This window comes from Euphorbia lathyris, chromosome 7 (genome assembly GCF_963576675.1).
Source record: "Euphorbia lathyris chromosome 7, ddEupLath1.1, whole genome shotgun sequence".
Lineage (NCBI taxonomy): Eukaryota > Viridiplantae > Streptophyta > Magnoliopsida > Malpighiales > Euphorbiaceae > Euphorbia > Euphorbia lathyris.
The window spans coordinates 5,182,818-5,254,906 of NC_088916.1; the positions used below are offsets into that span (position 1 = coordinate 5,182,818).

Consider the following 72,089-nt stretch of genomic DNA (forward strand, 5'->3'; position numbering starts at 1 on the left):
TCTTACTTTATGCCAACTGTCTTGATTGCCATATACTCGATCCGCCACAACACGAAACCCGCAGTTACCATCGTCTTTGACATCGAGATATGATTCAATATACGGTTTAATTATTTCAACAATTTTGTCTGAATTTATGTATTCTGAAATATGACCTGCAGTCCCATCGGTACCTGCAATAATATAATTTTAGAGTTAATAAACATTTAATTTTATAAAAATAATAGTAAAAATAATAGTAAATATTACCAGTTGAGCGGATATTCTGGACGGATGATGAAAAGCTACGCCCACGACTCCGAGACAAATTGGAAGACCGAGCATGTCCACGTCCACGACGACTTTCACGGTACTTCCACGCACTCGGCAGACGTTTGGTTGATAAATTCCCCTTCGGTTGTCCTCGAACATTAGTTTTGACTTTAGGTTCAAAGTATTTAGCTTCGTCTGGATGAAGTTGATCGTGAATAAATTGAGAAATAGGTGGATCCGTGACCCGCTGTCTCCAATGGACAGACGGGTCCTGAAGTCTAACATAGTTATAGTTATGCAGTGAAAAAAATCAATAGATAAATAAAAGCCAAAATAATTAATAATAAACATAGTAAAGGGTTTGAACCCGTGACCTTTTACAACAAAACATGCCTCTTAACCAATCCAACAATCTTAAAATATTATGAATGCACTACAAAACAGGTTTTACGTCAGCGGCCGGGGGACCCGGAACCCTGGACTAGCTTTGCCACTGGTAACAATATAGAAGGTTCGAATCGTGTTTGGAAGTAACAATTGTAATTTTTATTTCGTGTCATTTTCGAATAAGCATGTCAATCCTAAACCTCCGTATCAATTTTGTGTCTAACCCAAAAATGATACATTATTTAATAAGCTAAACCCATACACTAATATTACATATCAATTTCATGTCATGTAATCAAATTGTGTATATTTTTACCGCCTCTAGATTAAGCCACATCAATTTCATTTCATGTCAATTTTGGATGAACTATTTACATTACAGATATCTTCCATGGCGGAAGTTCAAAAAACACATTTATATAATAATTAAATTATTTTTTATTAAACATAAACAATGTTTGAGACAATATTATCATAGAACCAATCTCCTCCTTTTATAATACCTCAATTTTCCACTAAGCTCGGAAGAGTCTTCACTGATTTCTATATTATCATTACCAGTGTTATTCTCTGTCGATTCTTTCTTTCCACTGGATTTGTCAATTGAGGAATCTATTTTAAGTTTGTCCGCATAATGTTTTAATTCGCCTTTCAACTGTTGATAATAAACACTAATCAGATAATGAATTAAGAAGTATACAAGAACTAGAGAGTAAATATAAACGAAAGATACCATAATTACGAGCTCAATAGGTTCAAGGTGAAGTCTACTGTTTACTGCAGTAACACTGGTAGATTAAAAAAGGTTAGTACTAGGAAAAAATTTATAATTAAAACAAGATAAGAACATAAATATAAGAACTCTTTTGTCTGAGGTTCAGGTTAGTTCAGTTCAGTTCAGTGGGATTTCGTCACAGTTGTGCTTAAGCAAGCTCAATGTTATCACGCGGAATATATAGATGCACATAACATAATTATGACATCTTACCCTAGCCACAAGCAACAAACTAGAGCATAGACTAGATAACTGTCGAACTACTAGAATCGCAAAAGATGCAGCGACCTTTGAACACAGCGAAAGTTTAAAGAGAAAATTGAAATTATTTCTCAAATTGACCCGACTTGACAACATTAGGGGGGAAAATTGCTCTTGACTGCCGATGTTAGAGGTAAAATTGAATCATTTTAGATTTTTATGGGTAAAACTGCTTCTGGCTATAAACGTTAAGGGTATTTGTGCACATTAACTAGCAAGGATTGCACTGCAGTTGAAATCCCAATTTTTGTAAGCTCTAATGTAATTAATTCAAGTACACTAGGATAAATAATTTTCGTCATATATGGAAAGACTATATTACAGCTAATAACATTACTTAAAAATGAATCTTACTAATTCTATGCAAACTAACTAATTTACTTGAAAATTTTAAATTAAGATCTTTCCTATTTGGGAATTTAAGAGAGAGACAACACATACATTGCTTGACCTTGCTCCGAAGTTCCAGCCTGAATTTGCTCCGAAGTTCCGATCTGAATTTGCTCCGAAGTTCCAGAACTAATACTATCATCACTTGCAACTGCAGAATTGTCGAGTTTCGGTGGTATTTCTACAAAACAGAAACATGTCCGATAGATGTTCAATAGAACAGTTGATTTATTAACCACTTTACAATGTAATTTTACTAAAAATAGACCTTTTGATGGGCATGGTTCAGCAGAAAGGATTTTCATCAGTTGCTTGCGACACATGACAGTTTCCTGAAAATTCAAGAACGTGTGGTCTAGTAATTGTAATTTCTCGGGATCCATCAGTTTGGAAAAACCAAATGAACCAATCCATGTATTCAACATGGAATAAACAGCAGGCAAAACGAGTCTCTCAATTCCTAATTCCCTGAGCTTCTGAAGAAAACAAAATATAAAAGAAATCAGTTCAATGATGCTAATCTGTTTGGGGAATTTATATTTGGGTAAATAATTTATTAGTCCCTTTCTTTTTATTTAACATACCACTTAGTCCTCCTATTTTGAAAAATACATTATAAGGTCCCTATCTTTTTGTCAATATTAATCATTTGGTTCTTCTACTTAGTTTTTTTAGATTTTTAACCAAATATAACGGTTAAAAACCTAGAAAAAAAATAGACAAGAAGACCAAAGAGTTAATATTGATAAAAGATAGGGATCTTAAAATGTGTTTTTCAAAATACGGGGACTAAACAGTATGTTAGGTAAAAAGGAGGGGACTAATAAATTATTTACTCTTTATATTTTAAATCTCTATTAGAGGCCATTTCAACTCAACCCAACTCAAACAAAAAGGTACCTCTTCCAGTACATTCATTAGCATGCGACACATCCCACGTCGACGGTACTGAGATCTAGTACCCACGAGTGGTAATTCTGCCACCTTCGCCCCGTAGACCCTTAAACAAGAAAAGAACATTTGGTTATTATCATATCATTCAGCAAATGCAAAAGCAAAGAAGGTCAATAGATCCTTGATTTTGCTCCGGTTTAATTTTTCTCTACCTAATAGCAGCCACGGAAATAAATTCATCATCTTTCTGCAGAGTTATCGTATAAAATCCTTCAAAATGCAGACGTTTGAGCTCTGCCCTGCAAAAGTTGAAGTAACAAGAATTAAACTTGGCCCCATTCTCTAGTACTTGAAAAGCAAGTCATATTCCAAAGATTTAAAAGCAAACAAATAAATTATAACAGGAAATAAAGAAATGGTATGACAAAAGTTTCAACAGCTAAATTTGTTTCTAATTATACAGATCCAGAAAACCATGATATCCACTAACATACCATACTGAAAGAAAGCTTTAACATTATCATTCAATAAAAATTGGATTAATTATATAGAAATTTTATGTGGTTTCGCTGTTTTATAGATGGGTACCTGTGATATTTTTTTTGCAAAGTCAATAACGTGGTTTGCAAAATTTTGCATTTGGGTTCACTTTATCATCATAACAACCTCGAAATGAAAATTTTCAAGAGTTAAATGATATTTTAAGCAACTTTATTGTTGTTTTTTTGATGAGAGAGAAAGTTAACAAAGTAAAAAAAAATGCAAAATTTTGCAAACAACAGAGTTGCTTTTATAAAGAAAGTTACCACAGGTACTCATATGTAGATTCGTGTAACCACAGGGCATCAACTTGTAATTAACCCATAAAAATTCACTTGTATGAGATTACTTTTTTTAATCTGAAAGAGCTATGATGATTCAAGTTCAACTGAACGAATCTTAGCAGGACTATATACATCCAAACTTAATAAAGAATATACTTTCACCCGTGTCGGTACTTCATAGGTAATTAGTGACTACGTTAACATAACGAATAAAGTTCACAATGTTACAACAAAACTATTTATATTCTTACCTTCTATTGAAAACAACATCCTTAAGAAGATCTCTCTTGGTGTAAGGGTCTTCAACACGCTCAAAGCATTCATGCATCATGTCCACTGCCATATTGAGTCTGCTGTAGTTCTCAATCCAGGCCTCATCATTAAAAGCATCAAACTTACGACTGTCCCGGTGATTCGGTTTCGACAATGTCCAAGTAAGGTTGCTTGAACCCACTGCAATTGGTTTTCCTAGAAGCTCGTTCAGACCCAAAAAGATCTGCAATATTTTATCCCGACAGAAAATTATCAATGCGCGGGTGATGTAATATTTTAAAATACCGTAACATTTTAATTGGATGCATAATTGTGGAGAAAATCCTCTTAATGTATACGGAAAACGAATACTATATCAGAACAATGGTAGTTACCTCTTTGCACTTTTTGGTACAAAACCAATATTCACTTGGAATCGTTTTTAAGCAGGGGTCTCCCTTATTCCGGATGCACCAAGTATGATCTGTACCAAATAGACATAAGGCGTGTAAAAGACAATTCAAACAATTAGTGAAGTAAATTAGATTGTTGCAACTTGCAAGATAGACCAAAAGCATATTAAGTTCACCAACATTTTTGCTCGCACTGAGTACAGTTGAGAACATCATCATTTTTGATAGAAAATTCAGTGTCTCTTTCCAGTTTATTATGGCCACAAATTTTACAACAGCATGACGGGCAGAACCACTGTTTTTCTTTCGGAGTATCCTATAGAAGCACAAAAAGATAATTAATGTAGAAGGAACGGAAGTTGTCAAACATTATATATCAAACATACAACTCGTAAAATTGAATACGAAATATATGACTTACCACCAAACCGATGCAACTTTTATGGAATGATGAAGGACACCCATCACATAATAAAAGATCCCCGCCATATTGACAAACTGAACATATATCATCGTTTAATTTTATATCTAAACGCGGTTCTACAACAAAATTTTCCATCTCTTTGTGTATAAGTTTCTTCTGGCAATCTAACAAAGAGCGTCCATCTTCCAAACATATGTTGGCAGCCGGACAGTCGTAGTTGCCACTGATATGAAACTTAAAGCCTTTAAGAGTATAAACCTCAGAACAGCAATTGCACTTGATTCCCTCTCGAGTTATACGACCTCCAGCAGTTGAATTGGTCTTGCTTCCGATATTGAAATGTACTTTTGCTCTTGGTAAGACAATATTATTGTCTATCAACCATGACAGGACTGTTAGAGGCTTCTGAAATGACGGATTAGGAACTGCAGCCTGCTTCACTCTTTTTCTTGTTCCACGAACACTTTCTTTACGAGTGCCTATTCTATTATTTCGTAAAGATGATGATTGTGATCTTTCCTTTCTTTTCCGGCTGATTTTTCCAATTCCGTCTTTTGATTTTTGAGCTGCTGAAGAATTGTTGGACTGCAATATTCTCAAAGGACTTTCCTGACAGGCTGCATCTGCCTGAACCTTGCTCACTGCCTCCCGCGTTCCAGTAGAAGCTCTGCAGGCCAACCGAAGTGAATTATAAACTTTCCCTTCCGGTGAAATATAGCGGAAAACACGATTGCCAGAATCGAGAATTCGCTTGAACTGCCATCCCACAGCTGAAAGGTGCTTCCTTGCTCTCAATGTCATTTCCTTATAACCTCTCCCTCTATTACCGATGCTTTGTGACCTTGTGTACCACTGTACAGCTGCTTCTGGGCAGTGTTCGGGTTCGACAGAAACTATATCAGTATCAGAATCAGAAGAAACGGCAAAAACCTGATCCTCTGGTGGCTCCTCAGAAAGAGGGGATGGTGAATCATCGGGGCTACTTAATGGACTTCCATTCTCATCTTGAGTGATCGGAGCAATTGTTTCTGCATCTTCATTCAAAATCAAACAGACTTGACGAATAGAATAGTACACTTTCCCATCAGGAGAAGTGTATCGTAATCTAGCCTTTTCTTGTTTGAAGTAGTCGATTTTCCAACCTAGATGTAAAAGATGTTTTCTAACATCAACTATAAAAGTTTTATGGTTCTTACCTCTCTGTAAATATTTAACAATAGCAGCTGGGCAAAATTCAGGTCCAGGAACTATATCCGAGCCAGCAGGTAGCCACTTGTTTTTCTTGTTTTTCGAAGTCATGAACTCTCCATTTATATTATTGCCACCTGAACTAGAAAAAACTCCCACCTTCTCTGATGAATGAGTATCATGTTTCTCATTCTGCTTACGAGGTACAACTGATAAATCCTGAGGCAAAACACTTACTGCTTCTTGACAGACAGATACACCTGGTTGACGTTTCTGCACATTAATAAAATTAGCAGACTCTACCAACCCTTGTAACTCTGGAAGGTGTGTTAGATCTGAAATACGACCCATAACATGTTTAAGTTTATCACCTACTGTCTCAAACACCAAATCGTTCCAGAATTGTTTATCATCGGAAGTCCAGTCACCAAGTTTCTTAAATTTTTCTTTCTGTCTTAAATCCAACCAGAATTCCTTTGACTTAAAATGAAAACAATTCCCATTGAAGTGCTCAAGCGATTCAAGGAAAAACCATGTTCCACGTTTCTTCCAAGACCCATTGACATCGTTCCAATCTTGACTAATCCTCATATTAGCAACCGGAGTCTTCATTTCATCCGTCAACTCAGGAAAAAACACATTTCTTTCAGAACCATTTTCGTGGTCAAAAATCACACCTTCCCACCAACCGTCGTTATGATGAACTTCCACACACCTTCCATAACAGATATCCCCATTTACGATGTTAACGGGAGGCGGAATTGGCCTAATACGCCCACGGAGATTACAAACTTCAGTCTCAGTAACCCTCAAAGTTTCTTCAATATAATCAGATTGGTCCTCAACAAGCATGTGATCATATTTAATCACGTATTCCATTTCGGAGTCGAGTAATTGAGTTTCGATAACAACTCCACTGTGCCAGGAGCCCAGTAACCCTTCTTTTTCACTCCTTACCTGCATTAGTTTGAAAATTTAGCAATTTATCATTTTTTACTCCTGTAACTGAATTTGGAGCACTTGGCTCACATACTTTCTTTGTATAACCAATGAAAAGTTCAAATAACCAATAAAACGCAACTTTGTAACCAATAAAACGCAAAAAGCATTAAAACCAAAAACATCAATCTATGTTGAACGGGGACACTGATACTGACACTGACACAGACACGGAAAGAGGTATGGACACGGGAAGGGACACGGAAAAGGTTATTTCTAAAATAGCCTAGACACAAAAATGGACACGGACACGGAAACAAACACGGAAACAAACAGAGGGAAAAGTTATTTCTAAAACATAACCTTCATAAAATAGCCTAGAAATGAAATGGACACAGAAACGAATATGGGAAACATTATTTCTAAAACATAACCTTCATAAAATAGCCTAGAAACGAAAATGGACACGAATACGGACACGAAGCACATGTAGCCAATTCTGTATAACCAATAAAACGCAAAAAACGTTAAAACCAAAAATATCAATCTATGTTGCACTGACACGGAAACAGGTATGTACACGGAAACGGACACGGAGAATGTTATTTCTAAAAACATAACCTTCATAAAATAGTCTAGAAATGAAAATGGACACAGACATGGAAATGAACACGAGAAACGTTATTTCTAAAACATAACCTTCATAAAATAGCCTAGAAATGAAGATGGACACCGACATAGAAACGAACACGGTACATATAACCTTCATAAAATAGCCTAGAAACGAAAATAGACACGGACACCGACACGAAACGCAGGTAGCCAACTTTGTATAACCAATAAAAACGCAAAAACCATTAAAACCAAAAACATCAATCTATGTTGCACGGACACGGACACGGAAACGAACACGGAAACAGGTATGTCCACGGAAACCGACACGTGAAACGTTATTTCTAAAATACAACCTTCCTAAAATAGCCTAGAAATGAAAATAGACACGGACACAAAATCGACACGGACACATGAAACGATACCGACTCGAAGTGTGCAACATAGACATCAATGAAACTGGAATTCAAAATAACCATTAAATCGAAAAACATCAATGAATCCGGAATTCAATATAACCATTAAAACTAAAAACATCAATGAAACCGTTATTCAAAATAACCATTAAAACCAAAAACATCAATGAATCCGGAATTCGATATAACCATTAAAACGAAAAACATCAATGAATCCGGAATTCAAAATAACAATTAAAACCAAAAACATGAATGAAACCGGAATTCAAATTAAAACGGAAAAAATCACTGAATCTGGAATTCAAATTAACAAATTAAAACTTATCAAATATCAGTTTTATCCCCAACCATCAAAATCCTAACCGTAATCATCAAAGTAGCAGCTACTGAACAGAAGTTACAGAGTATATGAAAACTAGAATGGAATGCAATTACGGAAATCAAAACGAAAAACATCAATGAAACCGGAATTCAAAATGAAAATCAAAGAAAAAAAATACCTCAACTCTGTCATAAATACTAAATCGCTTTCGTTGAGGAAGAGAGCAGCAACTTTCCGGCAATGTCATGACTGAGAAATTCAAACTCCGGCGTTCTGGTTCGGACAGTTGTGGTTCGGACTGAGAAATTCGAAGTTCAGCGTTCTGAATTGAAGGAGTGTTTGGCTGACTGAAGAGAAAATTGGAAGAATGTTTCGTTACGCTCTTGAAAACACATGCATATGATAGACCTCAAGCAAAATATGTGAAATGACCAAAACAGCCCTAGCAAGTAAGGAAAGCAACAGCTATTTCTTTAAAAAGGCAAAGGAAAAAAGGAAATAAACAGAAATGATGCCTTTTCAGATTTATTTAGTTTAGTTTTTAATTTACAAAAAAACAAGAGAAGGTTCTCTGCATGTTTGAAATGTGGTGGTTAGATTTAAAAAAAAAAAAATCTTTTTTTAATAAAACAAATTTAAACACTCTTAATAAAACAAATAAACCAAAAATAAATAATAATAATAATACTCTTTTTATAATATTATTATTATTATAAAGAAGAGTGGAGATGGATGTGTGGTCATACGAGAAAGGATCGGGTGAGTAATGAAATAATTAGGACAAAAGTAGGGGTTACATCTATTGAGAATAAAATGGGGGAAAACCGATTAAGGTAGTTTGGCCATGTAAGACAAAGAGCGCTTGATGCGCCGGTTAGGAGGACTGAAGAGTGGCAAAGGGATGTCGTGGTGAGGGGTAGGGGAAGACCTAAGCAAACTTGGAGGAGAGTGATCGAGAGTGATATGAGTTTATTGGGGATTGAGGAAAATATGTTAGTGGATAGGACATAGTGGAGGGAGAGAATTTGTGTTGCTGACACGACTTGATTTCACGATTTTATATGATGGTTCATGTTAGCCGATCCCGAATCATTTCGGGACTAATACTTTGTTGTTGTTGTTGTTGTTGAGACGTTTTAACGATAAGACGTAAAAAATATTTTTAATATTGATAGCGAAAAATTTCGTAATTAGGGATGGTAAATGGCAGGGTATCTGTAAGTAGTGTTAATTCTAAATTTTTATCCGTTTATTTTTTAATTACTTGTATCCGTCTTATTATCCTAATAGGTATACTTCGTGACTTTCATATTCGTCCTATTTAAATCGCGAGTTCCTTATAGGTTAAGAATCAATACGTAAAATAAAAAAATTACAAATTTAACAAAATATAAATTTAATAAACCATCTATAAATAATTCATTTGTAAACAAGTATTTTTTTTTGAATAAAAAAAATAGATTGGTTAAAATTCTAAATCAACCTTAATTAATAAAAATAGATTGGCTTAGTGGTTAAAGAGAACGGATGAAAGTGAAAATATAGCGGGTGCCGATTAATTGGTGCACGGAGGGTTATTCTCATACATGTCACGAGTATTGTTTTTGAGCCTATACCCGTCTCATATCCTTTTATACAAGGTACGGATAATCCCATTAGAATCGGATAGTGTCAGATACCTATTGCCGTCCCTACTCGTAAGGTTTAAAATAGTAAAATTTTAATTGTAATATTGGTCGTCAAAAGTAATTCTATCTCTAACTAGGAGGCAGCTCCAGCATTTTAAAGGTCATAGATTATTAATTTTTATAACTCTATTACTTTTTATAAATTAAAATATAATTAATTTTTTATTTGAATAAAAAATTCAAATAAGGATCAAACTTATTAATTTTTACTGAATAAAAAATTTGAATAAGGATCAAACTTTTGGATCCAGTATTGATCACATGCACCTTAATGAGCAGGTAGAATTTGCTCATTCACCGTTAGATCTAGGCTTATTAGAATCCTAAGGTGGAGATTTAAAGTATCATGAGGCTTGGATTTAAGGGTTAATTACAAATAACTATCCTGTGGTTTGGCCGATTTGCGATGTGGTACCTGTGGTATTTTTTTTGCAAACACAAGCCTATGGTTGCAAAATTTTACATGTTTTTTTTACTTTACCAAATTTAACCGATAATGACTTCGAAATGAAAATTTTCAAGAGCTAAATGATATTTTAAGCAACTTTAATTCTTCAACTTTTTAGGTTTGAGGTCATTTAGGTGTTGTTTTTTATGAGAGAGAAAGATAATGTTTGGAGAGAGAAAACTCCAAAAATGATGATTTTGAAAAATTAAGAATATGGTTTCATAGTAAATATGATACCAAACAAGTTTAATTCTTGAAAATTTTCATTTCGAAGTCGTTATCGGCCAAATTTGGCAAAGTAAAAAAAACATGTAAAATTTTGCAACCATAAGGTTGTGTTTGCAAAAAACAAAATACCACATGTACCACATCGCAAATCAGCCAAACCACAAGGTAGTTATTTATAATTAACCATAGATTTAATAAGCCTATATCTAACGGTGAATGAGCAAATTCACTTGCTCATTAAAGTGCATGTGAAAATTCATGCTTTTGGATCAATCTGGTGGACAAACCGTTAACAACCATATTATTGTTAGAGTATAATATAAAAAGAGATGGTATGATTTGACCTTTTCGGAAAGTTGTGTGGTTTAAAAACTTGTAAGCAAGGATATGTAGTTTGTTCGCTATGCAAACTCAAGCATTCCGTCAAAAATTGTTATCGTGAATATTTATCCCAAAATAGAGTGATTGGAAGAAATTAAAAAGTCTAACTTTATAAACTACTTCATATATAGGATCTCACAAATCCTTTAAATACAAGTTGCAATTGTGCTACCAAGTTTTCACACCGCAGAACTGTGTTTGTTAATTGGGTAAATCACGATTTTTTTTTACTTTACCTTTATTGTTAAAAAATAAATTGTGGAATAAGTTTCGGAGGTCCATTTTGTGTTATTATTGTCGATTTTTTAGATTCCATTTCGTTGTCTACATTCTTATTTTCTATATATGATTACTATGTATAGGAGTTAATAATTATTTATAAACATAATAATTGAAATCTTAAAAATTATTGTAATTGAAATATATTTTGGATTGAAGGCCGTGGGCGATCGCCTATGCCAACTTTCTTACAGCTGGCTCTTTTTTTTATTTTATTAAAAGTTGGGGACAGAATATTGAATCCGAATATATTCAAAGAACGAAGAAAAAATAAAGGAATAACGAATAATGAAAATTAAGTGAAACGAAATAAAGTACGTTCTATTGCATTATCACGAATAAGCAATGAACAGAAACTAGGAGCTGAATCCCAGGAGTGACGGCAGGTGCTGACACGACCAAAATCAGCCGGCTCTTCTAACGTTGGTAAGTTTAGTGAATTTTAAACATCATTAAAAATACACATATCCTTTTTCCGTATTCCGCATCAATTGAAAATAAGTTGGTTCTAAAAAAAGATTTTACATTTTTTATAATTTCATAATATAATTAGATATATATTAATATTTTTAAATTCGATAAATGTTTGGATTTTTTATTTTTTTCTCCAACTTGTACACATGTATAAATTTTTTATTTTCTTCACGCATATACATATATTTGTGTTCAGTTACTAATGAATGATAACATGGCGTACATGTGCAATAGCGATAAAAAAAATCATTACCGAGAAGACATTTTGGCGAATTATTTTTTAAATTGACTTAATTTGTCAATGTTAGGGATAAAATGACACCATATAATTACTCTTGGCTATTCTTGATAAGATGAAGAAAAAAAACGAGAGAAAGAAACTCAAATTGAACTTTGCTTCGATGAATACATAATTAGTGAAGTTCGTATAACTAACTAATACGTATATATACTATCCACATAACTAATAAATCTATTAACCAACAACTAATCATTATAACTGCTAACTAATATATTAAAACATATGCTTAAATATAGTTAAACACTAATATATATTTAACAACTATCAAAGTTACGAGTATTTTTTTTGCACCTTAATCCTTTAATAAGCCATTGATTTCACATACTAACAGCATATCAGTTAAATATCAAGAGCAAAGAGAAATTGAGACTTTGAGGAACCATTAATGAAATTAACTACACATCAATATACAATTTCATATTTTCCCTTTTTATCTAATTTTTTTATTTATGTATTTTCTCTCGTCCTTCCCATATTAAATTACTAAATTTTTTTTCTTTTTTCGTCTTCTATATTTGACACTTCAATTTCCTTTTTACTCACCATATACAAATTGTCGTATGGAATCATTTTCATGCTTTCGAATCGTAGAATTTAAACCAGACTTACTCACCGATGTCATCCAATCTACAGTGTGAGCTTTGGTAGACAACTTCCATTACACATGAGATGAGATTCATCAAACTGTCAGAGAGAGATCGGAATCTGGCGTCCCTTCATCGATGCTTAATTCACTGACGATACTGATAGAAAGTATAATGACTAAAGCATAGTGAACTATAATTGGTTATGTACCTTATGCTCTTTAAGATGACTATCTATAGAGATAAGTGAAGGGAACCTTATGACTAAATATGTTTCTATATGGCAATGCTTGATTGGCCACGTGTATATGCACTTTTGCACACTCGTAGCCGGCCGGCTACACCCGTTGCCGACCGGCGATGTCTGTAGCCATCGGCTACTGACGTGGCACAAAAGATAGTTTCAAGAAGAAGTGAATGGGGAGATTTTCTTCAAAGTTACATCCATAAACCGGAAGAAAACCCAACGAACGACATGGTAATAATGGATAACCTACCCCTAGGGTATTCTTGGGAGAAGATAGAAAGGTAATAATGGCATTTACGAAAACGAAAGATGATAGAGAGTTCCCAAGGAAGGGAAAATAACCCTTTTTGGCTGAAGGTGCGCTCCCCATGTGGCAAAAATTGGGCTTCGTAAACTTCTAGGGCTGTTATCGAGCATATAAGAGATCCAAAAGAGTGAGGACAAAGCCTTAAAGAACTTCATATAAAGAGTACTAAAGAGGGGAGACATCTGATATCATCTCATAAAAGAACCTGAAAGAAAAATAACATGTGAACCAATGAAGGAGCTTTATGCAAAAGGTATAACTACCAAGGACACGTGTTTCTTTCAGGTTCTTTTATGAGATGATATTAGATGTCTCCCCTCTTTAGTACTCCTTATGTGAAGTTCTTTAAGGCTTTGTCCTTACTCTTTTGGATCTCTTGTATGCTCGATAACAGCCCTAGAAGTTTACGAAACCCATTTTTTGCCACATGGGGAGCACACCTTCATCCAAATGGGGTTATTTTCTCTTTTTTGGGAACTCTCTATCATCTGCTGTTTTTGTAAATTCCATTATTACCTTTCTATCTTCTCCCAAGAATACCCTAGGGGTAGGTTATCCATTATTAACATGTCACCCATTGGGTTTCCCTCCGGTTTATGGATGTAACTTTGAATAAAATATCCCCATTCACTTCTTCTTGAACCATCTTCTACTTCTATTCTCCATACGTTCTTTTTATTTCTTTCTCTCTTTTAATTGTGAACCGCACTCATAGCCAGTCGGCTACGCCCATCGCCGACCGGCCATATCTGTAGCCATCGGCTATTGACGTGGCACAGAAGATAGTTTTAACCATTTTTAAGTTGTTTTAAGTTTGAGAATAAAGGAATAGTTGTTACTAGTAACAGGTTGTAGCCAACCATCAATGATTGTAGCCGACCGATGGCAACCTAAGGAAAATATGATTTTTTACCCATGACGTGGCTCAGATTCCAACTCATGATCTTGTACGTGTGACGTGAAGTTCACCTACAATAATGGTGCATGGGTAATATAGTCTCATCATAAGAGTCGGAAAAAGTTTGTGCTCACACTTTGTTATCCAACATGATCCATTAGAGTGTGCCTTGGGCAGAGACCAGGTATCACATGAAGTAATTATAGGATAGTTAAGTGATAGATTGGGCATTCATCACTCTTGATAGATGAGAGATATATACTAGACCTCTTGCGGTAGAATTACACTAAACCCTTACAAGGTGATATGTTAAAGGGTGAAATGAAGATTTTACTTAACCTATCTATTCTGAGTTAATTCAACCTAAGCAAGTAAAGAGACATATACTATACATTGAAAGGTAAACAGTAATTATCAATTTTGACTTCTTATGGCTTTAGGAGAGTTATATACTTTTTTCTTAAGTCGGGGCACTCACTCTGTTATATATTTAGTTTGATTAATTCGGATAAAATTAATAGATAGAAATTAATAAGTTAATTTTCTATCCAATTCCGCCTTAAATGACTTGCAGCAAGAACTTGATTGGTCACACACAAAGAATAATATCGAAAGGATGAAGTGGTAAATTGGAATCAGTTCGACGTGGCATATTAGATGGATCGATTTTTGTATATGGGGAATTGATATGAATATATGTATATTGATTAATTTGATTTAATGTAATTATAAAGATAATTATATTTATATTTATTTGAATTAATTAATTAGAAAGGTAAAAATTAGATTTTATGGAAACAATAAATTAGTTATATTTCCTTAAAAAGATTGATTCAATTACCTAATATATAATATTACTAGTTAAAGAATAAATTCAAACCTACCTAATAAAAAATATACCATTCCTAGTTAGATTATGATGTTAATTGGTAAGGAGAAAAACATATAAAAAATATACCATTCCATAGTTTATTCTTCGTTTTTTTCGTGTCGGCCAATATTAGAGGATACTCTACATTTGAGTATTTATAAGGTTGATTGGAAATTGTATCAAACTACCGAGAATTGCTACACCTACAATAATAGATCGTTGTCAAAGAGGTAAACACGATTAGTCTCCTCTTTGTGTTATCTTTTAATGGATGTAATTGATCCAAGTAAAAGCATATATAAAAAGTTTATTATCCATCTTGCCTTTGCATGATTGTATATTTTTACAGTGGTATTAGAGCCGTGTTACAATCCATTAATTGATAAATGTTTTTGTTGATGTTTCGATTAAAAGGTATAGGAATATAAATACTAAAACGATTAATCTTTGAATTTTATTTTTAACGATTAATTGAAGCATTTGTATTCGTCTTGAAATTATATATATTTGATATATATTTTTTTATTGGTAATTATTCTGAAATTTTTGTTTATGCATATAACTTCACAAGCGCTCCACCTCCTTCAACCTTTCAGACCTTTGCTTAAGCAAGTTCCGTCACTTATGTAGTTATTTTATCCATTTTTTTTCTCTCCACCGGAAATTGAAATCTCTCTACGAATTCAATCAAACTCTGTCCCAATTTTTCCATCATCTACCTTTCATCTAATAACCCAATAGAACCTTTCTTCTCTTTCTTCTTCCATTCTTCACCATTTTTTTCCTACAACCCAATCATGCTTTGTATACATGTAAATTGCTTTGGAATCTGAAAATGAATAGCCAATTCATTCCTCTCTTGACATGCTAGAACCGCTACTCAATATATTTTCCAAGTTTACGATTAGTTGTTCACGATTTTGCTTCGCAGTGGGGTAAACTGCGAATTAGCAGTCACTGCTAATTAGCAGTTAACTCCACTGCGAAGTTCAACTGTTAATTAGACTGCTAATTAGTCGTTGATCCCACTATGAATCTATCAGGTTGGAGTAAAAAATTGGTTAAGTCATAATATATATACTGGCGTTTGGTTCACAAGGGGTAAGAGAAAATGAATCAAGAAAGGGGAACTAAAGGAAAGGAAAGGAATAAGCATTAATTCCCCTATGTGTTTGGATATGTTTAGGAAAGGGAATTGGGTAAAGGGAATCCAATTCCCTACAGATAATGGGTTTAACCTAAATTGGGGTAAACCCATAATCTAAAATTGGTAAAGGGAATGAGTTTTTTTTTTTAAACAAACAAGAACAAGGGGAATGAGACCCTCCCATTCCCATTCCTAAAGACCCCGAACCAAACGCCCCCTAAAAGAGTATTTTGGAAAAGTCTATTTTGAAAGTGTCTAATTTGGTAAGAAGTAATATAATGAGTCTAGGGCCTGCTTGGTCCAGCTGTTAGCTAACAGCTGTTGCGGTTGCTGTTAGCTGTTTGCAGTTGCAGTAAGCTGTTAGCGGTTGCTGTTAGCTGTTTGTTATTAGCTGTTTAATTACTAGTGTTTGTTAAAATTATATTGAATGGTTGTTGTTCGGATTTAAAATGTCTAAAATTGACATGTTTTAAATTAATCAATGATGAAATTATAAAAAGGAAAATGTCAAAAAATGCCCATAACATTTACAACTAGGAATAATTTTACTCTTAACGCCTAAAATGGTGCAATTTGACCCATAACGCTGGCAGCTAATAACAATTTTACCGATAACGTTGGCAAGTTGGGTTGATTTCAGATATTATTAGAAAACATAAATATTTTATATCTTATTCTACACCAATTGCATACCAGTAGTTCTAAAAAAGAGATTTCATATTTTTTTTTGTGATTTAATAATAAAATTGAAAATTAATATATATATATAAATTCGGTGAAATATTTGAATTTTTTTGTCCAACTCGTACAAAAGACAATATATTTTTTTATTTTTTTTTCTTAAAAAAAATTTCACGTCTAATCATATGTTTGTGATATGTTACTTACGATGATAAAATAGTGCACATGTAAAGTGTAGATGACAATATTCATGACCAAGAAGACAATTTGATAAATTATTTCTGACACGAAAACATGATTTACAGAGTCAATTCGATTTACACGACACGATTGACATGATTTTTTTTTTTTGCATTTTTATCATATACATACCATATGTAACATATATATGAGATAACACGATTTTGACACGAAATCCGAATTTGCCACCTCTACTTATAATTGATGGGTTTTTTTTAATCAAGTGATTATAATATTTAGGCTTAATACATCATTTACCCTCTAAATTTGTCCAAAAAGTTTGATTGATCTCCTGAATTTTCAAAGTGTCTTGATAGCTCCCTAAACTTGTATGAAATATTCATTTAGTCCTCTAAACTTGCGTAAAATGTAATCAATTGATCACTCAGTTGCAAAAAAAAAAAAAAGTAAGTTAAATGCAGAATATATATTGTACACGTCTTAGATTGTTATTACATAATTCATAAAATAGATTAAAAAATAATTTCTTACGTCTGAGATTGTTATTACATAATTCAAGAAATGTACCTGTCGCGATCGTGACAGACACTTTTTCAGCACAACATTGGCTTCTCATGTGACGAACGTGATACTCCTGTCTCGTTCGTGACAACATTTTCTTCAGCAAAAAGACATGATTCTTCATCTGGGAAGCACATCCAATTAGCGGTTTCAATGGTCAAACCGCTAAAGTTGGTCAAAACCGCTCTTTTTATCCCAAAACGCTCTTTACCAAACATGGCCTATAATTAAGTAACTATAAATATGACTCTAACTCTAACTTATAATTTAATAAAAGAAAATGATAATTATTATCCAAAGCCGAAATATTTAAACAATTTTTTTGAAAATAGCATGTTATTAACAAAAATTATATACACTTAAGATTTTAAGGAGACTTTTAAACCCTTCAAATGCTAACAGTCGAGTTTCGGTTCAGCGTTGATGTAGAGATAGACTCCGACGAACGCTTCAAACGAGATTAGGTAGTTTTTCACCCGGCTCCCAACTCTCAGCCCCTTTTTTCCCCTCAAACTCAGCTATAGACATGTCCCAAGCTAGCCTTTTTCCTAATTCTTTGGACCTTTTTCTCTTTCTTTTTTTCTCTCAAATCCGGGCCCCCATGCTTGTCAACCTATCCTCTCTAATTAATTAGCTCTTCTCCCATTCCCCATGTCATGTTGTCCTTTCCTAATTATTTATTTATTTATTTTTATTTTTTTGTTATTTTAAAACAAAATTGGCCAAGCATTTTTTTTTGTTTTTTTTGTTTTAATAATAATAATGATGATAATGAATAATTAATAATAATAGTGATAAATAATAATAATAAAGAATTAAATTACGAAAATGATATCGGGAGCTCGTGTCTAGATTTACGTGAGTCTAGAATTAGTATATTTTTTGTTCGGTTTTTCACACTCCCGGGTTACTAGGGACAAACAACTATTTATAGCTTTCCTCATCGGGTTTAGGTTCGCGATTTCATACGACGTGATGTGTGCCCGCCTATAACATGTTGAGTAAATGCAACTATAAGTTCATCACGATGGTCGAAAAAGTCTGTGCTCACACCCGTGTTGGTCCCACCCAACGTTTCGAAACTCATCTTTCATCATGGTAAGCTCCACCATTTTCATCATAATCAAATTCATTTGCATTTTGATAAAATTCACCATCCTCACATAATTCATCCTCGGAATAGTTCTCTCTTTGTTCAACCCCATCCTCAAACTCACTCTCATAATAGCTAAGTTCATTATTTTTTTCTAGCTTATTCTCGGATTGGTTCTCCTCTTCATCAATCTCCTCTTCGAGTTCATCTTCTTCATGATAATATTCAAGTTTGTTACCCTCTTCATCAACAACTCATTCTTTCCCATGACCTCCCGTTTCCTTCCACTCCTCCACATAGTTCAAGCCAGTTACTTCATTTGTCAAGTTTCCCTGCTCATATGACATGCTACATCCCAACATGGTAGTGTTAGATGTGATTAACCAAAAAACAAATCGAACATAGAAAAACATATGAACAATAAAACTAGAAATTAAAAGGAAAGAGTTAGACAAATCTGAGGCCTGTATTAGCAGTTTCTTTAAGACAGATATCGTCGATATTGACGATCGTCTCCCAGGATAGAACAGATTACGAAAGTGAACTCAACCTATGTGTAGGCTCGTTATCACCGCAGTAGGAAAAAACAAGAACATTATGAACAGACAGAGAGCATAAATATTCAGAGAATTTTTTTATCAACAACTTGTGAATTTGACAATCCATTCTATATAAATAGAATTCGAAAGGATATGTCTTTTCATGAAAGAACACGATTGTACATGGACAGACACGACTGTTTACATATGAACATGACTGCTCACAACGGACACGACTGTTCATGAAAGGAGGTGTTTGTTGGTATTTAAATTAATATATAATTTTATTCAAAATTTTCCAATAGGTAGAACCACCATCTCTTCCATCACCATAGCCATCAATCTCCACACATAAAATGATTGCATCGTTCTCCTCAAAGAGATTATCAAGTCCAAACTCACTCTCCACTTCTTTAAGACCAAGGCTATCACCTTCCTTAAGTATACAAGTGAAAGTTTGCCTAAAGGGCATTTCATTAAACACATAGTATGCACCCTTTTCAACTTGAGCTTCCTTAATGTTCCCACATACTAACACTCCTTCCTCCTCATTTATACATAATTTAAATCCTCATTCACAATTTCATTATCAGCACTCCCAATGAGAATCTAAATCACCACACATCACAAACACTCAAATTTTCACTAGTATTTCGATTACCTATAACTCTAACATGAGAAATTAAAAGTATAAGAATTACCTCTTGAATGTGTAATGGAGGAAAAATTAGTGAAGACTCATTGGGAGGCAACATTGGGTCTTTTTCATTTCCTATATGTTGAGCTCTACGATGTCGTCGCTGGCTTTTTCGGGTTCCTCTTTGTAACCTTTCCGTGTTTTCTTGTTCTATGTTTTCTATTATCTTTCTCCTTGTCTTGACAAGCTCGAGCTCTATCTCCCTTACTTCGGTTTGCCACTCTTTAAGGCTCTTGGTTGGAAACTCCCCTAATGCTTGTGAAAAACTCGGGTGAATCATTTCCAAAAAGAAGTCTTCGGGAAGGAAAATGATTCGGGTATGATACCAACTGATATAGATTAATGAAGAGTGAGTTAGTTTTAATCGTAAACTAACAAAAATGTTCTTTTCTAGCTAAACTAGAAGGAGTGAATCCCAAGATTTACGAGCTAAAACTCGTAGGAATCAAAGATCCTCATTGATAAAAATGCATGAACCCTAATACTTCTCAAAGAGAAAGATAATAATTTGATTGATAAAAGTTAAACATTACAAATGAAAGAGATGAATTTATATCATCTCCAAACCTAAAGGTGAAATTACATAAAAAAGGCAAATGCATATAATCAAAATAGATGAAGCTTAAAAGGTAAAATGGGATATAGGTAAAGGGGTGATATGGATTGTAAATAAGGAGTGATAAAGTTGTAATTAGTGGAAAGCTGGAGTGAGGGGCAAGATTAATCTTGCAAGGCATTTTAAAAATCCACACGGCGTGTGGAAATAGCCACACGGCTTGTGGGCTTTTAAGTCAAAATTTAGTTGGTTGAATTCATAGTCCACACGGCATGTGGAATACCAAAATGAGAAGAAAAGCTCAACATTATATCCACACGGCATGTGGACCTATTTTTCCATCAAAAGAGTATTCTATTTGTCTTGGTGTGTTCCCATTTGATCCGACTTCGTCTACCAATCGTCTCCTCATATGTCATCGACGGGATGCCCGCATCATATATACAAATTATCATATGAAATCATCTCCATTCTTTGAAATCGTATAACTTGGACCCGATTTCACACACCAATGATCAAACTAAGCAAATACCAATAAAGATGGATAAGCAACTTACCAAAGTAAGGCTTGGATCTGACTATGTCCTTAAAGAATCGTTCATAGGAACACAGCTCAATAGACAAAGTGTAACCACATGAGTTTTCTTAGAATTTACCAAAAAAACAAACAAACATGCAATTGACACAAAGTGTAACCACATGAGTTTTTTTAGAATTTACCAAAAAAAAAAAAATTATAGTCTTCATTAGACAATTGAAATTTCAAAATTAAACCTACTATTTTCAAAATAATTGCACAGCTTTAAGTAAATATATATGGGATAAAGTGTAAAAAAATACATCATAATGTTTACAACCAGGAGCAATTTTACCTCTAACGTCTAAAATTGTTCAATTTTACTCATAATGTTGGTAACGAAAAGCAACTTGACCCCATAACATTGACACATTGGGTCAATTTCAGATACTACTACAAAATATAGAGATTTTGTTCCCTTTTGTACATCAATTGCATCGTAGTTGGTTCTAAAAAAAAGATTGCATATTTCTTTGTGATTTAATAATAGAATTAGAGATTAATATTTATAAATTTGGCGAAATATTTGAATTTTTTTCCAACTCATATAAAAGACAGTATATTTTTTTTTAATTTTTTTCACGTCTAATTATATGTTTGTGATCCGCCACTAATGATTGATAAAATGATGCACATGTGAAGTGTAGATGACAAGATTCATGACAGAGATGACAGTTTGATGAATGGCCTAATACATCACCAGCTCCCTAAACTTGTCCAAAATAGTAGACTGGCTCACTGAACTTTGCAAGTGTCTCACCAGCTCCATAAACTTGCTTATTTCGTATCACCAGCTCCCTAAACTTGTCCATAAAAGTAGATTAGCTCTCTGAACTTTGAAAGTGTCTCACCAACTCCCCAAACTTGCTTATTCTATAACAACTAAATACAAAAACCATAATACTAACTCTCGATCCTCATCCATTCAATCTCTCAAACATGCAACACTAACTCTTATAATAGGTTGAAAGGTATGAGAAGCGAAAAAATTACTTCTCGAATAGATGAAGACGTATTTTCATAATTTAGGTTAATTTTTTTTTTATATTTAGTTGTTACAGAATAAACAAGTTTTGGGAGTTGGTGAGACACTCGCAAAGTTCAGGGAGCTAATACTTTTATGGACAAGTTTAGGGAGCTGATGATACGAAATAAGCAAGTTTAGAAAGCTGGTGAAACACTTACAAAGTTCAGGGAGCTAGTAATGTACTAGGCCTTGATGAATTATTTCTGAAATTGACCCAAATTGTTAACATTAGGGGTAAAAAAAATTTTGGTTGCCAATATTAGGGTTAAAATTGCACTATTTTAGACGTTAAGGGTAAAATTGCTCCTGATTATAAATGTTAGAGTATTTTCATACCTTACCCCAAATATATATACTTCCTATAAAATGTCTCATGTAAACATATTTTAAATTAATCACAAATGAAGTATAAAAATAAAAAACTGAACATAAAAATTGATAAAAAATAATATAAATAACTAAAGAAAAATAAAAAAAACAATAACTTATTATTTTTTTTTTTGTAAGAGAAAAAAAAAACAATAACTTATTAAACGGAGTGAAACTTTATCCTTTCGTTAGTAATATTAAAAAAAAATTGAAATAACATTAAAGAAAATACATATTTTGTAAAAATAAGAATTAAGAAGTATAATTTTATACGAACAAAAAAAAGTATAATTTTATCAAAATCAAATAAATACAAACAATATTTCTTAAAAAAACTAAAAAAATGAACTTTTCGTGAAAAACCTGTTCTATAAAAAAAGAAACCAAAACATGTTGTCTTAAAAATTTAATGAAACACTGAATTTTCGATTGTTTAAAGTAAAAAGATATAAAAGAAAAACTCCAAAAAGCTTAAACAAATTTATATAAGTAAAAAGAAATTGGAATTTTTTTTCTTGTTACAAATTTAAACTACTTATAGCGTTATTAAAAAAAATGACTAATATCGTTTGATATATCATTACATCAATATATTATATCAACAAAACTCAACAATCAAAATATCATATTAATACGTTATATCAACAAAACTCAACAATCAAAATATCATATTAGTAAAATCAACATGTTACATTAGCAAAATCCTAAAATCTAATACGTGTAAATCACGTAATCTCTTTTGACCCCAAAAAAAAAAATATTACATTTCTTAAACCACATATTTTTTTCCCTTTGTGATATTTTACTATTAATTAAAATGGTCTAATAAATACATTTTTCATTCTTCTATTATTTTGACTAATTAAGTAAAAATATATTTAATTTTGTGAGTAACTAGGTACTAATACTCATGCCAACCTTCTTCATTTCATGAAATGCCTCAATTGTCTCATTGTCAAAACCTCCTGCAAACTGATTAATACTCTAATTAATTAAGATCTTAATTAATTAAATTAGTTGTAATTAAACAATAGAGTAAATTACATTCGTGACCCTTAAACTTTAGCTTTACTTTTATTATGGCCCCTAAACTCTTAAAACTGGATATTATAACCCATGAATTTTGCACTTTACTAACATAAATTAGGGTGTAATCGAGCCGAGTTGAGATTTGGCCTGCTCAAGCTCGGCTCATTAGAAAATAAACGAGCTCGAGCCCGAGTTTCGAGCTTGTTTCGAGCCCAAAATCCTATTTGAACTTGGTTCATTAAGAAAATTATCTAACCGTGAATTGTTTGAAAGTAAATTATTAATTATATTTATGAAATTTGCTCGCAAATAGCTTTTTAATTGTATAAATAAACAAGCTCATAAGTAAAGTTCGTGAATAAATAAACAAAATGCTTACAAATAGTTCATCTATCACTCATTTATTATGTTTGTAAACGAACTCATCTAATAGCAAATGAAATAATATTTAAGTTTAGATATTCGTGAACTAACACAAAACTATACAGTTTTCTACAAAACTAAAATTTGTTCATAAATGTTCTAAATCAAGCCTACTCGTGAGCTTTCAACCGAGCTTTGGCCTGCTCAAGCTCGGTCATTTACGAACCAAGCCAGTAATTCATGCTCATGAACGGCTCGTTTATAAATCGAACCGAGTCGATCTGAGCTTTTATCGAGCCGAACACCGAGCCGCTCATGATCGGCTCAGCTCATTTACAACCCAAAACATAATAGTCCATTTTACTGTTGACCAATTCAAAATAACCGACGAGGAGCTCAGAATGAAAAAATCTTCGAATTGAATTTGGAGATAAGAGCCAAATTTGAGTCCTATCGTTTTTTAGAAAGCAGAGATTTGACTCTAACGTATGAAATGTTATATATTTACCCAACATTTTCAAGTAATAAGATCAATTTACCCTATATAATATAACGTTTGTACGAACTGGTTTGATAATTATTTAACTATCATATCAGACATTCGAGACAAGTTTGTCAGTACTATCCTGAAAATGAATTGGTCAAATTTGGTCCTCATTCCATTAAATTTGTTTAGAACCGCATTTAACCGTTTTCAATTTTCTAAATCACAATTTTCATACTTTTACCTTTTCTAATCAAATAACACCTAGATGATCTCAAAATCAAAAAGTTTAAAAATAAAAGTTGTTTAGAATATCATTTCCCTTAACTCTATAATTGAAGATTCTTTGCTATTAAAGTGAGCATCTTGATTAATGATAAATATGGTGGGCTGTAATCGAGCCGAACCGAGCCGGGCTTTGACCTACTCAGACTCCGTTTATTAGAAAATTGACGAGCTCGAGCCCGAACTCAACATTCTGTTCATAAGTTGTTCACGAGCTGTTTGCGAACTTGTTAATGAGTTTTGATTGCAAACAACTCATTTATTCAGTTTAGGAACTTCATTCTCGAACAACTCATTAATTATATTGATTTGAATTTTTTTTAACACAAAATTACGTTGTTTTACATTTTTTCTTTATATAAATATTATTATTAACATAATAATCGAACCAAGCTTTCTCACGAACGGTTCATGAACATTATAATCGAGTTTGCTCACGAGCTTGTTCATGAACCTATAATCAGGTCTCCTCGCGAGTTTTTAAGTACCATAATGAAAGTAAAGAAAAAGTCAACGGGTCAGAACTGTATTTACCCTTAAACAATATGATATAATTATTTAAGTAATGTTTACTGGACTCTGAATAACTAAATGAATTTGGTCATTCACTGTTATATTTATGCTTATTAGAATCCTAGAGTGGATATTCAAAGCATAATGAGATTTAGATTTAACACGCATAGTTCTAACGATGAAAGACCAAATTTATTTAATCATTCGGGTCGGGTCTGATAATTAAATTAGTAAAAAGTAAATAAATTAAATTACCTGATGTATCCGATGAGCAAATCTAGCTCCTTGAAGCAAATAATCCTCCTCGCCATTCTGTTGTACTTCCTTAACAATCCTTCTCATGTACTCTCTCCCCAGTTTCAGTGAACTTAATTTCATCTGTAAACTAATTTTATTAGATAATCTAATCTTAATTAATACTAAACTAATTCAAATTAGATTATCCACTCAAAATCAAGGTTAGTTTTGATCTATTAACTACACGTTAAACATGTTAATAGATTTGTTTAACGTGTAACTAATAAATCTGTTCACGGGTCTAGATACTTATCCAATTTGTTTAGACTCACATCTAATAGACCGAGTTTGGATTGGAGAAAATATTAACAATGAAAAAGTAAAAAAAATGGTGCAATTTTGCATTTTCTTTTTATGTTTAAAAAATATATATTATTTTATAAATAAGAAAAGTATATAATATTTGGATGTACTTTTTAAGTATAGATTTCAATTTTCATTATTAAAAAATGTTTTATTTTTTAAGGTAGATTTTTGCAGATTGGATTTAAGGTTTAATTTTGGCTTAAAATACTATTTGGCTCTATCTATCCAAAATATTGGTTTTTGACTTCTTACCTGTTATTTGATAACATTTGGTTTCTAAACTATTCAAAATGAATTAATAATCCTTTAATTTTTTAAATCTAAGTCCTCTAAATTAATAATAGACAAGGATTTAAACTCATTCACGGGTTTGGGTATTCGTTCAGATCTGCATCTAATGGGACAGGCTTAAATAAGAAAAAATGACTTAAGTTTCAACTCGATTTGGCCCAAACCTGCATCTAATGGACAGACTTACTTTAGGTCCAGTTCGATTTTGATCCAGACCTGTTAAAGTTTATCTATATCTAAGGTGAACTTGAATTTATAAAAATAGCACAGCCCGCTCTATTAATATCAATTATTAAAGGGTGAATGTGCAAAAATACCCCTAACGTTTTGGGTCAGGATCAATTTTACCTCTAACGTCTAAAATGGTGCAATTTTGCCCCTAACGTTTGTAACCAAGAGCAATTTTACCCCCAACGTTGATAATATGAGTCAATTTCAGACACTATTATAAAACACATATATTTTTATTCATTATTTTGCACCAATTGCATATCAATTCATTCTAAAAAAAGGATTTCATGTTTTTTGTAATTTAATAATAGAATTAGAGATTAATATTTATAAATTCGGTAAATTTTTTGTCTAATTCGTACAAAAGACAATATTTTTTTTATTATTTTTTTCCACATCCCAACATATGTTTATGATTTGTTACTGATAAAATGACGCACATGTGAAGTGTAGATGATAAGATTCATGACCGAGAAGACAGTTTGGTGAATTATTTCTGAAATTGACCCAATTTATCAACGTTAGGGCTAAAATTGCTCTTGGCTACAAACATTAAGGGTAAAATTGCACCGTTTTAGACGTTAGGAGTAAAATTGCTCCTGACCCAAAATGTTAGGGATATTTTTGCACCTTAACCCATTATTAAATTTATGTATTTCTATATTGAATATTTATTTTTATATAAAAAATTAATTTTAGATTGGTTTATTTGGATTGGGCTTGGGTTTTACGGTTAAAACATTTTTCAGCAAAAGTTTGGGTCTGGTCGGACCTAGCCCGATCCATATTGCTAGACTAGATTGAATTTGGGCTAGGTATTTTAAGATATAAATCCATTAAATTTGATTCGAGCCCGGTCCAGCTTAGCCCATAAATATTCTACATACCAGACATGTCCATGGGTCGGGCTGGGCCGGGTTCGGGCCGAGCCTGACAGGCTTTTATGTAAAAGTGCTCGTCCCAAGCCCAGCCCAGCCCAGTATTAATTTAGGCGGGCTTGGGCCGGGCTAGGCTTGGGCCGGGCTTAAAAATAAAATCCCAAGCCCAACCCATATAAGTCCACCTAAAAAAATATACATAATTTTTAATTATAAAAATCCATCTTATACTTAAAATAAATATTTAACTATAAATATATAAATTTCTTAATTAATATTAATAAGGCGGGCTTTAGCGGGCTTGGACCTGGCTGGGCCTAAGAGTAAATTTCATTATCCAAGCCCGGCCCAAAAGACACGGGCCTGGGCGGACCGGGCGGGTACCCGGACCCGTGGACAGATCTACATACCAATAAATGGAAAACCTCAATTAAAGGAGATTTCTTTTTTTTTTTTTTTGAAAAATAAAAAAGGAGAATTTAGTTGTCAAATCTCTGGTTGAAATTTGTTTTTAGTTGAGAAGTTAATGTCAAAAGTTGAGGTTTCATGTCTGGAAACAAACCATGAATTAATGTGTGACCTACCCAAAAAAAATTTAAAAAGTAAAAGAATGGGTAAATTACACTTAGGGTCACTGAATTTTACCTATTTTTAACATTGTGAACACTGAACTTCAATTCTTAGCGGTATAGCCATAGAATTTTATAATTTTTAACATTGATGGCTACTTAATTTTAACTAACTCCTCAAAATGACCGTTTACGAGCTCAAAATGAAAATCTTCAAGAATTAAAGTTATTCAAAACAACATTTACCATGAAACGATATTTTTTATTTTCCAAAATTGCATTTTTGGGAGCTTTCTCTCTCTTCTAACCAAACAACACATAAATGATCTCAAAACGAAAATTTTCAAGAATTAAAATTCTTTAGAATATCATTAAATTTTCGAATTTTTTAGTTTGAAACCGTCAATGGTCGTTTTGAGGCGTTGGGTGGCTACCGGTATTAAAAAGTGTAAAGTTCAGTGGTCATACTGTTAAGAATACCATGATCTTAAAATGGATAAAGTTAAGTGGCCATAGATGTAATTTACCTCGTAAAAGAATTGATACTAGAGTTATTTAAAGTAGGGATAATTTTAAAAATAATCCGAATGTTTACGCAGTTTTGCGAAGATGTAGTTTTTTTTTTTATAAAACTACACAAATATGATGATTTAAAAAAAATATAAAATGTGGTTCTATAATAAATATGAATTAAACAAATTTAATTCCTAGTTTTTTTAAAGTTATCAATAATTAAATCGAATATCAATCTAAAAGTTATTAGTTTTGTAAATGGACGGAACCGCAATCCCTTTTTTTATAACAAAAAAATCCAGAAACAATCATTTACAAATTAGCAAAAACATATGGTTTGTTTTTGAAATTATCCCTTTAAAGTATAATAAAAAAATATATCTTTTTTATAACTAAGTGAATATATAGTTTCAAGGTAATCAGATTCGGACCGGCCGGTCCGACCAAAAATTAGCTAGATCTCCGATTTAGGTCATGCTGGATTTGTTAATTTTTAACAACTCAATAAGAACCGAGGTCAACCTAGAATTTTGCGGTCCAACATTGACCCCAGATTTTAATTTTTTTACAAAAAAAATTAGAAAAAAAAATCCATTATTTTTGAAAAACGTTGAATCTTAATTCTCGTTACTTTCATAGTTTATTTGATATTTTTTCTTTCTACATATATAGTAAAAACTCAACTTTGAAATACTAATGGGTTGATGCAAAAATTATTACGATTAGACCGAAACATGGTGATAATGAAGCCATATAACTTATTAGGTTACAGTTGAAAAAATAATTAATTTCTCGTTTATAATTTTAAATTAATTATATATATTATTTATTTTTATTTTATTACGTTATTCAGTCCGGTCAATCCAAATCATTTGATTGAACCTAAGATCCGATTTGACCGGTTCTAACAATATTATATATTTCAAAAGTATTTTAAAATTATCGTAACATACCTGACCGATCAACCCGGAATCGAGTAACCATTCCCAAGGGATCTGGAAATCTTTGTATTTCTTCATCATACTCTCTCTTGTTCTTTCCATCCCATTTAAACTTGTCTCCAACCTGTAAATTTTAGATCAAATTTCAACAACAAAACACACATAAATCTAGTGTATAAATTGATGGAGGTTGTGTTGTACATGCTCGCCTGTCTTGCAAAGCTTGCATCTTTCCTACAGCTTTAGACAAACTTTCTTTCGGGTCGTCCTGAAATTACGGGCGTCAAAAGGGATTATTATGTCATAATCGTGATTAATTATAAGGATACCGTTAAATTTTGTCTCTAATATTTTTAGATAAATGCAGATTTACCACTAAAATATAAAATGGTGAAATTTTACTTTTTAATATTTTTAAGTAAGATCAGTTTTGCTTATATCTAACGGAAATTTGACAGACTAATTTATCGTTATTTAACTATTATATCACACCATCTAAATATCAATTATATTTAAAATATTTACTCTCTTACTAACATAATTAAAAAAAGGACAAAACACCAACAGTTAAGTTTACTACATACTAGACCTGTTCACGGGTCTGGTACTCGCCCGATCCATCCAGGCCCGTGTTTCTTGGGTTGGGTTTGGACAATAAAAATTGATCTTAATTAGGTCTGTCCGGCCCAGACCCGCTAAAGTTCGCTTTTTTTGGACGGGATTGGGATTAATAAAAATAGCACGGGCCGGTCCAGTCCAGCCCGTCTATTAATATTAATTTATAGATTTATATATTAAATATATATTTTTAAGTATAAATTTTATTTTTTATAATTAAAATTTTATATATATCTTTTAAAATGGATTTGTATGAGCTTGGATTGGAGTTTGATTTTAAGCTCGAGCCCAGCCCGATCCGAGCCCACCTAAATTAATAATGGGTTGGACTGGGCTAGGCTAGGTTTGGACCGAGTACTTTTATAGAAAAGTCCATTCGATCCGACCCCAACCCATTGCTAGGTCTACTACATACGACATATGTTTTTTAAAAAAAAAATGTTTATTGCTATAAGTTAAGCACAAAAAAACTGTGTAAAATATATACTATATGTTATTACAGGGTTACAAACAACTTACAAGATGCATAAAATTACTCCAGTTTATTAATAAACTTGTTCGAAAGGTCTGATATTATATTTATTTAAAATTAAACTAGTTTGTTCGAATTTTCTGTTAGATAAAAATAAACTAATCTTACTAAAAAAATGTTAGGGGGGAAAAATGGCAAATTTAAAGCTTATGCCTTGGTTATTCCGAGGGGCGAATCCATGATTTCTCCCCCATTGGGACAAATAATACAACTAAAATAATTTTTATCCAAAAAATAATAATTATAGAAAATCAGAGATCAAAGCTCAAGTTCAAGTAAAATAGTAGCAGAAATATAAAGTCAAAATTCAAGTAGGAGCAAAATACCAAAGCAGAAAGGCAAAGATCGGAGATGGAGTGCCGGACCAACGATAAACGATCCGACTACGGAGGGATTGGTTGCCGATTTTGATTTAATCGTAGTTAGGATTAAGGATTTCAATTTAGGCTTAAGAAGAAAGAGGAATTGAGGAAGAAGAACTAAAGAGATTAAGGATCGATGGTTTGTTTTAGGACCTATTTAGTTTTACATTTAAATATTTACTTTTTACTTTTTTATTTTTGTTGTAAACAAAACGACGTAGTTCTAATTAAATAAAACGACGTCGTTTTACTTTAAAACAGAATTAAAAAAATAAAAAGAAAATATTAAATTTAAAACCATTCTTCATCCTTAATTATAGAACCAGTAAACCCTAAACCTCCATTGATGAAGGGGGGCAAAGCTCTAAAACTTCAAAATTAATACATGGGTTTTAAAAAAAATACAAATATCAGGGGGGGCAACTGCACCAAGTGCCCCCATACTGGATTCCCCCTATCCCGAGTAATTATATATGATATACACAAAGGAAATAATTTGTTAGTCCTTGAACTTCTGCATTATAAACCAGTCACTCCTTTTATTTTAAAATATACATTTTACTATCCCTGACTTTTTCAAAATAAACTACTTAATCATTTATTCCATCCAAATTTTTGTAGTCAAAATAAAATTCTATACAAACTGACAAGCTTATTCATTTATCGGAAGTTATTTTAACATTTTATAATATTATACAAACTTATTATTTTGTATAAAATTTAATTTTTAACTAACAAAATTCGAATAGATGAATGATCTAAGTAGTTGATTTTGAAAAACTCATGAATTTTATAATATAGTGTTTAAAATAAAAAAAAGTGACTAATAGAATATGAAGGAATTTTCACATGCATCTTAGGAGCAGAAATAGGGTTCGCTTGAGAGTGTTCCGGCACCTAGTGATGAATGTAGGATTGGTCTGATAGGGGGCTAATTAACGTGCATACGTTAAAAAAAATTTGTTAAATCGAACTCGTTGAATTTTTGTGTGTGTATATATATATATATTATCAGTGTAAAACTTCTCAAAATTTAACTAGATTTGGACTATGAAAATAAGATTAAATCGTTTTGAATAAGCTTAAATTTTTTTTATCGCCTATTGTATATTAAACAAGTTGGATTTTGTAATTAAATACCAATGTTATCAGAACCGACTGGACATCAAACCAGATTGATAACTGGATCACAGATCACTTGGTCGGATCGGATAACTCAGATTGATCGAACCGGATGACGTAATAAATAAATAAATACTATTTATATATATATTAAATATATATAATTAATTTAAAATTATTTTTATACATCCATAAGATGTCGGTGGCGGAGATGCGTATGTTGAGATGGATGTGTGGTCACACGAGAAAGGACCGGGTGCGTAATGAAATAATTAGGACAAAAGTAGGGGTCACATCTATTGAGAATAAAATGAGAGAAAACCGACTAAGGTGGTTTGGCCATGTGAGACGTAGAGCGCTTGATGCGCCGGTTAGGAGAACCGAAGAGTGGCAAAGGGATGTAGTGGTGAGGGGTAGGGGAAGACCTAAGCAAACTTGGAGGAGGGTGATCGAGAGTGATATGAGTTTATTGAGAATTGAGGAAAATATGGTAGTGGATAGGACGGAGTGGAGGGAGCGAATCTGTGTCGCTGACACGACTTGATTTTCACGGTTTTATATGATGGTTCATGTTAGCCGACCCCGAATCATTTCGGGACTAAGGCTTTGTTGTTGTTGTTGTTGTTGTATTATATATAACCAAAATAAATTATAAACAACTTTTGGTTTGTTATTTGTTTGTTAATTTTGAGTCTTAAATATACGACGAATAAATTAAGTTCAAAATAAATTGAAATATATCAACGTATTCTATGCCATGAGATCTTTTTAAAAACATATTATAAACTCAAAACGGACAAGTGATGAATGAGAAATTGATGCTCAAAGTGAACGACTTGAATGATTTGGAAGAAGATAAAAGGAAATTAAGTATTCACATCACACATAGGAAAGAAATGAGAAAACTTAACTAGTTTATAAGTAAATGGTATTTACAAGCCTTTAACCAATTACTAGGGAAAAGGCTCTCTCACGCATAGGGAGAGGTGCAATCGATTAACTATCGGGTTAGGAGCGCACCCGCACGACGTGAGCGATGCAATACCGCACCGTAATAAGGTCTCTTAACTTGGCCACTTTTGCTATTATTTACCGCCCATAAATAAAAAAATTTAAATTTTTCCAGCCCGCTTTTTTTTTATAGACCCGGACCGTCAGGTCCCGGTTCAGTCCTGGTTGGTTCGGTCCGAGCCTGATAACATTGTTAAATACAAATTGAATAACTACTTCAAACCTTAAATTGTCGAAAATAAGGATTAAAATCAATAGCAGGGATGGTTTTAACGATCGCGAATCCGAAACCATCTATAGTTGGTTCCGGCGGCCAGGGGTCTGGCTCCTCCGAGTCCCCTCTATCTCCGACTCTGCCCGAGGAGATAGTTCATCCCCTCAGTATTTATAAAAAGGGGTGTTGAGGGTGCAAATGAAGTCTTTATTCATTTTTGTCTATAATTCGTATTGTCATATTAGAAATTGACGGGTGTACCTGAAATGAGGAAACTTGTAAATCAAGATTTCTGAGATCTCTGTAGTTGAAAGCTGCTTCCCTTAAAGCATCTGCTTTGTGTTCGGGCCATTTTGAGAAATGTTTCAAAACTGCTCTTTCATCTACTAAGGAAGAAAGCTCTTGATCTAGCCATTCTACAAAATTCTCCACGTCACTTATGTTTTTAAATGCAGCAGATTCCACCTCTTTTATTAGTACATTTATGAATTCCTTCCTCTTTTCCACGTCTGATTTTATCTGTCCATTACAAATTAATTAGTGTATGCCAAGAAAAAAAAATTTATGAATGTTTATAGCTATTTCGAAAATTAGTTAACATTTATCTCGGTCTGGTCCTAGTCACTGATTTTATCGATCACTATTAGATCTAGGAGGTGTGAATTTTAACTTTATAATGATTTTAATTTCATACATTAAGCCTCTGATCATTTATTTTTAGTTTCATTAAGCCCTTGATGACCAAATTAGTAAGTTCTGATTATGTAATTCGATTAAGAGATTGTTACTCATTACATATGCATTTGAAATTTTATTTTTTTACAGTTTGAAAGAAGTTTTGGATGCGTAATGTGGTTGTAGGAAAACTGTAAAAACCTTAATTCAAACTGTAAAAAATGTTTTTTTAATAATTTCAAATATAGATGAAGTTAATAATGTCTTTTTAACAGAATTACATGTTCACAACTTACTAATTTGATCATCAAGGGCTTAATGAGTTGAAAAAATAAATGATCTGAGGTTTAATGTATCCAAATAAAAGATCAAGGGTTTGATGAACCAAAAAATGAAAGATCAGGGGGTTTAATGATGCTTTTTGCCAAATTTAAATTAAATATCCTTAACATGATATTATTTTGGGAAAAAGTATAAAGAGAATTAATGTGGTTTCATCGACAGGTAGTATTTTTTCTTAAAAAAGAAGAAGATGTGCTTTACAAAATTAGCAAACACAGTTATCAACTCATCAAGTTAATTTGACACATTGTCAAAGCGATATGCATCAGCAAAATTCAAAATTTTAAACAAAGTTAACAAGCCAATATATCATATCATCATCGAAGGCATTATCTCAAATTATCAAAACAAAGACTAACAATATTAGTCAATTTTTTTTTTTACTTTTCCCTATTATTTTCTCAAAGGATAAATTACACTCGTGATCCCTCAAATTACCTTCAGTTTAGTTGTTTAGTTAGAAAAGAAAAAATGTTCGTTAAAGAGAGAAAACTATAAAATTGGTGATCTATGAATTCGAAAACAACAGTTTCATAAAAAATGTGTTCGTACATAACTTTAATTAAACTTTTCTATTTTGAGGTTTTTATTGGTCATTTGAGGCATATGGCTATCACGCCTCACCACGTGGTGAGGCATAATAGCCACACGCCCGCGTTCCGTAGAGAGAGAAAAAAAACTTTTTGCAAAGACTAAAACAATAAGGACAGTTTCCTTATTTCTCTAGGCTAGGTATGTAAAAATGAGGCTAGGAATAACAACACCCTTTATTAATCATTTCAATTTGTTTAAAGTGATCTATTTCGTCAAACTTGCTATAGTGATTTATTAGTCCCCATATATATTTTCATTTATCAATAACTTCTCTTGTTTTGCTATATGTATGTATTGGGTTAATCAATAACCCTTTAAATAAGTTCAAGGAAATAACGAAACATTCTATGAGTTCAAAAAATTAATCGTCTAGGTCCGGAGCTCATGATGTATTAAGTTTTTTTTTAAGATTAATTCAAAATCGCACAAACATGCGTAAAATGACCAGGAATTGAATTAATTTGATAAAATTGCAAACTGAAATCCAATTTTGTGCAATTGAGCCTGGATAAGTTAAATTTGAATTCAAATGAGCCTTTATCCTAAAACAAAGTTAATAAGAGGACTGTATTGATAATATACTTACAGCTGTAAGATGAGTTGACCGGTTCTCAATTTCACCAATCATATTCAATGTAAAAGCATTTGCAAGAATAGCACCAGAGTTACTTTTCTTTTCCATATTGGCATTTTTCCTGGAAAGCAAACGGTACAATTCCACAACTTCCGGTACACGCCGTACTGATTTTGACCCGACAAACATTTTTGACGGCAGAGGTGGTGGCGGCGGTGCAGATGACAATGATGTCAGTTTGGTGATGACTGCAGAAGGTGATACTTTCGGTGGCGCATTTGGCACTTGCATTTTTTCTTGTCTTACCTGTAAATAAGAGTGTCAAAACGAGTTATCATAATCGTGTTATCATAGACTAAATAGTCCATTCCGGAGAAAAAATAACAAAAAATTACATTTATATTTCGACATTTATATCGCTAAAATACTCATTCCAGGGTGATTTTGTTATTTCAAGAATTTAGAGCAATTTTGATATCAGTGATGGAATTTACATAGGATTTTAACGTTACCAATTCTTAATAAAAAAAAAGCTAAAATTATAAAATAAATGTGTTTTTACTTGACGAGTTAGTAGATTCCGCTTTAAATCATTGTCGAGTTCTGTGGTATGACCTTGAAAACGACAGATTTATCTTTTATCTAATTTTTTTGGTAACAAAAAAATATATATTATTATATATATAGTTTATAGGTTTTTTTTTTATCTTAATCGATTCTTTAGTCCTTTTATTTGTTTTGTATATGAAAGTATATAAATAAGAAATTTATTATTTAATTTTCAATTTTAATCAAAATAGGTTTAATAAAGTTTCTATATACGAAATTCCTAAATTGTGTATATTAAGTATAAAAATCTATTGTTTATTTTCTTAATTTTTTTTATTATTTTTTTTCTTTATTCTTTAATACGATATATTTTTAAACTAATATTAAATATTATTATGAATTTTTATGATATAAAAAGACCATATTTTTTATTCGTTTCACCCATAAAATTTACTACAATTAAAAAGAAAAATGATTTTACAATTTTATTCTTATTTTAATAAATTTTAAAATGTTTTTCATTCATTTTTTAATTAAATTCAACGCTATTGAGTTAACATTATATACAAATATTAGTTCACAGTAGATGTCTTTCTAGGAAAAGTTTTGTTTCATAATATATAACGTTCTGATTCAATCCATTCAAATTAATTGTTTTACCAAATATACACTTATTTAAGTTGCCTTTTATTTTGGAATAGATAAAAATTCATTACTAGATACAATTAATATAAGGGTAACAAGTCTTTAATTAAAATTAATTACATTTCTTAATTCTTGTATCTCAATCTTAAAAGATATATACTGTGGAACAGAATGAGTAATAAATTTATTTAGAGATGATGATTATATTGGTAAATAAATATTTTATTATTAAAATAGAGAGCAAATGGTAATATTGGTATTTTATATCTTATTTAGTCAAATTTGACAATTGACCACATAAAGACTGATTAATTACTTTATCTATTTCATAATATTTACCTTTTAAAGTTAAGACACAAGAATTAAGAAATATAATTAATGTTAACTAAAAATCTTTGTTACCCTTATATTAATTGCATCCATTAATTAAATTTTATCCATTTCTAAAATAAAAAGGCAATTTAAATTTTATCCATTTCAAAACGTAAAATATTATGCAACAAAAAAATTCTCTAGAAAAACAAATATTATGGAACAAAATTATTTCTATAAAAAATACAAGAACCCATTAGATTATAACACAAACTTTATAACTGTTCATCCAAAAAGATTGGGGTAAATTACATTCATGATCATTGAACTTTATCCATTTTAATATTGTGGCCACTGAACTTCAATTCTTAACGATATAGTCACTGAACTTTACACTTGTTAACAATGGTGGTCACTCAACTTTAAGTAACACCTCAAAATAACCTTTAACGATCTCAAAATAAAAATATTCAAAAATTTCCCATGAAATCACATTTTTTATTTTCCAAAATCATATTTTTTGGAGTTTTGTCTCTCCTAACTAAACAACACCTAAATGACCTCAAAATGAAAAATTTTAAGAATTAAAGTTCCTTAAAATATTATTAACTCTTCGAAATTTTTATTTTGAGGCCGTCAACGGTCATTTTGAGGCTTTGAGTGGCCACCGGTGTTAAAAAATGTAAAGTTCAGTGGCCATACCGTTAAAAGTTAAAGTTCAATAGCCACAATGTTAAAATGGATAAAGTTCAATGGTCATGGGTGTAAGTTACCCAAAAAGATTGTGATTCTTATTTAATTTTTATCCATTGACCGGCTAAGTATTTTGGTTTTGAACAACTATTTCATTTATATGTTTCATATGATTATAGGTTAAATTACACCCATGGCCACTGAACTTTACCCATTTTCACATTATGGACACTGAACTTCATTTCTTCCTGGTATGGCCACTGAACTACACTTTTTAACACCGGTGGCCACTTAACGTCTCAAAACGACCGTTGACGGTTAAAAATAAAAAATCCAAAGAGTTAATGATATTCTAAGGAACTTTAATTCTTGAAATTTTTCGTTTTGAGGTCATTTGGGTGTTGTTTGGTTAGGAGAGAGATTGAATTTTTAGAGAGAGAAAGCTCCAAAAAATGTGATTTTCGAAAATAAAAAATGTGGTTTCATGGTAAATGTCGTTCTGAACAACTTTAATTCTTGAATATTTTCATTTTGAGGTCGTTAACGATCGTTAACGGTCATTTTGAGAAGTTAGTTAAAATTGAGTGGCCACCGGTCTCCGCATCATTTACTAAAACAGTAATCTCATTATTGCCTATTCTAGCAAAACCACCGGTGTTAAAAAGTGTAAAGTTCAATGGTCATACCGGGAAGAAATGAAGTTCAGTGACCATAATGTGAAAATGGGTAAAGTTCAGTGGCCATGAGTGTAATTTACCCTATGATTATATATGAAGAACGAAACTAGAATTCCGGAAAATTTATTAAAAATTATAAAATTTTAACTAAGTATTATAGGCCGTGAACCAGATTGAGCCAGTGATGTCAAATCCGAGACAGATTCTAAATAGACCGAAATTACCTTCGGAAATTTTATAATTTAGTGACAAACAATTCCACCGGTAACTATTATTTATTGATTTCTTCCTCCCTCACCATATGCATGATATAAACGCAATAAAAATAAAAAAACTTATCTCTAAAAATCATGTTATCATATCAAAAATTGTAAAATCTACCTGTAATTCTTGCACGACAACTTTCTGTCGAGACTCGCCATTTTTAATCGTTTCACCGGAGCTCTGAAACTTCTTCCAAAGCATAGATTTTCTCTCACTTTCATGTAATTTCAGTGAAACAATCTGTGCTTTTAAACGAATCATTTCTTGTTTCAAATCTCTATTTTCTTTCTCAAGAAAATCATTTCTTTCAAGAGCTTCTTCAAGTTCTTTTTTCAGGTACAAGATCAATGATTCTTTCTCTTCTTCTTCTTCTTGCATTTTTTGTGTTTTTTTGTTTAATTAAAAATTAATGATGATTTAGTAAATTAGCAGTAATTTTTAGATCTTCTCTATATCTTATTTCTTTTTTATTAAGCAAGGTATTTTATGAAGTTACATTATTGCACTTGATAATGACTCATGTTTTCATGTTTTTTCAAGGGTATTTTTGGTATTTTATTGTAATAGTTAGTGTTGGTGTGGAGGTTTTATTTGGGTTTGTTTATACTAGGTGTAAAGGTTGTTTTTTAGTAGTCATGTTAGGTGTAACATTAATTTCCTTGAACTTTTCTAGATTTTTTTTCATCATCTTGATAGAAAGAGAAAGTTTTAGGAATTTATAATTTTAGAAGTAGTTACCTAGAATTATATAACATAAAATAAAATAATAAGGTTTAATACATCATTTACCCCAAACTTGTCCAAAAAAAGTTGATTCGCATCCTAAACTTTTAAAGTGTCCCAATAGCTCATTCAACTTACATAAAATATCTAGTTAACCTCCTGAATTTGCATAAAATGTAATCAATCATCAAGTTGTAAAAAAGTAAGTTAAGTACGGAAGATATATTGCATGCATCTTAAAAAATGTAAAACGACCAAAGTCAGTGTATACGGTTCTAATATTAGAGAATACAAGTTTTAAAGTTGAGCAAGTAAGAACTTCATTTTTAATCTGTTATATGAATTATGTAATATTCTAAGACGCGTGCAATACATTTTCCGCATTTAACTTACTATTTCGACCGAGTGATCAATTGATTACATTTTACACAAGTTTAAGGGGCTAACTGAACATTTTATGCAAGTTAAGGGGACTATCGAGACACTTTGAAAGTTCAGAGGTCAATCAATCATTTTGGACAAGTTCAGGATGCAAACGATATATTAGACCAAATAATAATAAAAAAGGGATAAGATACTCAAATAGACCTATGATTTTTGGAGAAGTATCAATTTAGACTTCACGTACAAAGTAGCACCAATATAGGCTTAACGTTTAAAAAAAGTACCAATTTAGACATTGATAACGGATTGGACACATCATTCCTATTACTCCGTTAAGAGCATCTCCAATAAAAGTTGCTCCAAAAAGTGCTAAAAATTAACACATCATACTAAAATATAATATTTTATTAATTTAGTAATCCACATCACTCTTAGCAACCTTTATTTAAAAATGCTCCAATAGTAAAGCAACTTTAAAAGTTGTCACAATGACCCCACAAATCATTACTAAATATATAATTTATTTAATTATAAATATTGTCAACCGATAGTGAAATGAGAGAGAAAGTAATAAAAAAGGTGAACCAATAGTATTCAAGTAAATCAATTTTTTTTATATTAAAAAATGTTTGGCAACCTTGCTTCAAGATTGCTAAAAATTGGCAACATTTTGGTAATTTTTTTGGCACCCACCATCACTCCAATAGTAGGCACCCTTTAAAAGTTGCCAAATTAAATGTCACATCAGCTGACACTCTTTTGGGCACCCTCCATTAGAGATGCTCTAAGTTCTAATTTTTCATTCCACGTACAAATCACAGAACTTAACGGAGTAATATCAATTATGTGTCTCGTTTCGTTATCGATGCCTAAATTGATACCATTTTTCAAACGTTAAATCTATATTGGTGTTATTTTGTATGTGGAGCAAAAATCATTAATTCATATATAATTTATTTCCATCATAAGAGCATTTCCAACAAATGGTGCTTAGAAAAGTGTTTGATGATGTGGCAATGGTTTTGACGGTTTTTGAAGAGTGTTATAGTGCTTGGAATTTTCAAGTAAGGTTGTCACTTTTTGGCAACCTTCTAGCAATGATGCTGACTTTTTTTAATATAAAAAATTAATTTAGTCGTTTACTATTGGTTTATTTTTATGACAACATTTATGATGAAAATAAATTAGGGAAAAGTACAAAAATAAATCTTGTGGTTACACCTGAATTCGAACAATACTTATGCAGTTTAAAAGTTTGTAAAATGGTACCTTGAGGTTCATTCCGTTAGCAAACATATACCAAATTGACTAACGGTGTTAAAAGTCAAAAAGAAAAAAAAGTTAATTTGGTTCTTATATTTATTTATTTTATAAATTAACCTCCTTATTATCTAATTATCACAAATAAACCCTAAAATAAAAAATAAAAATTAATTATACCATGTTCTCTATTTCTTTAATTTTTTTTTTCTTTCCCTCTCTTCTCTCTTAATTTTTTTCTGTCCAAGATCAATTAAACCACCAAACAAACACTCGATTGATCTCCATTTTCACTCCGCAAGCACTCCCTGTAGATCTCAAAATGAGGTAAATCATGCCATTTCCACTCAGACGATTGAAGGCCCAATTATATTAGCCTAATCCATAAACATAATAATTTTTCTGAAAACTTTCAAAATAATGCAAGATTGATTATATTGCAACGATTTTTTTGTTGCATTCAGAGGAATAGCAGTTGAAGATCTAGATTCCCCGGACGGAATCCGGAAAAGGCTTTTTTCAAGACTGTGACTGCTCAATTGCAGACTGTTCTCGGGATTTTGCTGATTGAGATATTGTCGAGACATGCGTCGGATGAGGTGTATCTAGGGCAGCGGGGTACGCCGGAGTGGACGACGGAGGGGAAAGCGGTGGAGGCGTTTTAGGAATTTGGGAAGAAATTGGGGGAGATTGAGGAGAAGATTGTGGAGATGAATAAGGATGAGAAATTGAAGAATCGTTTTGGTCCTGTTTTAATGCCGTATATGTTGTTAGCTCCGAGCAGCGATGTTGGACTTACTGGCCGGGGAATTCCGAACAGCGTTTCGATTTGAAGCTCCGCCGGAGAAATTTGGTCGGTGGTGTTGCATAAGGAATTATTATCAACTAGTATTTTTTTTTCAAGTTTCAAGCAATTAAATGTGTATTTAATTTTCACAAAAAAAATGTGTATTTAATAATTTATCATAGTGAATGATGTATTGGTTTTATAAAAGAAAAATTGAGTGCAAATTTATTTAAATTTATTAAATTTTTCTCTCCGTCTCTTAATGTTTGTTAGAGGGGATAATGAGGTGGAATAATGAAGTATTTGTTTGGTAGTTTAATTGATTTTAGAGAGAGAAAAATTAAGAGAGAAGAAAGAGAAAGAAGGAAAAAAAAGTAAGAAATTAAAGAGATGGAGAAGATGGTATAATTGATTTTTATTTTTTATTTTGTAGTTTCTTTGTGATAATTAAATAATAAGGATGGTTAATTTATAAAATAAATAAATATAAGGATCAAATTAACTCTTTTTCTTTTGACTTTTAACACCGTTAGTCAATTTGGTATGTGTTTGCTAACGGAATGAACCTCAAGATACCATTTTGCAAACTTTTAAATCACATGAGTGTTGTTCGAAATTAGGTGTAACCAAAAGGTTTATTTTTGTACTTTTCCCAATAAATTATATATAAAGTAATTGTTTGTAAGGTTATGGTGACAACTTTTAAAGTTGCTTACTATTGTAGTGTTTTTTTAACAAAAGTTGCCAAAATTGATATGAATGAGTTAAAAATAAAATATTATATTTTAGTATGACAACCTCTATAACAACCTCTATTGGAGATGCTCTAAATACTAAATCATTTTTTATATTAAAAAAAGTAAATAATTTTATTAGAAGGTTGCTAAAAAGTGGCAACATTATTTGAAAATTTCAAACATTCACCCGTGATTCTAATAAATGACATGAAATTTTTTCTCGTGTATTAATTGATTTGTATGTAGGACCCCTAATTTCTGTTTCGATTAATATAGGATGTTGCTATTTATCATCCCTTTTTTCCTACTTACCGTCCATTTCTTACCATATTTGCCCTCCTCAATTTTTTTGCCTAAAAAATTGAAACTTTTATCTCTCTCCAGAGCAAAACAAAAAGTAGACAGAGAATAGATCCGAGAAATCGAACCTAAAACTTTAAATATTTAAATTTTTAAAAAAAATTCGAAAAATATTCAAAATTTTTTAAAAATTCAGGAAATTTTGCCTTGGCGGGTCAAATACCCGTCATCCCTTGTCTAGTGGCGAGCCTTTTGGCCCGCCCAGGCAAAATTTCCAGAATTTTGCCTTGGCAGGCTAAAAGGCCCGCCATTTTACAAGTAGTGGCGGGTCCGTGACCTGCCATTCCTTGTGAAATGGTGGGTCACGGACCCACCCAGGGTTATAAAAATTTAAAAAAGTGGTGTGTGGAGGGAAGAGGTTTGAAACTTTTTATTTTTAAAATAAAGGGAATGAGCTAATATGTCTTTTTATGAGCAGTAAATAGGAAAAATGAGCGGTAAATAACAACCCACTTAATATATCTATATTTATTTTTTTTTTGCTGCGTATTATGAAATTATTACTTCAATTGTTTAATTTCAATAGTGATGGTTGCAAATTCAAAAATTAATTGTTTAATAAAAAAAATATAATTAAGCTTCTGAACTTTGTCTGATTTAAGGATCAAGTCTCTAATTAATTATTTTCCACATTTAGCTTTTGATCATTGATTTTCGTTATGGATCCCGCCTTTATTTAACTTTTCCATCGAATTTGGATAGCGAGTGAAAAAGTTAAAAGAAATTAGAGAAATAAATTTCCATTAAGTTCTAACAAGCTCGATCTTTTTCCCTCTCATTTCGCAATTTGCAGCATCAGAATTGCCAAATCAGTCTTCTTTCCTAATACCAAAATCCATTTTCAGCAGGTTCTTCCAAGTTCAATTTCCAGTTTGGAAGAACTTACTAAAAATCTATTTCTGTATTTTTTTTGTTTTTATACTCTCCCCTAGAGAGTAAACATATTTTTTATTTGCCACATGACAGTGAAAATGTCAGCAGGTCGAATCCCGTAAATGTATGTATTGTCAAAATTCGACAAAAAAAGTTAAATAAGAGCTGGATTCATAACAAAATCAATGATCAAGCGCTTAATATGGAAAAATAATTGATTAATGGTTTGATCTTTAAAATAGTTCGGGGGTTAATTATACTTTTTGTGTTGTTTAATTACAATAATCAATGTTGCATGTTGAGGAGAGAGAATTGAAAGTGGGTAGAGAAATAAGATAGTGGTAAAAAATGTTTTTGAGGTAAAATGAGAGGTTTGAGCTACTTTAAAGGTTTTGATTAGTCAAACTTTTAATAGTAATGTTTGGTGAAAAGATGATAAAAAGCTTATTAGGTCCAAAAGGTTAATTTTGAAAAAGTTAGTTTTAGACAATTAGCTTATTGTTCCATCTATTTTAAATGACATTTTTACCATTTAATCAGCTAACAGTTAATGTAATCAGCTAACAACTAATTGCCAAACAGAGCCAATGATTGAGTAGGAAAAGAATTAAATAGAAAGACAAAAATAAATGCATGACCCATTGACTTTTACTGTCATGTCAGCTTTTTAACACTGTTAGTTAGTTTGAGCTGATGTAATCAACTTCAATATTCATATTTGTAAAGTTCTAAAATAGAAGAATGTAGGGATAAGGTACCATAATAGGTTTATGGTTTTTGTGGAAGTATTAATTTAGGCTTCACGTACAAAACAGCACCAATATATGTTTAACGTTTAAAACAAGGTATCAATTTAGACCTCGATAACGGAACGAGACACGTTATTGATATTACTTCGTTAAGTTTTGTCAATTGTACGTGGAGGGAGAAATCAGAACGTAACGGAGTAATAAGAATGACGTGTCCAATTTGTTCTCGAAGCCTAAATTGATACATTTTTTAAATATTAAAACTATATTGGTATTATTTTGTACGTGATTCCCTAAAAACCATAAACCTATTTTGGTACCTTATCCCAAGAATATATTTAAAATATTTCAAAACCCCAAATTTATTTTTGTTTTTCTTTCTTTTTAATGTTCAATAATTTTTTACACGAATAGTTTATCGTTTATATGAATTCTTTTTATGTTTGGATAACTCTTATTCATTTTAATATTTAGTGGATTGAAATATTACTTATAATTAGAGGTGACAATTTCTGACACGAAAACATGATTTACAGAGTCAATTCGATTTACACGACACACGATTGACATGATTTTTTTTTTTTTTTGCATTTTTATCATATACATACCATATGTAACATATATATGAGATAACACGATTTTGACACGAAATCCGAATTTGCCACCTCTACTTATAATTGATGGGTTTTTCTTAATCAAGTGATTATAATATTTAGGCTTAATACATCATTTACCCTCTAAATTTGTCCAAAAAGTTTGATTGATCTCCTGAATTTTCAAAGTGTCTTGATAGCTCCCTAAACTTGTATGAAATATTCATTTAGTCCTCTAAACTTGCGTAAAATGTAATCAATTGATCACTCAGTTGCAAAAAAAAAAAAGAGTAAGTTAAATGCAGAATATATATTGTACACGTCTTAGATTGTTATTACATAATTCATAAAATAGATTAAAAAATAATTTCTTACGTCTGAGATTGTTATTACATAATTCAAGAAATGTACCTGTCGCGATCGTGACAGACACTTTTTCAGCACAACATTGGCTTCTCATGTGACGAACGTGATACTCCTGTCTCGTTCGTGACATCATTTTCTTCAGCAAAAAGACATGATTCTTCATCTGGGAAGCACATCGATTCTCCTGAATCAACCTCTTCGCCATTAGCCACGTCCATTCATCACACCTCTATGGAGGGATGCCTTCCAAAGGGCATGACTTTTCTACATCTATATATATAGGGAGTTCTACATCAATCAAACATAGAGTGTGATATATAGAGATATATATGCACAAGACAGAGGTTCCTGAGATATTTCAGACTCAGAAACACAACTCCGAGTCTGATATATTGAAGTATCTTACTTAGAGTTTCAGTTCTATGAACAGAAAGAAGTGAGGTCAATAAATAAGCTTTCTCGAGATGCAAGAAGAAGATACAAAAGAGAAGATGACCCAGAGGCTTGACAAACCTTACAAGGATAAGTAAAAGGATTGACAACTGATAGGGGTCAAAAACCCCTATCTTTGGGTACGGTTTTAGGATGGGTTTTAGAGTTATTTGGTTAATAAGCGAGCAATTCTCGCATTTAAATGCTTTTGTGTGAGTTAGTTAGGAATTGGAAACGTTCTATTTACTTTTCGTCGTTTAAACCCGTTTTGTGATCAATTTAGGCAAACACGGCCGAAATAGCATGCATATTAGAATTCCGTTATCTTTTGAAGCTAATTGGTCCGTCAAAAGTCGCACCAAACGAAGCGTTTGCTCAAAATAAGCGATTGACGGATCAATTTGGCTTTTGGACTAATGTTTTCTGGAGTTTTTATGCGTGTGCAGGTGTAAGTTCGGACGAAAAAGGGCATAGAACTCATCAAGCTTGAATCGAGCACGCTTCGGGTGAAAACGCTCGGAGAGCAGGGCCCCACGGGCCATTTCTGCTCGCCGAGCAGCCTTCCCTGCTCGGCGAGCAGCCCTGCGGGAATTGGTCAAAAAGACCAATTCCGCCCCCACGAAGTCACGTTCGGCCCCACGTCTTCCTACACCAACTAGGACACGAAAATAGGTCAAAATGAGGCCCGAGACGCGTCTATAAATAGGATTTTTCCATTGTAATTAGATATCTTTCGTTTTTGTAAATTATTTTAGCTTTCCCCTTGTAATTCCTCTCCATCTTCTCCATCTTCCTCAACCTCCATTGAAGCTCCTTCAAAGCTTTCTACCGAGGAATTACCAAGGTCCGTCCTTAAGATTAAGTCGCCGGCTGCAGAGTAAACAGGTTCCCTGAAAGGGATTTTTGTATCTCCTTTTATCTTTCCTTGTTTGTACTCTTTGATACAGTTGCCGAACTTGACTTATTGTATCTTGTGACAATTATCTTCGCCTTTAATAATAATTTAGCTCTTGTTTTGTTCTATGATTATTTGTCTAATCTCTGTCTTACGCTTTATTCAATTGGTTTAACTCATTCAAAAGCCCCAAAATCTAGTAGGCACATATTGCGAGCTGAATCTGACATAGTCAGAGCCTAGGAGATTGACGACCTCTTAGTTGATTAAGCGCCAATTTACTGAGCCTTAGACCTAGTTTCGGCCTTAGGGAATCACGCGCTAGGAACCTCAGGAGGGTAAGTAGGGTTAATCGCCTTGAATACAAGTGACTCAGATTAGGTTTTTCTTCAATAGACTTGATAATCTATCTTTATTATTATCGTTCATACCATGTTCCTTCGAATAGTTTCATTAATGAAAGATCAATTAGGGGTAGAGTAACTTAGTTAGGCGTAGAATAACTTAGATAATTTAGTTAGAATTAGATAACTTAGCTAGGATTAGTATAATTCAACCTAGGAGTAGATTAATTAAACAAACCAAACTCAAAACCCCTAAGCCTAGATAACACCCGAGACCGAGTAGCTTGATACTTGCAGAAATAAATCCTGTGGACGATAACCTGGACTTAAACCAGAAATTTATTACTTGATAACGACGGGGTACACTTATCCCTTAGTGAGGTTTCGCAGAAACCGCATCAAGTTTTTGGCGCCGTTGCCGGGGATTTATTTCTTCTGCAATATCGAACCAAAGGTCGACTTGTTAGTTTAGGCATTCTTTGTGAATATATCCTTTGTTAATATCATATATACTTGTTTATAATCATGATTCTTTTTATTACGTATCTATACCGTCTATACTTGCTTATATACACATATTTATATATACTCATTTATGATAACCATCCTTGTTAATACTTACGCTTGTTTATATTCGTTTGTACGAACATATAGTTATTAATTTCATCTATACATGTCTGTATGTGTTTTTATACTGTTCTTATACTTGTAAAAAACTGTATGATTTGTATGATTTCCCTTCAGCTTTCATTTATTTCTGTATTTATCTTTTCTCAGCGTATGCCTACGAGATCAGCGAAAATACCGGTTGTCCCTCTTAACCCTGAACTTGAACGTACTCTTCGCAGGAGCAAACAGATCGGAAAGCTGAAGCAAGACGAGATCATCGAGCCTATCGAGCCCATCAAGATGACTGACAATGAACGGAACAATGAGAACACCGGACCAGAGAGCGACACTCGTCTGATGAGTGAGATCCTGGCACCGCACCGACATCAGCATCTGTCAGGCATTGCTGCTCCAAACATTCCGGCAAACACATACGAAATCAAGTCTGGTATAATTCACTTGATCCAACAGACCGGACTGTTTGGAGGAGAAGCACACGAGAGCCCGAATGATCATCTGGATCGCTTCCTAATGTGCGCAGACACTGCAAGGACCAATGGGGTCCCCCAAGATGCTGCTAGACTGAAACTGTTCCCGTTCTCTCTGACGGGGCAAGCTTTGGAATGGCTGAGAACACTGGAGCCCGATTCAATCACGACATGGGCAGGGTTGGAGAAGGAATTCTTATCCTACTACTTCCTTCCCTCGAAGACAGCAATGCTCAGGGGTGAGATCACATCCTTCCACCAACCCGAGCATGAGGCGCTCCACACATCTTGGACTCGATTCAGAAAAATGCTGCGCATGTGCCCTCATCATGACATACCCAAGCATCAGTTAGTGAGCGTCTTCTATCACGGACTAACACCCACCAATAGAGCCATTGTGGACTCCGCAGCGGGTGGAGATTTGTTTAGAAAGACAGCAACAGAGGCATATGACATGATTAACGAGCTGGCTAGGAAGAGTGTGCAGTGGCAAGAACAGAAGCTCGCCGGCCCCACAAGGCAGCGGGTATTTACTGTGGAAGAACAGGAACAGAATCCGATTGTTGCAGATTTGAGTAGGAAAATGGACGTACTGTTGGCTATGCTCAGCCGACCTCCCACCTGCGTGCACTGTGGCGGCGACCACAATGGAAAGGATTGTCAAGCAGGTAGCCCTTTCGCTGGAGATGGGGTGGAGATGGTCAACTATGTTGGGGGCAGCCGAGATACAATCAGAACTATAACAACTCCAACCCCAACAACTACAACTCCTACAACAACAACAACAACAATGGCAACTACAGGAGGCCTCAGCACCCGAACCTCTCTTACGGGAATTCAAATCAAAATGTGCTCCGACCTCCTAGCGGATTTGTTCAAGAGCATAGAGAGCAGGGGCTTGGCATGCCCCCATACCAACAGCAAAATCAAGGGCCAGTGCAACACCCTAAGGAATCTGACGAAGTGATCACTCTTTTGAAGGAGATCTCGGCTAGGCTTGCCAACAACGAAGCCTTCTGCAAGGATTTGAGCAATCAGGTAGCTCAGATTAATAGGGACAGGCAGGAAAGGCCACAGGGTTCTCTCCCGAGCACAACGGAGAAGAATCCAAAGATCTTGAGAAAGGATTGAGTACGGGGGAGAAATCGGGTTCTCCTCGGTTTTTAATTCAAAGTTTGAACAATTCCATTATGCATTCCCTTTTCTTTTTGTTTTAATTTTCCTTTATTGATTATTGAATTTTAATCTCGTTGTTTATTTGCACTGTCAAACTTTGTTCCCCCGCACTCTAAAAAAAAAAAAAGAGAGAAAAAGAAAGGAAGAAGAAATATAAAATAAAAGAAAAAAGGAAGAAAGAATAAGAAAAAGGGGGGGGGGGGTGACTCATCATCCCCTTCCCCACCTTCTTCTTCCCTTCTCTCTTCTTTCTTTTATTCTATTCTTTTCTTCTTCCCTTCTTCTTCTCCTTTTGCTTCTCCAAACCTAACCCCCCAAATTCACCATTCTAACCCGAATTTAAGATTTAAGGTATGAATCTTTACCTATTTTTGATTTCTAACATGTTTCTAGGCTTAGATTTTAGCTTAGGGTGATAATTTTTGAGTTTTAAGAAAAACCTAAGTTTTAGGTTTCTCTCTCTTTTCTCAAATTAATCTCTTGTTTGCTTTTAAATTCTTGATTTCCTTGCAATTTGTGTTGACATGATGATTAATTTATAGCTTGGGTGTGATTTCCATTCTCAATTTGTGGATATTTGGAGAAATTGCTCAATTTGGGTAAAATCCCCATTTTAGCTCAAAGTTCAACTATTCAAATTATAGTTAGAAACGTATCAATGGAGTTGTGAATTGCATTCTTTTTATGTTTTAGTCATTGGGTATCTCCAATTTTGCATGAATTTGTGAATTTCGGGTGAAACACTTAGGGACCAAATACTTATGGTTTAGTCCCTAAGTTCCTAAAGCTATGATTTTTGCCTATGAATGGTTGTTTGGGGGTTTATGTTGAAACTTGTAAATATGTTCTAACTCTTCCATTTTTGGTCTATTCCTCAGGAACTATGGGTCGGAAAGGCAAAGCTAAGGTCGTCGTCGAGAATGAAGCCGAATCTGAGGTCGAGTTCGATGAAAGCCTCCAAGCTAAGTATGATCCACCCTTTGGTCTTATTGATGAACGTGAGGGAATATTGTACGATAGGTTTTCCAAGCAAGACCTTGCTACACACATAGTTGTTGATCAAACTTATTTATCGAGTATAGGTTTAAAGAAGGATTTCAATGAAATCCTCAAATTCCACGGCTGGTATAGACTAGCCACCAAACAGACTCCAGTTTATCACAACTTTACCATGGAATTCTTGACCACTTGGAAAAAAGAGCTACCCTTGGGCGGTGGGAAACACTCTTTTAACTAAACGGTAAACCCTACCGTCTTGATGGCACCACACTAGCAGCCCTAATGGGAGTTTATAACGACCCAGAGGCAATCTCAGACTTTGAGAAGCCTATAACAAAAGATATAGCTTGGGAACAACTCACAAGCATATCAGACTTTAACTCCCAGACTGCTAGCCCAGTCGCTCTCCTAGACCCACTTCTCAATCTTGTTCACAAATTTGTGGCCCACAACTTATTGGGCAAAAACGAGAGCAATAAAGTCTCAAAGACGGAATTGCTCATACTATGGTGCGTGGCCAACCACAAACACGTGGACAATGTCAAGACCATATTTGAAGGCTTCTCAAGCCAAACAAGTAGAAAACGCGGTTCCCTAGGCCTTGGGCACTTAGTTACCAACCTACTTGAGAGCCAATTCAAAAATTTGGACAATCCCGAAATTGCTATTTACCCCACTTTGCTTAACTCCAAGTTTTTGGGGAAATCTACTTTTCAAGAAGTCTTAAACAGGAACCCAACCGGAGGAGCAAGCTCTACCGCAGGGGGAAGAAAAAAAGCACGAGTTCCACAAAGCAAAGGGACGAAGAACCTGAGGGAGAAGAACCTGCGACAGCAGGAGACCAAAGGGAACACCAAGCGTCGGGGACGGAGGCCCAATTCCAAGCCATCAACACTATGATGGCAAAAATGCGAGATCTTAACCTACGGACCTTTAACACTATTCAGCAGATGGACCAACGGTTCACCAACTTTGAGCAGAACATGGACCGAAGGCTTTCGGGTCTTGAATACGTAGCAGCAGACTACTGCGAGCGCTACAACATGCCTTGGCCATACCCCCCGACCGATCAGTAAGTTGTCTTCTCCACCCTAACTCTTTACACTCGTACTTCATGATTTGTGATGCAATGTTGGAACTTATTGCATGTTTTAGTGTGAGGAGGAGGGGTAGACAAACTTACAAAATTTTAAATTTTTGTTGCGTCGTGTCTAGTTTAGTTTAGCGTTTTTAGGTTTTGTTTATGTTTTTGCATGTTTAGGACCTAAAACCGTGAACCTCCTTCGAATCTAAACTTCGTTATTTGTCTTTGAGGGCTGAGAACCGAATCTAAAATTGCATGACAACTAGTTTAGGTGTAGGACACAACTCTTGTATCTGTAAAAGCATGAGCTACAGTTTGCATTTAGACCCTACTTTTGAAGAAATGCTAAAATCATTACTTAGGTAGATAACTTAAGAATTGAAGGCATGTGATATTAAACTTGAGTTTGGGGAAAACTAGTAAACACAAAATTGAAACCCAAAGAATTGTGAGCTGAATTTGAGCCTAAGAGCGAACATCAAAAAGCTCTTTTTCTTGACATTTTTGTGTGAATGCTTTGACTTGTGGAAGATTACAGATTTTGCACCTAATACTGTGTTGAACCTACATGCAATGATTTGAGATGATAAACGATGAATCAGCCTCATTAGAATTAATCCTTTTCTTTACCTTATTTTTTCTTTTTCATCAACTCTAGGAAGCCCCTTTGAGCCGACATTTTTGTAGTTTGTAGATTTTTCTTTCGTTCTAACCCGTTTTTGCAAACCACAACTTGGTTCGCTATTTAACCTTTGTTTTTGCAAAGCTCGAAATTGAGCCTTTGCTTTCCTCTAGCGCTTTACCTTTGTTTATGGCATTTCAGTAGCAAGCCAAAAGGCTAAGAAGTGAATGAGCATCACTACCCCAAAAAGAAAAAGAGAAAAACAGAAACAGAAAAAGAAAAGAAAAGAGACGAACAAAAAGGGAAAAACTTCATTCCCCAGTTCCTAAAAATAAAAAACGTCTCAAGAAAACATCCCCAAAAAAAAATATAATAATAAGGGATGAATAAAAAGCTCAGTCACTTCGTATTTGCTAAAGCCATTTTAACTTTGTTTTTGTAGCGCTAGAACTTTTAACCCTTGTTGTACCTTTAACCCTCTAACCACATTACAACCCCAATTAGAGGCTGTTTTTGATATCATCGGAGTCATATAGCATAGTAGAGGAACTCGGATGAACGTGCAAAATCAACGTAATCCTAAGCAAGAACATAAGCCGAGAGTAAACACTTTAGCCACCAAAATTGTGTGAATGAGTGAACTACCTATGGTGAGGTGTTTTACCTAGCGATCCCCTTAAACTCGTTTAATTGAACATGTGTCCATTTGCTTAAAACTATGACCCATGATAATTGAAATGCGGCTTTTGGATATCGTGTCTCTACTTTGTATTTCCGAATGCATGTAATTACAGATGCTCGAAGTTGTGTCAAGCACCTAGTCAAACCGGGAGGTTTTCTAGCTTGCTTGTGATGGCGGGTTTAGTTTTTAGTTTACTTGGGGACAAGTAAAGTTTTAAGTGCGAGGAGGTTTGATAGGGGTCAAAAACCCCTATCTTTGGGTACGGTTTTAGGACGGGTTTTAGAGTTATTTGGTTAATAAGCGAGCAATTCTCGCATTTAAATGCTTTTGTGTGAGTTAGTTTTCATCATTTAAACCCGTTTTGTGATCAATTTAGGCAAACACGGCCGAAATAACATGCATATTAGAATTCCGTTATCTTTTGAAGCTAATTGGTCCGTCAAAAGTCGCACCAAACGAAGCGTTTGCTCAAAATAAGCGATTGACGGATCAATTTGGCTTTTGGACTAATGTTTTCTAGAGTTTTTATGCGTGTGCAGGTGTAAGTTCGGACGAAAAAGGGCATAGAACTCATCAAGCTTGAATCGAGCACACTTCGGGCGAAAACGCTCTGCGAGCAGGGCCCCACGGGCCATTTCTGCTCGCCGAGCAGGCCCCTGGTGGCCTGCTCGCCGAGCAGGGTATGCCTGCTTACCGAGCAGGAGCCTGCTCGCCGAGCAGCCTTCCCTGCTCGGTGAGCAGCCCTGCGGGAATTGGTCAAAAAGACCAATTCCGCCCCCACGAAGCCACGTTCGGCCCCACGTCTTCCTACACCAACTAGGACACGAAAATAGGTCAAAACGAGGCCCGAGACGCGTCTATAAATAGGATTTTTCCATTGTAATTAGATATCTTTCGTTTTTGTAAATTATTTTAGCTTTCCCCTTGTAATTCCTCTCCATCTTCTCCATCTTCCTCAACCTCCATTGAAGCTCCTTCAAAGCTTTCTACCGAGGAATTACCAAGGTCCGTCCTTAAGATTAAGTCGCCGGCTGCAGAGTAAACAGGTTCCCTGAAAGGGATTTTTGTATCTCCTTTTATCTTTCCTTGTTTGTACTCTTTGATACAGTTGCCGAACTTGACTTATTGTATCTTGTGACAATTATCTTCGCCTTTAATAATAATTTAGCTCTTGTTTTGTTCTATGATTATTTGTCTAATCTCTGTCTTACGCTTTATTCAATTGGTTTAACTCATTCAAAAGCCCCAAAATCTAGTAGGCACATATTGCGAGCTGAATCTGACCTAGTCAGAGCCTAGGAGATTGACGACCTCTTAGTTGATTAAGCGCCAATTTACTGAGCCTTAGACCTAGTTTCGGCCTTAGGGAATCACGCGCTAGGAACCTCAGGAGGGTAAGTAGGGTTAATCGCCTTGAATACAAGTGACTCAGATTAGGTTTTTCTTCAATAGACTTGATAATCTATCTTTATTATTATCGTTCATACGATGTTCCTTCGAATAGTTTCATTAATGAAAGATCAATTAGGGGTAGAGTAACTTAGTTAGGCGTAGAATAACTTAGATAATTTAGTTAGAATTAGATAACTTAGCTAGGATTAGTATAATTCAACCTAGGAGTAGATTAATTAAACAAACCAAACTCAAAACCCCCTAAGCCTAGATAACATCCGAGACCGAGTAGCTTGATACTTGCAGAAATAAATCCTGTGGACGATAACCTGGACTTAAACCAGAAATTTATTACTTGATAACGACGGGGTACACTTATCCCTTAGTGAGGTTTCGCAGAAACCGCATCAAGTTTTTGGCGCCGTTGCCGGGGATTTATTTCTTCTGCAATATCGAACCAAAGGTCGACTTGTTAGTTTAGGCATTCTTTGTGAATATATCCTTTGTTAATATCATATATACTTGTTTATAATCATGATTCTTTTTATTACGTATCTATACCGTCTATACTTGCTTATATACACATATTTATATATACTCATTTATGATAACCATCCTTGTTAATACTTACGCTTGTTTATATTCGTTTGTACGAACATATAGTTATTAATTTCATCTATACATGTCTGTATGTGTTTTTATACTGTTCTTATACTTGTACAAAACTGTATGATTTGTATGATTTCCCTTCAGCTTTCATTTATTTCTGTATTTATCTTTTCTCAGCGTATGCCTACGAGATCAGCGAAAATACCGGTTGTCCCTCTTAACCCTGAACTTGAACGTACTCTTCGCAGGAGCAAACAGATCGGAAAGCTGAAGCAAGACGAGATCATCGAGCCTATCGAGCCCATCAAGATGACTGACAATGAACGGAACAATGAGAACACCGGACCAGAGAGCGACACTCGTCTGATGAGTGAGATCCTGGCACCACACCGACATCAGCATCTGTCAGGCATTGCTGCTCCAAACATTCCGGCAAACACATACGAAATCAAGTCTGGTATAATTCACTTGATCCAACAGACCGGACTGTTTGGAGGAGAAGCACACGAGAGCCCGAATGATCATCTGGATCGCTTCCTAATGTGCGCAGACACTGCAAGGACCAATGGGGTCCCCCAAGAAGCTGCTAGACTGAAACTGTTCCCGTTCTCTCTGACGGGGCAAGCTTTGGAATGGCTGAGAACACTGGAGCCCGATTCAATCACGACATGGGCAGGGTTGGAGAAGGAATTCTTATCCTACTACTTCCTTCCCTCGAAGACAGCAATGCTCAGGGGTGAGATCACATCCTTCCACCAACCCGAGCATGAGGCGCTCCACACATCTTGGACTCGATTCAGAAAAATGCTGCGCATGTGCCCTCATCATGACATACCCAAGCATCAGTTAGTGAGCGTCTTCTATCACGGACTAACACCCACCAACAGAGCCATTATGGACGCCGCAGTGGGTGGAGATTTGTTTAGAAAGACAGCAACAGAGGCATATGACATGATTAACGAGCTGGCCAGGAAGAGTGTGCAGTGGCAAGAACAGAAGCTCGCCGGCCCCACAAGGCAGTGGGTATTTACTGTGGAAGAACAGGAACAGAATCCGGTTGTTGCAGATTTGAGTAGGAAAATGGACGTACTGTTGGCTACGCTCAGCCGACCTCCCACCTGCGTGCACTGTGGCGGCGACCACAATGGAAAGGATTGTCAAGCAGGTAGCCCTTTCGCTGGAGATGGGGTGGAGATGGTCAACTATGTTGGGGGGCAGCCGAGATACAATCAGAACTATAACAACTCCAACCCCAACAACTACAACTCCTATAACAACAACAACAATGGCAACTACAGGAGGCCTCAGCACCCGAACCTCTCTTACGGGAATTCAAATCAAAATGTGCTCCGACCTCCTAGCAGATTTGTTCAAGAGCATAGAGAGCAGGGGCTTGGCATGCCCCCATACCAACAGCAAAATCAAGGGCCAGTGCAACACCCTAAGGAATCTGACGAAGTGATCACTCTTTTGAAGGAGATCTCGGCTAGGCTTGCCAACAACGAAGCCTTCTGCAAGGATTTGAGCAATCAGGTAGCTCAGATTAATAGGGACAGGCAGGAAAGGCCACAGGGTTCTCTCCCGAGCACAACGGAGAAGAATCCAAAGATCCTGAGAAAGGATTGAGTACGGGGGAGAAATCGGGTTCTCCTCGGTTTTTAATTCAAAGTTTGATAACTTGCCGGATTTGATTGGATGATCCTCGTCGTAGTTACCTGCAAAACAAAACCGGAGACAGGATCTCCGGGAAAACTCTCCGACGATCAAGTCAGTTTTATGTGGAATTCTAGTAGATTGATAATCGTATTGAGGAAAAAATGTCAACTTACCCCTCTTTTGGCTTTCTTATCTCTTTTATAAGCCTTTCTAGGTAACCGCCGAGGGCGGTTACTCTTTCTGTGCCACGTCCTCTACGTGGCCACAAACATGGTCTCGTTTGTTTGAGTGGGTGGTTTAGTGCCTTGTTAGGATTTCGGGGCGGTTAGCCTCCTCCTTTATTAGGAGCCCATTTAATCTTGAACCGTGGGCTTAAGTTTAGGTTGGGCCCGTGTTTATGATTCGGCCTGGTTGGCTTCGCGGATCATCACATGCCTCCCCCTAGTTTGACAAGAGCCCTTTAGGGTCTTTTCATATGTTTTAGGCAACTCTTCATCTTTGTCTGGGTATTCAAAATTCGAAAGTGGTCTTTTCGTTTTCTGTCATTTCCTCTCCGGCATCAACCCTTTTGCGTTCGTTTTTCTCTGCATTCTTTCTCACATGTAAGTTTCCCTTTCTGTAACTTGTAACTCTTTCAACTATTTTCTTTCTGTTCGTTCCTCTTACCGATATGTCGAACCCTGAGCTTGATTTCACCCCCTTCGATGAAAATTACAATCGCGAGGTGTCTCATGAGGTTGATGAGATGATTGATGAAGTTTCAACTAGCTCTCCCAGGTCTGATTCTCATCCCGTCGAGTTTCTCCATCTGGCGAATACGACTGATGAGGGCCTAGGTTTCGACCCTAGGAAGTTGATTCCACCACCTATCCCAACTCTCCGCTTATTACCGAAGAAGGATAAGTCGGGAAGTTTAGTTTGCCGCGAGACGATTGATGACTTGCGGGAGCAGTATCCCTGGCTTCAAGGCCTGGAAACAAGCATTCCCGGGGAAAATAGAGGTCCCAGCGACTTCCCAAAGGGGTATTTTACCATTTTTGTCGCCCAAATTATCTGCGGTTTCACGTATCCGCTGGCGGACGAGATTGCTTCTATCCTTGGTGGTTATGGAATCGCACCTGGACAACTGCACCCCAATGGATGGGCCGACTTGACCCTGGATAAATTTTTGGCAGATTGTCTAGAGGTCCCCTTCTCGCTCAAGATCTTCTCCAAGCTTCACCACTTCAAAAGTTCGGGGGAGTATTTTACCTTCATTCGACAGAGCGGTTACTACGGCTTTGATGAGAAGTCGAACAAAATCCGTGAGTGGGATAAGTCTTATTTCTTCATCAAGTTTAATGAAGAGAATCCAAATTTTCTTCGCCGCTGGGGTCGACCTAATGTAAAGAGTTTGAACTTTGGTTATCCGAGCAAGGAAGAATCCGCCATTATAAAATTTTTGAAGAACACTCCCCCTTTCATATGGACGTATGATCAGGCATTCCATATGTTAAGGAGCTAAGTGGCGATTGCCTATCGCGAGGGAGATCATGTTGTCTATATCCCTTATCGCGTTTTCGTACAAGGTATTGTTAGTTTATTTCCCTTTTGATGAATTCTTTTAACCCTTTGCAGGGGTGACCCTTTATCCCAACTCGCTGCAGATCGAGAGGCGAAAGCTTTGGCGAGGAGGAAGAGACGGCTGGCGGAAGCGACCTCTTCCGCAGGGGCGAATCCATCTGTGGGGGCGTCTTCTTCTGTCGAGGCGACTTGTACTGTCCTTGTTTCTGTGCCACCGGACCCCGTTTCTGAGGACCTTACATTAAATCGGAAACGGAAGAACAATGCGGATGTAGAGTCTTCCCGCCCTAAGAAGAAAAACACTTCAGTGATCTTGCCTGTTGGAGGTACGCCCGTATCCTCCCCATCAAAGGAAAAGTACTGCACTCCCATCCACGAGGTATTATAGTTTTGCCTTCTTTATTTTCCCGTTTCTCGGTTTCTTTACTTTTCGCCTCATCGTATTCTCCTGACCCTTTTCCTTACGCATTCGCAGCCGATCCCCGATATGAGCGAATGGTGGACTAGAACCTTTGGTAAGGCTGTGAGCTTTTCTTGTAAGGACATTGTTTCTTCTATAGGCAATGTCCTTAGACGACTCCCATCTGCCTCTCGCATCCGCGAAAAGGTGCCGCTTCCAACTGCCATGGAGGGAATTGAGAAGCGTGTCATAGAGGTATAATGTTTTTCACTCATGTTCTATCTTTCAAAGATACGCCTCTTTTTGCTCTTTCATTCATGTATCGCCTAATGTGCAGATTATCAATTTCGCTGAGGGTGCCCTCTGTAGGGATGCTGAAAGGGCGAGAGAGCTGGAACACCTTGGTACCGAATTGGCGACTCAGAAGTCGCTTCTCGATGACGCTCAAAACCAAGTGAAGACTCTCGAGGGTGCCTGTCAAAAGGCCGTCGGCGAGAGGGAGGAAGCTCTTAAATTACTTCAGGCGAAATCCAATGAGCTTCAGAAAGTAATTGATGACCTGAATTCGTCCAAGGAAGCCTTGGAGATGCAAAAGAAGAAGACGGAGGAGACCATATCTGAAGATAGCTCCCGTATCTACTGGTATGGAGAGCGAATCCATGCAGCTTATGAACATGGGAATCCAGAGCTAGTACTCAACCGCCCCAAAGTTTCCATCCCTGAAAAGGATTTAGCTGAAAAATGGGACAAATTGGAGGCGGAGGATGCTGACATGGATGAGGTACTTCTCCTTGACTGGCAGAGTCCCAATGACTCTCCAACCAGCCGCGAGATCCCAAATCAGAACGTAGAAGAAGGGGCACCACAAGATGTTTCTCACGTTGAACAAGAGGTACCTCGCTCTGATGCGGTTACTGATCTGATTGTTGGGGATTCGCTTGAAGCAGATCACCCCCCTGGAGAAGGTGAAGGAGCCGCTGAAGGCGAAGGGCACCCCACTGGAGAAGATGAAGGAGCCGCTGAAGGCGAAGGGGGCAATAGAGGCGAAGGAGAAGGAACTGTAGTATAATTTTATTTATATCTGAACTGTTGTATGTAACAAACTGCCAGTGTATATATCAATCGAGCGACTTTGCTTTCTTCACCTGCCGCTTTTCATATATGTGCAATTGCTGTTTTATTCTTCGTTGCCTTAATGTCGGTTATTTTCGTATGCGACCCTTGCCTTTTGCCGACTTCATACTTGTAATTTTTCGTAGTTAGTTTTGTTTTTATTAGGGTGGCCAGACCCTTTTTGCAATTTTTGAGTACTCGTTTATTCGCTTAATTTTATGCCTTATAATTTTTCTTTCAAATAATCATAAGATTAACCATAAGGTTTTGCGAATGATGCGTAATCATGCATCCGCCTTTCTTTTGTAGGCAACACATTTATGTGTTTAAGATTAACCATAGGGTTTTGCGAATGATGCATAATGCATCCGCCTTTCTGTTGTAGACAACATATTTATGTGTTTAAGTTTATCAGTTTCAAAAGGACCTGCATTCAATTGTAACATATTGAATAATTGTAACCGTTGTAATGTCTTTATTTTGCTATTGAAGAAAAAGACTTTTCATTACATGGATACATAAACTGTGTGGGATCCAAGCCTCATTAGAACCTTTTATCAGAAAACCCAGTGGGAAAAAACTCATAAAAGGAAAAAGAGTACTCGTCATTTCCCTAAACTACTTGGCCTGTTTATATAGGCGTAGATTCTCTAGATTCCAGGTGCGCGGGAGCTTTTTGCCGCTCATTTCTTCTATTTCAAAAGTTGATGGTCCCAAATTCTTGGATACCCTGTAAGGTCCGATCCAGTTGACGCCTAATTTGCCTTTGCCTTCTCTGGACTGTATTTTATCTGCTTTTTTCAAGACCAAGTCGCTCTCATTGATTATCACCTTTCGCACCCTTCTGTCATGATACTTCTTGATTCTATTGCGATATACTGCCATTCGCATGTAAGCTTTTTCTCTTCGTTCTTCAACAGAATCCAATGCATCTCTAATGTTGATAGGATTTTGGGTGTCGCAGTAATAAATTACCCGATCTGTAGGCGAATTGATTTCAACAGGTAGGACTGCTTCGGCTCCATAAACCAGCGAGAAAGGTGTTTCGCCTGTTGCTGCCTTTACAGAAGTTCTATATGCCCATAACATATGAGGTATCTCATCCGCCCAACCTATTTTCTTATCCCCTAGTCGCTTCTTGATTCCCTGAATCATGGCCCTGTTGGTAACCTCTGTCATACCATTCGATTGGGGATGATTTACGGAGGAAAAATGATTCTTGATCCCCATGCTTTCGCAATATGCTTTGAATTTGACACAGTTGAACTGGGTACCATTGTCGGTTATAAGCGTTTGTGGGATTCCAAACCGCATGATAATGTTCTCTCGTAAGAACTCGATCATTCGCTTAGGTGTTTGAGTGGTTACTGCCTCTGCTTCTACCCATTTGCTGAAGTGGTCAACTGCGACTACCAAGTACTTTCTCTTCCTTGTTGCTTCTGGGAATGGCCCCACTATATCAATCCCCCATGTTGCGAATGGCCACACCGTCATTATAGTTACTTGTTCGGCTCCTGGGACATGCTTTTCATTAGCATGGATTTGACAGCTGTGACATTCCGCTACCATTTTCTGGGAATCTTCTACCACCTTTGGCCAATAATATCCCATCAACTTGACTTTTCTTGCCAACGCCGCGGATGCTTCATGCGCACCACAAATTCCTTCATGGAGTTCTCTCAGCACGTAATCTCCTTCATTGCGGCTAATACATTTCAACCATGGACATGTATATGACTTCCTGTATAAAGTCCCATCCCGAATTGAGTATCTTGATGACTGCCCAATTAGCTTTCTGGCCACACTTTTATCAACCGGCAAATCCCCATATTCCAGATATTGACGAATGGGTTTCCGCCAATCTTCATCATCTTCTAGCTCATCAACGACCATAATCTGATCGGCTTTAAATGCTGGTGACGACCTTATTTCCAAATTACACGCTTTCTGATTCCATGGGTCCCTACTGGCTGCCGCTTTCGCCAACTCATCAGCCTTTGTGTTCCGGCCCCTTGGAACATGCACCATCTCCCAGACGATTCCTTTATGTGTTAACTCCTACGTCAATCTACCGACAACCTAATGGTATTTAACCAGATCTTCCTGTTTCACCAGATAATTTTTTGTGATCTGATTTATCATGAGTTTAGAGTCGCTGTAGATTACCACTCTTTCTGGCATAAGTTCATTAAGCAACTTCAATCCACATATCATTGCTTCATACTCTGCAGCATTGTTAGTAGTTTTGAATGTTAACTTTGCTGCATAGTATAGGCGAATAACGTCCGGACCCTTGATGACGACTCCCAGTCCAGCTCCATCGGTGGATAACGCCCCATCTGTGAACATACTCCACTCTTCTTTTTGTGCTTTTGGACATTCGTCTTCATCCCACGTGAACTCATTCACGAAATCGGCAAGTACTTGACTTTTCAAAGCTGGTCTTCCTTCATAACGAATGTCGAACTCTCCCAAGCGAATTGACCATTCCAGTAATCGCCCGGATGCGTCAGGTTTCTGCAATACCTTTCGCATTGGGATTCCAGTTCTCACAATGATAGTATGTGCCTGGAAGTATGGCTTCAACCTAGCCGCCGTGGTTATCACCGCGAGGGCCATTTTATCTAACCTCGAATATCGAAGTTCTGCATCCTTTAAGACTTTACTCACGTAGTACACCGGATATTGTTGCCCTTCTTCTTCCCGCACCATTACAGTGCATATCGCCGTGCTGGTGACGGATACATAAAGAAATAAATCTTCTCCATCCTCTGGCCTGCTCATTAAGGGCGGATAACATAGTAATCGCTTTATTCCCTCGAATGCCTCTTGACACTCCGGCGTCCACTCAAAGGACTTAGATTTTTTGATGGCATTGTAGAAAGGTAGACATCTTCTAGCCGAGCATGATATGAACCGCCCTAATGCCACCAACCGTCCATTGAGTCGTTGTACTTCTCTTATGTTCCTTGGAGTCTTCATCTCCATCACTGCTTTAACCTTCTCAGGATTCGCCTCAACTCCTTTGCCACTAACAATGAAACCCAGGAACTTCCCTGCTCTCGCTCCAAACGTGCATTTCTCCGGGTTCAATTTGAGGCCATATTTGATCAGTACTTCCAGGATTTCTTTAATATCCTACGGGTGGTCTTGCATCTTATTGCTTTTAATGATCATGTCATCTACATAGATCGAGAAGTTCCCGCCTGATTTGTCTGAAAATATTTTGTTCATCATCCGTTGATAGGTTGCTCCCGCATTTTTCAGTCCGAAGGGCATCACCTTGAAGCAATAAGTTGCCTGATGAGTTATGAATGACGTCTTGATCTCATCCGCCTTCTCCATTGGTATCTGGTGGTAACTGGATTTCACATCGGTGAATGACAAAGCTTCAAATCCCGCAGTCCCATCTACCAATATATCAATGTTAGGTAGCGGATACATATCCTTCGGACAAGCTTTATTCAAATCTTTGAAGTCTATGCACATTCTGTACGTTCCATTCGGCTTTTTGACTAGCACCACATTGGCTAGCCATTCCGGATAAGTGACCTCTCGAATTGCATCTGATTTTAGCAAATCCGCCACTGCTTTTTCAATCGCCTTCTGCCGCTCTGGAGCATGTCCTCTCTTTTTCTGTCGCACTGGGGTTGCAATTTTGTCCACATTCAAACGATGTGTTGCTATTTCTGGACTTATCCCCTTCAGCACTTCATCTGGAGCGGCGAATGCCGACTCGCATTGGATCAACACCTCGGTAATGGCTTTCTTCGTTTCCTCTGGAAGTCCTGCCGCGATCCTTACTTTCTTGTCATTTGAAATGGCGAATAGTTCTGTTTCTCCTAACGCTTCAGCCGGCAACTTCTCATCAACTTTATCTTCTTCATCTGGCTTTGTTTCAAGTGACAATGTATAAGCTTGTTGAGATATAAGTTGATCACCCTCAACAATGACTCGCCCTTGGTGTGTTGGCAAATGCAATGTCAAATGCTTCATTGAAATGAGCGACTCCGTTTTCGACAGGAACAGACGCCCCAGAATTATATTATAGGCCAATGGGAGATCAACAATTGCGAATTCCAGATCACCTCTCCATTTTAGATTCTTATCGCCCATTTCTGTCTCCAACACCACCTGTCCACTTGTTTGAGATGATTGACCTCCAAAACCAGTTACATCCATGAACGTATGTTCTACTCGCTCGTCATTAATTCCCAACTGGTTGAATGCAGTTCGAGTAATAACATTGCAAGAACTGCCTGTATCAATAAGGACCCGCTTGACGTCCCATCCTTCAATGGCCACCGTAATCACCAACGCATCCGCATGCGGCTCCGTGATTCGTGCAAATGAATAATTGAGGGCATCCCCCCTACTCGTGTTGCTTTTTCGCTGTTCACGGCGAGCCCTTTTTGTTGGAGGCTCATAGATCCCGCCTGCTATTACGTTAATCACTCCTTTTTTCTGCTTCTTTTCTGGTCTTGCTTCTATCTCACGTGGGAGTGTTGCTTTTTCATCAATCGTTTCTTTTCTAACGAATTGACTCAGTTTTCCTCTCTCAATCAGCTTTTCAATCTCCCTCTTCAATTCGTAACAATCATTCGTGTCATGGCCGTTCAATCTGTGGAACCTGCAGTATTTGTTAGGATATCGCCCCAAACTGGTTCGACCTTTCGCCTCAGGAAACTGCACATCCTTCTTCAGGGTTTTTTTTCAATCCAAAGTAACACCTCATGGCGAGTCGTGTTCAATGGTGTTTGATATCCCCCCCTTGAAAGGAGCGATCGCCTTTCCGAACAAAATTACCCTTAGATTGGGTTTGATTTTGATGGCGCCGATTGTCCGAAGTGGATCTAGCCGCATCTCTCTCTCGCCGGGTTTGAGCTCTATGTTCCCTGTTAACATCATCCACCTCCATGAATCCCTTTGCTATCTTCATGAGTTCGGCCACTGTGCGTGGCTTGTTGCGGATGATTTCCTCCTGCATGCTCCAATCTGTGGTTCCATCCGCCATTATGTTGCGAATGCTCACGATATCTGGGTTCTGCAACCGCACCAGAATATCGTTGAATGCTACAACAAATTCCCTTAGGGAATTATAATTTCTCTGTTTGATCTCTTTCAGGTGCCTATCCGTCACATCTGCCGCTTTACAGCCCACGAATTTTGCACAGAAATCACGACTGTACTGAGTCCAGTTGTGAATGGATTCGGTGGGTAGAGATCGGAACCAATCGGATGCTGCTCCACCAAAAGTGGTCGAGAACAATCGACAAATTATGCTTTCGCTTGCTCCTGCAACATCCATTAACTCTCTATAGTTCCTGACATGCGCCTCAGGGTCAGAATTTGGATCCCCATAGTATTTAGGTATCGCCGGTGCTTTTATTCTGTGATCTGGAATAAATTCCCGCAACGATGGGGCAAAAGGCGAATCACTCTGTACCACCGCTCTCGCCCTAGGGGTGTACCCCATTCGCTCCATCATGCTTCGCAGTTGATCTTCCAATTCAGTATTGGGTTCCCGCCGAACTTCTTCCATCCGCTGCTGGTGAATTCTGGGTGATATCCACCTGCCATACTGTGTCGACACTTGTTCTCGCTGTGGGTCTAACCGCTATCCAGTTATAGGATCAAAATTCCAAGTGTGCTCCCGCCCAGACACATTCGCTCCAGATGTCATCAACTCTGAATGTCTGTGGACAAAGGGCTCCGTTTGTTGTAGCGAAAAAATTCCTTGCATTCCTGACATCGGTTGGGATGTTTGCCAGGTCGGATGGACCGTCATATTAGGATCTTGGTGCGAGTAGTTGCCTGGATGGCTATGTGGTGTCATGCGACTACTCGGACCCACCCGATTCGTCTCTTGAGATGACTGCGGAAGCGTAGATACGGCAGGAATAGTCGATGGTTGTGTCGAAGTGACAACGAGTTCTTGCGGGGCAGCCGCTACAGCGGTATTGTGATCTGCGATTGCAGTTAATAAACTAATCATTCGATCTCCAGCCGCTTGGCTCATATTCGTAGCCAAGACCTGTCCTGCCATTTGCACAAACTCACTATTCGACATCTCCATCTCAGTTTGCACTTGGACCTCCAATAATGGACTCAATTGTCCTGAAGGATTCGTCGAGCTGGGTATCACAAGCTGTGTACTCGCAGGCTGCGAACTCACAGTCCGTGGACCTCTTGAGTTCATACTAGTTGATCTGGTTGTAACTCCGGTTGTTCGTGATGGCTCTGACATGTTCTTGGTGTACCTTTAACCAGATGTTGGTAAAAAAGGTCCACGTTCACCGCACCAATAATAACTTGCCGGATTTGATTGGATGATCCTCGTCGTAGTTACCTGCAAAACAAAACCGGAGACAGGATCTCCGGGAAAACTCTCCGACGATCAAGTCAGTTTTATGTGGAATTCTAGTAGATTGATAATCGTATTGAGGAAAAAATGTCAACTTACCCCTCTTTTGGCTTTCTTATCTCTTTTACAAGCCTTTCTAGGTAACCGCCGAGGGCGGTTACTCTTTCTGTGCCACGTCCTCTACGTGGCCACAAACATGGTCTCGTTTGTTTGAGTGGGTGGTTTAGTGCCTTGTTAGGATTTCGGGGCGGTTAGCCTCCTCCTTTATTAGGAGCCCATTTAATCTTGAACCGTGGGCTTAAGTTTAGGTTGGGCCCGTGTTTATGATTCGGCCCGGTTGGCTTCGCGGATCATCAAAGTTTGAACAATTCCATTATGCATTCCCTTTTCTTTTTGTTTTAATTTTCCTTTATTGATTATTGAATTTTAATCTCGTTGTTTATTTGCACTGTCAAACTTTGTTCCCCCGCACTCTAAAAAAAAACAAAAAAAAAAGAGAGAAAAAGAAAGGAAGAAGAAATATAAAATAAAAGAAAAAAGGAAGAAAGAATAAGAAAAAGGGGGGGGTGACTCATCATCCCTTTCCCCACCTTCTTCTTCCCTTCTCTCTTCTTTCTTTTATATTATTCTTTTCTTCTTCCCTTCTTCTTCTCCTTTTGCTTCTCCAAACCTAACCCCCCAAATTCACCATTCTAACCCGAATTTAAGATTTAAGGTATGAATCTTTACCTATTTTTGATTTCTAACATGTTTCTAGGCGCTAGATTTTAGCTTAGGGTGATAATTTTTGAGTTTTAAGAAAAACCTAAGTTTTAGGTTTCTCTCTCTTTTCTCAAATTAATCTCTTGTTTGCTTTTAAATTCTTGATTTCCTTGCAATTTGTGTTGACATGATGATTAATTTATAGCTTGGATGTGATTTCCATTCTCAATTTGTGGATATTTGGAGAAATTGCTCAATTTGGGTAAAATCCCCATTTTAGCTCAAAGTTCAACTATTCAAATTATAGTTAGAAACGTATCAATGGAGTTGTGAATTGCATTCTTTTTATGTTTTAGTCATTGGGTATCTCCAATTTTGCATGAATTTGTGAATTTCGGGTGAAACACTTAGGGACCAAATACTTATGGTTTAGTCCCTAAGTTCCTAAAGCTATGATTTTTGCCTATGAATGGTTGTTTGGGGGTTTATGTTGAAACTTGTAAATATGTTCTAACTCTTCCATTTTTGGTCTATTCCTCAGGAACTATGGGTCGGAAAGGCAAAGCTAAGGTCGTCGTCGAGAATGAAGCCGAATCTGAGGTCGAGTTCGATGAAAGCCTCCAAGCTAAATATGATCCACCCTTTGGTCTTATTGATGAACGTGAGGGAATATTGTACGATAGGTTTTCCAAGCAAGACCTTGCTACACACATAGTTGTTGATCAAACTTATTTATCGAGTATAGGTTTAAAGAAGGATTTCAATGAAATCCTCAAATTCCACGGCTGGTATAGACTAGCCACCAAACAGACTCCAGTTTATCACAACTTTACCATGGAATTCTTGACCACTTGGAAAAAAGAGCTACCCTTGGGCGGTGGGAAACACTCTTTTAGACTAAACGGTAAACCCTACCATCTCGATGGCACCACACTAGCAGCCCTAATGGGAGTTTATAACGACCCAGAGGCAATCTCAGACTTTGAGAAGCCTATAACAAAAGATATAGCTTGGGAACAACTCACAAGCATATCAGACTTTAACTCTCAGACTGCTAGCCCAGTCACTCTCCTAGACCCACTTCTCAATCTTGTTCACAAATTTGTGGCCCACAACTTATTGGGCAAAAACGAGAGCAATAAAGTCTCAAAGACGGAATTGCTCATACTATGGTGCGTGGCCAACCACAAACACGTGGACAATGTCAAGACCATATTTGAAGGCTTCTCAAGCCAAACAAGTAGAAAACGCGGTTCCCTAGGCCTTGGGCACTTAGTTACCAACCTACTTGAGAGCCAATTCAAAAATTTGGACAATCCCGAAATTGCTATTTACCCCACTTTGCTTAACTCCAAGTTTTTGGGGAAATCTACTTTTCAAGAAGTCTTAAACAGGAACCCAACCGGAGGAGCAAGCTCTACCGCAGGGGGAAGAAAAAGAGCACGAGTTCCACAACAGCAAAGGGACGAAGAACCTGAGGGAGAAGAACCTGCGACAGCAGGAGACCAAAGGGAACACCAAGCATCGGGGACGGAGGCCCAATTCCAAGCCATCAACACTATGATGGCAGAAATGCGAGATCTTAACCTACGGACCTTTAACACTGTTCAGCAGATGGACCAACGGTTCACCAACTTTGAGCAGAACATGGACCGAAGGCTTTCGGGTCTTGAATACGTAGCAGCAGACTACTGCGAGCGCTACAACATGCCTTGGCCATACCCCCCGACCGATCAGTAAGTTGTCTTCTCCACCCTAACTCTTTACACTCGTACTTCATGATTTGTGATGCAATGTTGGAACTTATTGCATGTTTTAGTGTGAGGAGGAGGGGTAGACAAACTTACAAAATTTTAAATTTTTGTTGCGTCGTGTCTAGTTTAGTTTAGCGTTTTTAGGTTTTGTTTATGTTTTTTCATGTTTAGGACCTAAAACCGTGAACCTCCTTCGAATCTAAACTTCGTTATTTGTCTTTGAGGGCTGAGAACCGAATCTAAAATTGTATGACAACTAGTTTAGGCGTAGGATACAACTCTTGTATCTGTAAAAGCATGAGCTACAGTTTGCATTTAGACCCTACTTTTGAAGAAATGCTAAAATCATTACTTAGGTAGATAACTTAAGAATTGAAGGCATGTGATATTAAACTTGAGTTTGGGGAAAACTAGTAAACACAAAATTGAAACCCAAAGAATTGTGAGCTGAATTTGAGCCTAAGAGCGAACATCAAAAAGCTCTTTTTCTTGACATTTTTGTGTGAATGCTTTGACTTGTGGAAGATTACAGATTTTGCACCTAATACTGTGTTGAACCTACATGCAATGATTTGAGATGATAAACGATGAATCAGCCTCATTAGAATTAATCCTTTTCTTTACCTTATTTTTTCTTTTTCATCAACTCTAGGAAGCCCCTTTGAGCCGACATTTTTGTAGTTTGTAGATTTTTCTTTCGTTCTAACCCGTTTTTGCAAACCACAACTTGGTTCGCTATTTAACCTTTGTTTTTGCAAAGCTCGAAATTGAGCCTTTGCTTTCCTCTAGCGCTTTACCTTTGTTTATGGCATTTCAGTAGCAAGCCAAAAGGCTAAGAAGTGAATGAGCATCACTACCCCAAAAAGAAAAAGAGAAAAACAGAAACAGAAAAAGAAAAGAAAAGAGACGAACAAAAGGGGAAAAACTTCATTCCCCAGTTCCTAAAAATAAAAAACGTCTCAAGAAAACATCCCAAAAGAAAAAAAAATAATAATAAGGGATGAATAAAAAGCTCAGTCACTTCGTATTTGCTAAAGCCATTTTAACTTTGTTTTTGTAGCGCTAGAACTTTTAACCCTTGTTGTACCTTTAACCCTCTAACCACATTACAACCCCAATTAGAGGCTGTTTTTGATATCATCGGAGTCATATAGCATAGTAGAGGAACTCGGATGAACGTGCAAAATCAACGTAATCCTAAGCAAGAACATAAGCTGAGAGTAAACACTTTAGCCACCAAAATTGTGTGAATGAGTGAACTACCTATGGTGAGGTGTTTTACCTAGCGATCCCCTTAAACTCGTTTAATTGAACATGTGTCCATTTGCTTAAAACTATGACCCATGATAATTGAAATGCGGCTTTTGGATATCGTGTCTCTACTTTCTATTTCCGAATGCATGTAATTACAGATGCTCGAAGTTGTGTCAAGCACCTAGTCAAACCGGGAGGTTTTCTAGCATGCTTGTGATGGCGGGTTTAGTTTTTAGTTTACTTGGGGACAAGTAAAGTTTTAAGTGCGAGGAGGTTTGATAGGGGTCAAAAACCCCTATCTTTGGGTACGGTTTTAGGACGGGTTTTAGAGTTATTTGGTTAATAAGCGAGCAATTCTCGCATTTAAATGCTTTTGTGTGAGTTAGTTAGGAATTGGAAACGTTCTATTTACTTTTCGTCGTTTAAACCCGTTTTGTGATCAATTTAGGCAAACACGGCCGAAATAGCATGCATATTAGAATTCCGTTATCTTTTGAAGCTAATTGGTCCGTCAAAAGTCGCACCAAACGAAGCGTTTGCTCAAAATAAGCGATTGACGGATCAATTTGGCTTTTAGACTAATGTTTTCTGGAGTTTTTATGCGTGTGCAGGTGTAAGTTCGGACGAAAAAGGGCATAGAACTCATCAAGCTTGAATCGAGCACGCTTCGGGCGAAAACGCTCGGCGAGCAGGGCCCCACGGGCCATTTCTGCTCGCCGAGCAGGCCACCAGGCGCCTGCTCGGCGAGCAGGGGGCTGCTCCGCGCGAGCAGCCTTCCCTGCTCGGCGAGCAGCCCTGCGGGAATTGGTCAAAAAGACCAATTCCGCCCCCACGAAGCCACGTTCGGCCCCACGTCTTCCTACACCAACTAGGACACGAAAATAGGTCAAAACGAGGCCCGAGACGCGTCTATAAATAGGATTTTTCCATTGTAATTAGATATCTTTCGTTTTTGTAAATTATTTTAGCTTTCCCCTTGTAATTCCTCTCCATCTTCTCCATCTTCCTCAACCTCCATTGAAGCTCCTTCAAAGCTTTCTACCGAGGAATTACCAAGGTCCGTCCTTAAGATTAAGTCGTCGGCTGCAGAGTAAACAGGTTCCCTGAAAGGGATTTTTGTATCTCCTTTTATCTTTCCTTGTTTGTACTCTTTGATACAGTTGCCGAACTTGACTTATTGTATCTTGTGACAATTATCTTCGCCTTTAATAATAATTTAGATCTTGTTTTGTTCTATGATTATTTGTCTAATCTCTGTCTTACGCTTTATTCAATTGGTTTAACTCATTCAAAAGCCCCAAAATCTAGTAGGCACATATTGCGAGCTGAATCTGACCTAGTCAGAGCCTAGGAGATTGACGACCTCTTAGTTGATTAAGCGCCAATTTACTGAGCCTTAGACCTAGTTTCGGCCTTAGGGAATCACGCGCTAGGAACCTCAGGAGGGTAAGTAGGGTTAATCGCCTTGAATACAAGTGACTCAGATTAGGTTTTTCTTCAATAGACTTGATAATCTATCTTTATTATTATCGTTCATACGATGTTCCTTCGAATAGTTTCATTAATGAAAGATCAATTAGGGGTAGAGTAACTTAGTTAGGCGTAGAATAACTTAGATAATTTAGTTAGAATTAGATAACTTAGCTAGGATTAGTATAATTCAACCTAGGAGTAGATTAATTAAACAAACCAAACTCAAAACCCCCTAAGCCTAGATAACATCCGAGACCGAGTAGCTTGATACTTGCAGAAATAAATCCTGTGGACGATAACCTGGACTTAAACCAGAAATTTATTACTTGATAACGACGGGGTACACTTATCCCTTAGTGAGGTTTCGCAGAAACCGCATCAAGTTTTTGGCGCCGTTGCCGGGGATTTATTTCTTCTGCAATATCGAACCAAAGGTCGACTTGTTAGTTTAGGCATTCTTTGTGAATATATCCTTTGTTAATATCATATATACTTGTTTATAATCATGATTCTTTTTATTACGTATCTATACCGTCTATACTTGCTTATATACACATATTTATATATACTCATTTATGATAACCATTCTAGGTAGGGTGGAGCCACACTAATCATCAACTAGTATTCGTTGGAGACCTGCAGGAGGCGCAACACACTTGTGAAAGCCCAAAGTATAGGAGCCTGTGAAATTCTCCATCCAGTCAGCTGTCATATTCCCTTCTCTAAACGTATGAATAACACGGAGTTATTGGTTCCTAGTTTTATAGTTGTGGCAATGATGAATGATCTAGGAATACAAATGATGTAGACTTAGAGGGTTATTCATAAAGGTAACCACCATTTGAGAACCTAGTTTAACCACCCCTTCTATGCCCTTTATCCCAAGCCAATTTTAACCCGAAGTATAAACCCTAAAGCTCTACTAAAATAGATGAGTAGATCCCCAACTTTAATACAAAACCGCCACTTTATGTGTAACGACTAGTAGGAATATTAGATGTATCTAGCATTGTGAATAAGATGAATTATGTTCTTCTCTCGTATCTATAATTTTGACTTTTTTCTTATCTAATTTTATGAACAACAAAAATTATCTAGAAACTTTACAAACCAATGCAACTAGTAACATTACTAGTAACAAAAACTCTGGCGATGTGCAAAGTAATGTTAGAATAGCCGACTGTAAGAGGAGCCGAGATAGACCATCTTTTAGGACCTCTGATTTTGAAAGATCTCCAATCCAAAATATATTTTAATTT

The 72,089-nt window shown here is 35.8% G+C and overlaps 2 protein-coding genes across 2 annotated transcripts; both read right to left on the minus strand.

Annotated features, from left to right (window-relative positions):
- Nucleotides 1–981: 981 nt before the first annotated feature.
- Nucleotides 982–8,643, minus strand: LOC136201016 (uncharacterized). Its single transcript, XM_065991543.1, has 11 exons — nucleotides 8,528–8,643; nucleotides 4,870–7,017; nucleotides 4,629–4,764; nucleotides 4,431–4,519; nucleotides 4,035–4,279; nucleotides 3,172–3,258; nucleotides 2,966–3,065; nucleotides 2,334–2,541; nucleotides 2,117–2,246; nucleotides 1,373–1,427; nucleotides 982–1,294 (listed from the first exon to the last, which is right to left on the minus strand). The coding sequence occupies exons 1-11, from the start codon at nucleotides 8,594–8,596 to the stop codon at nucleotides 1,112–1,114; spliced, it is 3,450 nt and encodes a 1,149-aa protein (XP_065847615.1). The 5' UTR covers nucleotides 8,597–8,643; the 3' UTR covers nucleotides 982–1,111.
- Nucleotides 8,644–23,223: 14,580 nt separating this feature from the next.
- Nucleotides 23,224–38,774, minus strand: LOC136201164 (INCREASED PETAL GROWTH ANISOTROPY 1-like protein 1). The gene is made up of 7 exons (XM_065991755.1): nucleotides 38,505–38,774; nucleotides 35,260–35,553; nucleotides 33,324–33,581; nucleotides 29,413–29,471; nucleotides 29,216–29,327; nucleotides 25,433–25,555; nucleotides 23,224–23,475 (listed from the first exon to the last, which is right to left on the minus strand). Exons 1-7 carry the CDS (start codon nucleotides 38,763–38,765, stop codon nucleotides 23,398–23,400), a joined length of 1,185 nt encoding a protein of 394 aa, XP_065847827.1. The 5' UTR covers nucleotides 38,766–38,774; the 3' UTR covers nucleotides 23,224–23,397.
- Between the last annotated feature and the right edge of the window lie 33,315 nt (nucleotides 38,775–72,089).

Bases quoted from the DNA above. Each gene is read 5' to 3' on its own strand.
- LOC136201016 (XM_065991543.1), bottom strand. From the start codon at position 8,596: ATGACATTGCCGGAAAGTTGCTGCTCTCTTCCTCAACGAAAGCGATTT. The intron at 7,018-8,527 runs GTATTTTTTTTC...AAACTAATGCAG, and splicing joins GTATTTATGACAGAGTTGAG to GTAAGGAGTGAAAAAGAAGG. The intron at 3,066-3,171 runs GTAGAGAAAAAT...TTCTTGTTTAAG, and splicing joins ATTTCCGTGGCTGCTATTAG to GGTCTACGGGGCGAAGGTGG.
- LOC136201164 (XM_065991755.1), bottom strand. From the start codon at position 38,765: ATGCAAGAAGAAGAAGAAGAGAAAGAATCATTGATCTTGTACCTGAAA. The intron at 35,554-38,504 runs GTAGATTTTACA...TCTTATTTACAG, and splicing joins TTGTCGTGCAAGAATTACAG to GTAAGACAAGAAAAAATGCA. The intron at 23,476-25,432 runs GTAATTTAATTT...AGTATTAATCAG, and splicing joins TTGCTCATCGGATACATCAG to TTTGCAGGAGGTTTTGACAA.